The 72089-nt window shown below is 35.0% G+C and overlaps 7 protein-coding genes across 7 annotated transcripts; 4 read left to right on the forward strand and 3 right to left on the reverse strand.

Annotated features, from left to right (window-relative positions):
• Positions 1 to 10109: 10109 nt before the first annotated feature.
• On the forward strand, positions 10110 to 11688 carry LOC104891947 (serine decarboxylase). Its single transcript, XM_019248787.3, has 3 exons — positions 10110 to 10221; positions 10854 to 10990; positions 11125 to 11688. The coding sequence occupies exons 1-3, from the start codon at positions 10110 to 10112 to the stop codon at positions 11686 to 11688; spliced, it is 813 nt and encodes a 270-aa protein (XP_019104332.2).
• Positions 11689 to 14851: 3163 nt separating this feature from the next.
• LOC130590950 (disease resistance protein RGA2-like) lies at positions 14852 to 15709 on the reverse strand. The gene has a single exon (XM_057393743.1). The coding sequence runs from the start codon at positions 15707 to 15709 to the stop codon at positions 14852 to 14854; it is 858 nt and encodes a 285-aa protein (XP_057249726.1).
• Positions 15710 to 15899: 190 nt separating this feature from the next.
• Positions 15900 to 18284, reverse strand: LOC104891946 (putative disease resistance protein RGA4). Its single transcript, XM_010677734.2, has one exon. It carries the CDS (start codon positions 18282 to 18284, stop codon positions 15900 to 15902), a length of 2385 nt encoding a protein of 794 aa, XP_010676036.2.
• A 6800-nt stretch (positions 18285 to 25084) lies between these two features.
• LOC125496821 (protein ACCELERATED CELL DEATH 6-like) lies at positions 25085 to 27817 on the forward strand. The gene is made up of 2 exons (XM_048642509.2): positions 25085 to 26310; positions 27207 to 27817. Exons 1-2 carry the CDS (start codon positions 25278 to 25280, stop codon positions 27557 to 27559), a joined length of 1386 nt encoding a protein of 461 aa, XP_048498466.1. The 5' UTR covers positions 25085 to 25277; the 3' UTR covers positions 27560 to 27817.
• Positions 27818 to 30569: 2752 nt separating this feature from the next.
• Positions 30570 to 36095, forward strand: LOC104891945 (protein ACCELERATED CELL DEATH 6). Its single transcript, XM_010677733.4, has 3 exons — positions 30570 to 31402; positions 33571 to 34091; positions 35140 to 36095. The coding sequence occupies exons 1-3, from the start codon at positions 30697 to 30699 to the stop codon at positions 35794 to 35796; spliced, it is 1884 nt and encodes a 627-aa protein (XP_010676035.2). The 5' UTR covers positions 30570 to 30696; the 3' UTR covers positions 35797 to 36095.
• Positions 36096 to 36718: 623 nt separating this feature from the next.
• LOC104891944 (hypothetical protein) lies at positions 36719 to 45215 on the reverse strand. The gene is made up of 4 exons (XM_010677732.2): positions 44838 to 45215; positions 44179 to 44738; positions 38634 to 38980; positions 36719 to 37738 (listed from the first exon to the last, which is right to left on the reverse strand). The coding sequence occupies exons 1-4, from the start codon at positions 44896 to 44898 to the stop codon at positions 37132 to 37134; spliced, it is 1575 nt and encodes a 524-aa protein (XP_010676034.1). The 5' UTR covers positions 44899 to 45215; the 3' UTR covers positions 36719 to 37131.
• A 2047-nt stretch (positions 45216 to 47262) lies between these two features.
• On the forward strand, positions 47263 to 54603 carry LOC104891943 (hypothetical protein). Its single transcript, XM_010677731.3, has 5 exons — positions 47263 to 47905; positions 50252 to 50817; positions 51369 to 51551; positions 52056 to 52254; positions 53249 to 54603. Exons 1-5 carry the CDS (start codon positions 47371 to 47373, stop codon positions 54019 to 54021), a joined length of 2256 nt encoding a protein of 751 aa, XP_010676033.1. The 5' UTR covers positions 47263 to 47370; the 3' UTR covers positions 54022 to 54603.
• Positions 54604 to 72089: the final 17486 nt, after the last annotated feature.

Below are 72089 nucleotides of genomic sequence, written 5' to 3' on the forward strand. Positions count from 1 at the left end.
TTTTGTTAGTATTGTAAAATTTTTATGGTGAAAGTGATCAATTTATGATATCTTGCGTCTATTACGATATTTTCATTTAAGAAAAATGTAGCGTCTATAAAAAAAACAGAAAAAACATATAAATTGTATAACATTTTTGATGAAATACATGTTCTACACCTGTACAAGAACAACTCTCATATTTTTTGGGTGAGCTCATGTCTCACATTTCCCTCTCACTCTTTTATGTATGGAGCTTATGTCTCTATTTCAAATTAATTGTTACACTTACACTTTTCACGCATGTCAATGCAAAACTTTGAGGCCATATATCTTTAGTTTTGTATTTGTAAAAATTATAAAAAGTACATATTAATAAAATATATACTAATACGAATCTAACAAAATCCCACATGACTATGTTTTTATTCACGTATAAATCACAAACGAGGGTCAAAGTGCAATTTGTGAATAGTGTAAAATGTCAAAGTGTAACAATTAATTTGAAACAGATGTAGTAATAAATTGGTGCTTTCCTTACATATTTTCTTGGCATATGCTAGAATCTTCTCCTTTTTTCTTTTCCGCATCTTCCTTACCATCCAATAGTTTAATTCTTCTAATATCTAGGTTGTTTTAAATATAATCTCCAACACTAGTGGCGTAAGTGGATTGTACTAGATTTTACTTTGTCAAATCCAGTCCAAAGTCTTTTTGCTTCGAGAAATTGAGTCCAAATTCGATCCAATTTTTTTAAAGTCCACTCCAGTTTGAATATTTTTTTTCTTAAATATGAATCCAGTCTACTCCAGTTCGAATTTTTTTCTTGAGCTCGAATCCAGTCTAGTGTAGTCCAATTTTTTTTTCTTGAACGCGAATCCAGTCTAGTCTGATTATCATATAGATTATTTTTTTCCTATTCAGATTCGTAATATTTTCTGAAGATTGAATCATTGAAATATGAAAAATTGAATTCATTAAGACCATTCCACAAATTAAGTTACATACATCTTTAAAATCATATAAAATACAAATTGTAAAATATAAAAGGCGTCAAAAAGGTTAAAGTAAAATCGAAAATACATACTTTCTATATTAATTGTAAATGATAAAATACAACTAGTAGTAACATATACATAGATAAGAGTTAAAATAGTATTCCCTTCATCTCTAAATAGAGTTTTCATTTTTCTATTTAAATTTATTCTAAATAGATTTTTCATTTCGTTATTTAGTATGAGTCGAGCAATTAAAATATTGTTTAGCTTTCTTTTTTTATTATATTACCCAATTCTGCACATTTTCTCTCCTTAGTAAATAATTTATGAATAGTGTACCAATTTTAATTTTCAATTCTAATTTTCAATTCTAATTTAATACAACTAAGGCCCCACTTATGATTTTTCCTTAATACTTGTGTCTAAAACAAATGAGTATTATACTTAGAAACTGGGGGAATACATTCTCAATCTAAGGTAAATATTATGGGAGGCATTGTTCACTTACGAGATCATTGTATAATAAAACCACCCGCTAACCATTAACTCTTGAAATGATGACTCATTAACATTAAGAGTATGTTTTGGAAGTAACATATTATTGTACCATAACTTATTTTGGAGCACTTTCAACAGGCTATCCGATTAATTTGGACTTTGACTATCGTGCTCTTGATCAATTGCTACAATTTTCAATCAACAATGTGGGTGATCCATTCATCGAAAGCAACTATGGTGTGCACTCGAAGGACTTTGAGGTAGGTACTTTAAATTGGTTTGCACGTCTTTGGGAGATCGAGAAAAGAAGAATACTGGGGATATATTACAAACGGTGGGACAGAAGGAAACCTTCATGGCATTCTTGTGGGGTATGTGTGTTGGTTCATTTTGTAACTCTCTCTTTTTATCTTTTTTTCTCGTTTTTTTTTTTTTTTTGCTTATGCTGGACATCAGCCCTGATATCTGCAACTTCATTACTGCGTAACATTCAGTTTTAATTACTTGACGTGGGCGGATCCAGGATTTCGAATTTGGTGGGGCACCAAATTACAAAAGAAAAATCATAATATCATATTTTAAAACAATGCAACACTTTAATTTTCACAACCTTAATAAATAATATTAAGTATTCAATACTATCTCCATTTTTAGTATATCTTACATATTGACTTTCACATTAATCAACAGATGCAACTTTTATTTCAATTTGTTACTAAAGTTTATAAGAAGCTGATATAAATTCATTTAATGTAATAGAAATCAAAACAAAAATTTAAATAGTAAAATTTATTTCTAAGTATTTGTAAATAAATCTTGGTCATAATTAATATATTTGAATAATGTCGAAAGTCAAATTGTTGCATTTATTTGTAAATGAAAGAAAAGTAACCGTTATATCACAAACAAAAAAAAATGGTTAAAATTAGTGCTAGAATTCAGGGAGATGGATACTATTTAAAATATGAAATGAAGATTCAAAATGGAGAAGAAAAAAAATTCTAAAATAAAGAAGAGAAAGAGTAAGAAGTAAAAAAGAAAAAACAAAACAAAACATAAGGTATTAAGCAAATAAGAAAGAAAAGAAAACAAAAATTGCGTGTAAGGGAGTCGAACCCGCGACCGTGGTAACAGCTAGCCAGTACAAGTTACTAGGAGAACCACTGGACCAAGTTGCATTATATGCAATTATTGCACGCGTTTTGATTTTAACCTATTGTAAAAATCTGTTTGACATTAAAAGTAAAAAAAATCCGATTTTTTTTTTGGTGGGGCACGTGCCACCCAGGACCCTTAATAGGTCCGCCCCTGTTGACGTGAACTTAGTAAGTTCATGAGTTGCAAACAAACATCAGACATTCTCGACATAATATTTTTCTCTAACTCTCATTCCTTTCTTTCATTCATTTATACTTTCATACCATCTTACAACGACGGCTATTCTTGCTTTTATATATCAGACTTTTCTACCAACCCTAACATAGAATATTGCTTATTATAACATTACATGACCTAAAAAAAGAGGCCCATGATCCTAGGAGGATATTACCAAATATTAAAATAGGTGGCATAATGTAAAAGGACAAGCAGTGTAGCAGTGTACCAAGCACGACATATGACCTGATTTTACATTCACTTCTTTACAGTACTCCCCCTCAAGATGAGATGGCATGGACTGCATTCCCAGCTTGCTCAGTAGGTGAATGTGCTGGCTAAGTGTCAACTGCTTGGTAAATATAACTGCTAACTGCTTGGATGAAGGAATGTAGGTGGGATGGACAAGCCCATATGTGGTCTTATCTCTGATGAAGTGACAGTTAATGTCAACATGTTTTGTCTTTTCATGGTGGACTGGATTGGCAAAAGTAGCAATAGCATCTTGGTTTTCACAGTAGATAGGTGTATTGTTTGTTCTTTTGATCCCTAGATCTTTGAACAATTGTTTCAACCACATAACCTCATACACAACCAAAGCCCTAGATTTGTACTCAGCCTCTACTATAGATCTAGTAACCGCAGTTTGTCTTTTACTTTTCCAAGAGAGAGGAGATTTTCCAAAGAGCACACAAAAGCCATAAGTGAACAATCTAGTGTTGGGATGCCCTGCCTAATCCCTATCACAATAGGCAGTAATTATGACACTAGTAGAAGATGCCAATAGGATGCCTTGATTCAGAGTACCAAAGAGGTACCTTAGAATTATCTTGGCTGCTTGGAAGTGAGCAGTGGTGGTTTATGTAGAAACTTACTCAAGACATAAATAGGGAATTAAGGATATGTCTGGTCTTATAAGTGCGAGGTAAATAAGCTTGCCTATAAGCTGCTGGTATTCACGGGGATTAAGAAGCAAATCTCATATATCTTCCCTTAGCTTGATGTGTGAGTCCACATGTAGCTTGAGGGGTTTGCAATGCTTCATGTTATACTATTGGAAGATGTCCAGAAGATATTTCCTTTGAGAAAGGAAGTAGCCTTATTTAGATTGATCCACTTTAAGATCTAAGAAGTATCTGAGACTTCCTAGATCTGTCATTTGAAACTAAGATGATAAAAAAATCTTTAGTAGCTTGAATTTTCTGCATATTATTACTAGCAACCAAAAAGTCATCAACATAGACTAAGACAACAGTGAATGATCCATTTTCCATCTTAATAAATAGTGAGTGATCACATTTTGATTATGTTAAATTGAAGTGTCTCAACACAGTGCTTAATTTGGCAAACCATTGCCTTGGTACCTGCTTAAGATCACAGAGAGATATAAGTAAATTGCATACTCTAGGTGTTGTTTATTTGAGCAAGGTTTTCTCTTGAGGTTGAACACTCAATCTGCAACCTAGTTCTTTATAACGTGGTGGTAATGACATATGCACAGTTTCTTGGAGGTCAGCATGCAATAATACATTTTTGACATCCATTTGTTGCACAATCTAGTTTTGTAAGAAGCAATAGCTAGGAAAGACCTAATAGTAGCCATCTTGGCTACAAGAGCAAAGGTCTCCTCATAACCAACACCATAGATTTGTTTCTTTTCACACTGCAATCAGGGTTGAATTTAGTTTTATAAAGCCATTTAAATTACAACCAATATCTCTTTTTTCCTTTTGGAATATTAGTGACTTCCCAGGTGTGGTGAAGCTCAAGAGCACTAAGTTTATCATTCACTGCCTGGACCCGGCCATGTAGCTTGAGTGATAGCTTGTTTACAATTCTTTGGGTCTAGGTGGTATTCTAGTTCAGAGAAGAAGAAATTGGGTTTCAGGTTGTATGTGTAAAGTTTGGCTTGAGCTAAGTTACTAGTGTAGTAGTTATTCAGCCAGACTGGAGCTTGATGTTGTCTTGTTGATTTTCTCAGAGTTGGTGGGTTTGGTGTTGTTGTGCCTAGGATAGGATCAGTTAGAGGTGGTTCTTTATTTGGGATAACAAGCTAAGGTTGAGTTATGGGCTGAGCTAGTGGGGGTTTAGGTTGATAATTTGTGGTGTTATCTAGGGTTTCATAGTCATCCAAAGTAAAGTCGGGTACATGGTTGTTAAGCTGGAGTGGTGTTTGTGGTTCATGTTTAGACTTGAATATTTTGTAGGGATAAAAATATTCATAAAATCGCACATCCCTGCTAATGAACATGTTGTTATTTAACAAGTTTAGTAATTTAAACCCTTTCTCACTCTGAGAATACCTTAGGAATACACATGCGACTTCACTAGGTTTAAGTTTATCTTATTTTCTAATCGATTCTTCGGGATCGTTCCTTTCTTCAAACGAAAGGAACATCTGGATTAACAGCAATAAAACATCCAAACACTTTCAGGCTATCATAGTTAGGTTTGGAAGAGTAAAGTACCTCATAAGGTGACTGATTGTTAAGAGTTCCAGTAGCCAATTTGTTGGTGATGTGAACTACTATGAGAAGGTATTCTCCCCAGTACTGAGCTAGTAATCCACTTTGAAACCTTGAGGCCCTTGCCATCTCAAGGAGGTTTTCGTGTCTTCTCCCTGATCTCCCATTGTGCTGAGGCCTATCTACACAGGTTGTTTCATGAATGATGCCCATGCCGTGAAATAAAATTGTCCATAGTGAGTCTTTGAACTCTAGAGCATTATCTGACCTCATCACCTTTTTCATCTTCTTGTTATATTGAGTATCAGCCATGTTGATGAATTGAGTAATAACACTATAAGCTTAATGTTTTGTCTCCATGAGGTGGACCCACACCACTCTAGTTTGATCATCTACAAGGATAAGAGAGTATTTGTACCCTTGCCTTGTACCTACCTTGTATGATCCCCATGTGTCTATATGTACCAGTTCAAAGGCCTCTCCTACTTTTGAGCTAATAGGCTTGTAAGGTTGCTTAGTGAACCTGGTAAGAGGGCATGTCAAGCAAACTTCTTCCTTGTCTTCTTTAAACCTTTTCAATCTTGGTATCTTCTTTATCTTCCACAGGGGTATGACCCAAGCTTTTATGCCATAAGGTGGTCATGTTCAGCTTCTTTTGTTTTTCTCCTACCTGAGCTGGCACTTCACATTCACTAGATGCAGCCAACCCGTGCCTTCCTGGCTTCACACCTTGCTTCAGACATTTTAAGATTTTTTTCATAGGCTATCAGATGATATACACTTCTCACAACTTTTCCTACTCTTCTTACTTCTTCACTCTGCTCATCTTGAATGATATAACAGTCAGAGAGAAACATCACTTTACATTTCTGTTCTTGAGCAAGTTTTTGAACAGAAATCAGGTTGTGCGTGAATGTGGGTATAAACATGATATTGCTTAATTAATTTCAGATCATTCCCAAGCTTCACTTCACCTCTGTGAGTCATTTGTGATGTTTCACCATTGGACAGAGTAAATCTGAGCTTGAACCACCCTCTTTGTTGCATTCAAAATCACACTAGTAGAATAAATGCTATTTGTTGCGGTCAAAAAGTGTCATGTTGCTGCGGTTTTGGGCGCGCAACAATTAAGAGGGCAGCAATAGGTATTAATTATATTGCTGTGGTTTTAAACCGCAGCAATATCTACAAATATTAATGCGGTTTTAAACCGCAGCAATATCTACAAATATTGCTGCGGTTTTTAGTCTAAACCGCAGCCATATTATAATTTTTTATCAGGAAAAATTAAGTATATTGCTGCGGTTTTTAGCCAAAACCGCAGCAATATGACCTGGTAGAGACAAATTTTTTTTTTTATGTATTTGTCAATTAAATTTGAAATATTAAAACCAAACAACTAACATATTCACTATCCATTAATTTCACAGACAAACTGAAGATAAAATTTTCATTAATATATAAAGATGAAAAATCTAATTACATCAATATTACAAAAATATAAAATAGAAACGCAAAATTAAAAAAATAATTACAAGTAAATGACTAATAAAAACAAATAACACTAACAAAATAAAAAACTGAAAATAAAAAAAAATCCCAAAACAAAAAATATACAAATCTAAAAAAAGGAAAAAAAAACAGAAACGAAAAAAAAGGAAAAAAAACAGAAGCAAAGAAAAACAGATCTCAGTTCATGTTCACGTTCGAAAACTCCCATTCATCTCGCGATGACCTCTATTTACAGAACCAAGAACACGTGTACTGGGCGACATGCGAGGTCTCGAACTATGAGCGACGGCGAGGTTTCAGACTATGCGAGGTCTACTGGGCGACGAGGATTTGCGAGAAGACGAGATTTAATTTGCTGGGCGACGACGATTTGCGAGAAGACACGGTCTTCTGGGCGACGACAAATTGCGAGAAGACGAGGTCTGCTGTGTGACGGCGAGGTCTCGGACTCTTTGAAGACGCCGGCAAGCAGGCGAATTATGAGCGACGACAACATGAAGAGAGAGAAATTCACCTCAGCGCCATGGGTGAGGGTGAACTGAGAGAAAAGAGCTAGTGAGTGAATTGAGAGAAAGAAACCGGTGAAAGGTGAGAGAAGTGAGAGTGAATGGTGAGAGGAGTGAAGGGTGAGAGACTGAGAGGGGGCGTGAGAGGAAGGGTGAGAGGGGAGTGAGAGAGGAGGCGTGAGGAAAAAAACCCTAGCGAGCTGATACACGCCTCTTATATATTTTTTTAATGATATTGCTGCGGTTCTTTTGAGAATCGCAGCAATATATCAAAATATTATTTTTTAATATTATTTTAATATATTGCTGCGGTTTTTGACAAAAACCGCAGCAATATGTATGGTCAAAAAGTTAACTTTTTTCAAAAAAATTCCGTTGAAACTATATTGCTGTGGTTTTTGGGTAGGAACCGCAACAATATTGTCAATTTCTATTTTTTCTTTTCTTTTTGCGTGTTATATTGTTGCGTATAGGTAAAACCGCAGCAATATCACCGCAGCAAATAGCATTTATTCTACTAGTGTCAGGTTTGCACACTTAGTCATGTGGTGTGTGACACCTAAATCAATGATCCACTCATACTTGCCTGAGTGTGCTAAGTTGCATTCAATAATCTCAGTAAAGTTTACTTCCAGATCTTCCATAGACTCATCATCTCCTTCCTTGGAAGGCAGAGGCAACATTCTTAGCAATTGTTCCAATTGGTGCTATTTTTCCACTAGAGTTCACATCAGTGCTGGCTCCAGGCGTTCGCAATTATCTTGTTTGTTCCTTTGTTCCATTTTGATTGGAACTTGCCTTGCTCGCTCCTTCACAAACGACTTCTTTCCCACTAGATCTTTCCCTTTATTCCTGAACTCTTTTCCTCCTTTCTGATTCTTGGGTGGATAACCAACTATGGTTCAACAAACATCTTGGTTGTGACCTGGCTTGCACACAAGCTTTAAAGCTTAAGACTTGTCAGCAGTATAACAACTTTCCCACAATTTCAACAATCCACTTCATTTCTTCTACTATACATGGTCATCCCTTCATTCTCACTCTTTATGTGCTTGTGAATTTCTTTTTGAGACTCCTTCTGTCGAAATATCCCACAAGCATTGTCCACAGAAGGAAGAGGGGCCATCATTAAAATGTAACTTTTCTCTGAGTCTCATACTCATCATCAAGGCCGTTTAAAAACCGCTGGAACAACCTTTGTCCTTCCTCATCCCTCTTCTTAGCATCTAGGTGAGTTTTTATCTCCGGATTTATAGTGGTTATAGCAGGGTAATCTATCAAATCCTCAAGTTCTTCCCACAAACTTCTTATGTCTGTGTAGTAGCCAGCCACTAATCTTCCATCTTGCTTAGTCTCATAGATATCTTTACTCAACATGTATTTTCTTGCACCTTTAGTCACAGTAAATCTTTGCTCTAATTGCTTCCATATCTCATGAGCACTATGCATAAACATTAATGACTTTTTTATAGGTTCTGTTAATGAACCTAAAATCCAGGAGATTACCATTCTATTATAGGTATTCCATGCATTATTATACTTCACTTTATCACCCGTGTCTCTTTTTTCTCCCCTGTGACAAACCCTAACTTCCTTTTTTAAGCTTAACTGATTTGAAAAGACCTCTTCTATGCTCTGTAGTTTGAGGACCCTTCTAGTTTCTCTACTGTAATAGAGTTTGTTCCTTTAGAGGGGTGAAGGTACAATGGGTTTGTAGCATCTATCTTTGTAGTCATTTTAACTAATTTAATGAGATGATACTACGTCAACGAGAATGTATTTTTTTCACTTTACTAAGTTTGCAGTGTTCAATACTTCATAAAGATTCAATCTTTAGTCATTTTAGAACAACGAAGAGAAGAGAAAAAAACAAATAACAAATAACAAATGTATTAACACACATATGAGAGCACATTAATTTTTGCAGCAAAGAATTATAAGTAATCGAACCTTGCTCTGATACCATGTGAACTTTGTAAGTTCATGAGCTGCAAACAAACATCAGACATTCTCGGCATAACATTTTTCTCTAACGCTCATTCCTTTCATACCATCTTACAACGACTATTCCTGCTTTTATACAGCAGACTTTTCTACCAACCCTAACATAGAATATTTTCTATTACAACATCACATGACCTGGAAAAAGAGGCCCATGATCCTAAAAGTATATTACCCAAATATTAAAATAGGTGGCATAATGTAAAAGGACAAGTCATGTATCACAAACAGACACCAAAATCTAGGCCTTATGTGGCTTAATTTTACATTCACTTCTTTACACTTGAATAATTATTGTTGAAATTCAACAGGTTGCCTATATTTAACTTGTCCCAATACAGAAAGGGGAGAAAAAACACTATCTTAGGAACTAGAAGAGTTACTTCTATCATAGCGAATTGGTTTTAGTACGAAAATCTTATTTGGGCTTGTAAGTGGATTAACAACTATTTACAATGACAAATTGACAATGCAAACAGTTGTGTCCTTGTACATGTCAAAAAAACTATAAAAATTGTTGGATTAGCTAAAAAAAACTAAAACCACATATAATTTAGGATATCAATTCTAACATACATTATATGTTATCCAATTTTGTGAGTAATAATTAAATTTGTTTTTTTATTTTTTTTATAAAAAGGGCTTGAAGACCACCGAGGCTTAATTAACTTATCGGTCATGCTTTGTTTTTCAGGAGAGAAGTATTTCCTGATGGAATTTTGTATGCCTCTAAAGAGTCGCACTACTCCGTCTTTAAAGCTGCACATATGTACAGAATGAGCTGTGTTAATATTGAGACCTTAGCTTCTGGTGAGATTGATTGTGGTGAATTAAAGGTAAAGCTTCTCCAGAACAAAGATACACCAGCCATCATGAATATCAATATAGGTAATCCTTTTATTTCTTCTCACTTGGACAAAACAATGTAATTGCTTGGGTTGACAATTGATTTATCACAAGTAGCAAAACATAGTAGTTGGAAAATGCCGTGTACATTGAGAAGTAAATTGTTTCATAGAGACCTCTTACAAACATTTCCTAGGTTAAAGAGTAATAGAAGAGTTCTCAAAGAAAACGTTGTTCATAGAGGAACATGGTATCATGTAATTTAATTAATCAATTAGGAGAAATGAGGCGACACGTTATAATGCATTGTTTTCTTTTTTTAATTGTGATAGCAAAAAAAAAAGAATAACTTTTTCACTTATATTATATATGCATACAAAACATCGTAGTTTAGATCTTGAGTTCCATTTAAAACTCATTACATTATAATGCAAAAGCTTATGGCAAAGTCCCATGCTTACCCACGTGTTTTAATTTATATATATATATATATATATATATATATATTAAAATCGATATTGATATTGATATTGATTTTATGCATTTAATACATAATTGTAAGAATATTAATTTAATGTTTATTAAAGCACAACTTTGACTATATTAAAAATAGAAGTATTTAACTTGGACCCGACATGTTATGTATGAATGTATGATATTCTTGCTTGATACAGGAACTACTGTAAGAGGAGCAATTGATGATCTCGATCTTGTCATACAGACTCTTGAAGAGTGTGGCTTCTCACATAATCGTTTTTATATCCACTGTGATGCAGCCTTGTTTGGTCTTATGCTGCCATTTCTAGATAAAGTCAGTAACTATCTTAAAGCACATTATTTTGACATATTATGGACAAACTGCATCTCAATGCGTTAAACTGCTAAGAATTTGTGAACAATATTTTGGTCTTATTGTAATTTGATTTTCATATGTTAAACTAACAGGCGACCCAAGTTACCTTCAAGAAGCCAATTGGTAGCGTCAGTGTTTCTGGTCACAAATTTTTAGGATGCCCCATGCCTTGCGGTGTTCAAATAGTAAGAAAAAAGCACATTAATGCTCTATCAAGGAACATAGAGTATATAGCTTCCAAAGATGCTACAATTACAGGAAGCAGGAATGGCCATACACCTATTTTCCTGTGGTATGCCTTAAACCGCAAAGGATATCATGGGCTCCAGAAAGACGTTCAAATGTGCATGCGCAACGCCGACTATCTCAAGGGCCGTCTTAAAGAGTTTGGAGTCAGTGTCATGCTTAATAAGCTGAGCAACACTGTGGTGTTTGAGCGTCCCCAAGACGAGGAGTTTATACGACGTTGGCAGCTGGCTTGTGAAGGAAACATAGCGCATGTGATTGTGATGCCTCATGTTACAATTGAGAAGCTTGATACTTTCTTAAATGAGCTAGTTGAGAAACGTTTAACTTGGTTTAAGGATGGAGGGAACCAACCTCCATGTGTTGCTTCTGAGCTAGGCAAGGAAAATTGTGCTTGCCCTCTGCACTAGTGAGAATCTGTTGAGTATTGCTTCAAAATAGGAGTGTTGAGTGATTAGTCAAAATCAACTTAAATGAATAGGTGCTGAAACTTTAAGTCACCTAAAATAAATAGTCGTGTTTGGGGTAATAGTTTAAATAACACCTAAGCTCAAAATGACTAAAATTGAGTTGCTATCAAATATAGCATCTCAATTTAATATGCTGAAATTTTCAGCTACCTCATCAGTTTAGCTTCTTTCAGCTACTTTGACAGTTTCAGCTCTATTTCAGCTTATGTTGCCAAACATAGCCTTAAAGTGTGGTTGTTAGTGAAATATTAGTCATTAAGCATTTTTAAATGAGCAATGTTTGTTTTCTATTTAAAGGATTGATGTACTTTGTTTTGATTAGTGGAAAATACAATCTGCAATATCATTTCTTCCACCACCATTTACTTCGTCTTATCTCCTCTTGATATATTCTACAGAATCTACTTGCATATTGTACCATTTAAATATTTTTTTTCTTTCATGCAGCGTATCGTTGTTGTTGGCTTAATGACATGTTTATTTCTTTTTTCACTTTCCTGCTTTTCTATATTAATGTTGATTGGAGAGCGCAATATAATTTAGAGTTTATCATGTTAGGATATACATCTTGAATTGTTGCTTATTTAGGATGGTTTCAGACAAGAGTTTATCATGTTTCCTTTAACCATGTTGGCTAATTTCACTAATACTAGTTTTATATGTACACTATTATGCGTGTGAAATCGTTTATGAAGATAAACTATTACATACTTACATCTAGCTCTTTCTATGATCTTATTTAAGTTTTATGTACATGCGTGTGATAGATTATTGTATATCCTTGTTCTATGGGTTCGTATAGAGATCGTTAGTCTATTATTAATTCGATTTCGAAAATTGTATTTGAAATAATAGACTAACGATCCCTATACGAACCATTTTCGAAATCGAATTTATAATAGACTAACGATCCCTATACGAACCTATAGAACAAGGATATACAATAATTTATCATTTACCTTTTAAGAGGAAAGCTATTGTCGTTTGAATATATTTCCATTAACTGATAGCATCAAGTTTTTCTCGTTGACCTTTAAAGTGTATCTAGTAGAACTTTATTCGTCATACACGACCCGAGTGTAACAGGTACATGGTACACCCAAGACTAATTTCTATTCATTTGGAACTCCCATTTTTATTATATGTTATGCTCATTTGAATTATTTCAAATAAGCAATGAGTAAAAAACTTTCTTGGATGTACCATACTCTGTAGAATTTTTAGAGGAGGAAAGAGAGAAAACTTGGAGAGAATTAAAAAGACTACATTTTTATATATTTCATACTCACATCATGAATAAACAAAACAACCTTTAAATAGTCATATAAAGCACTACTAATAACATGTCCACCATGTAGCCCACTACTTGCTATCCCACTAACTATACCATTATCTAGACCACTATTTCTTAACCCACTAACTAGTAATTAGCAACAAATCCTAACTATTAGGAAAACTATTTGACTAATTTTGGAGCATAATCCAACACACCCCCTTGCTCCAAAATTTGTAGGAGCCAACATTAAACATTATGTCACAATCTTGATTCTTGGTAATTCTTCCCACATGATGGACCTTCATTTTTTTATCTTCATGGAGCACTTTTCTCCATTAACATGGAATCACTTCTCTTCCTAATGTAATGCACTTCTCATTACCAACTTTAAATTTATTGATGCACTTCTCATCAACCTTCAATAAATGGAGCACTTCTTTCCATAAACTCTATTTGACGTAGTCTTGCAAATTTGACCACATCCACTACTACAACTTTGGAAATCGTCTCTGCGTTGAGTACGACTTCCACACACTCGTAAAGATTACTCGATCTTCAACTCAAACAATTTTTTATGCCCTCTTTTTCACTGGATTAAAATCCATTTTCATGGGCTAAAAGGGAACCCAACAACACATCACACCCAACCATTACTTTCATGGTTAAACACCAAAAAATTCACTTAAACAAATAAATTGCTCACAAACAATGAAATCAAGATGCGTTGCTTGTTTCTTTTTTACTCAATTTTTTTTAATACTCTCTTTCTCCCTCTATCTCTCTCTCTCTTCTTTTTTTTTTTTTTTTTTTTTTGCTTCATCTCTTTTCCTTTTCCGGATCTAACCTGGAGCTCTTGATACCATGTAGAATTTTTAGAGGAGGAAAGAGAGAAAACTTGGAGAGATTAAAGACTACATTTTTATATATTTCATACTTACATCATGAATAAACAAAACAACCTTTAAATAGTCATATAAAGCACTACTAATAACATGTCCACCATGTAGCCCACTACTTGCTATCCCACTAACTATACCATTATCTAGACCACTATTTCTTAACCCACTAACTAGTAATTAGCAACAAATCCTAACTATTAGGAAAACTATTTGACTAATTTTGGAGCATAATCCAACATACTCATGATAGTTTCATGATAAAAGTTGTTACTTTAGTTAATCTATACAAATATATTAAAAGGTGTGTGAAAACAAGAAACTATGCCACGTGGTGCTCTACCTAAGGAGTTTTAGTTCATATAATCTATGTACAATAAAAAAAATTAAGAAATTGTATAGTATAGGGTTTGATATCGAGACCTCAAGTACATATACTAAAGTTCTAACCACTAGGCTAAGTTGTATTTAATTTTATTATCATAAAGTATTATATTAATAAATGAAAATTTTTCTTACCCGGAGCATAGCTCGGGCCTAATAACTAGTTAAGAGTACTAAAAGTCGGAGCATTAAGCCATTCCCATAATTTTTTTGATGAAATCCATATTCACATATTAAACTAAAAATTCATTATCAATAATACCATATTTAGTAGTAGTATTTACGACCGCCTACTAAATACAACTTGGGAACGGAGCCACAAATCGTTATAGAAATAAACGTGTCTTTGAACTAATGATAAAACATAATTATGCTTTTATAATTAAGAAGTATGACGTGGAAGACTACAATAATCCATTTGCTATCCTGTTTGTTGGTGGATTTAAGTAGATAGACAAAACATATGATGTACAGATGTACTATTATTAGAACAAGCAAGTACTCACAATAATTACATTTGTTGAGTTAATTAACCTGCACCTTGAGGTTATGTAGAAGTATCTATGGAGGGAATATGTTGAATTTTTGGCCAGTATTCTCCATTCGGGCTTTGGCATCGTTCTTTCAAGCTTTCTTTGCAATAACTCAAATCAAGTACCTTGAGGGAGGTAAGATCTCGCATTGCTTCTGGTAGTGATTGAAATTGACGACAACACTTAACTCGAAGAGTATTAAGAGATGATAAGCAACTTATCCATTCTGGTAACGTTTCGAAATTCCAACAATTTTCAATTGTTAAAGATTGTAGGTTGGTCAAGTACTGCATCCCCTGGGGTAGTATCTCCATGCTATCAACTGCCCATAATTCTATCGAACGGAGGCTTCGATGAAGAAATCTCCAAGGCTTGTTGTCGTCTTCATCGGCATCCTCTTCGGCGAATCTCAATATCGGACATTCGATTATTGATAGAGACTCTAAAGCCGTGAGGTACTCCAACGATCGAGACACACTCCTTAAATTCTCACAACCTCTGATTGTGAGTGTGCGCAAGGAAGAAGAACAGCTCTTGAATGAATCTTCAACTTGGGATAATCTCTCTACCTTATTATCCCAAAATACACTGAGGCTTGTGACAGAACTCATTGGTAGTGATTTGAGATGGCTGACATTCTCGAAAACATTCACCTTTCGCAACATTGGTGACTCGTACTTATGAGCAGAGGACGAGACTATCTGAAAGTTTTCATCAAGACCGCCTAAATGTAGTTTTTTCACCCGTGGACAAGGAGGAAATGACGTGAGCTTACAGCAGTCCGTCAAGGACAATTCATAAAGGCGCAAAAATGATGATTGCAAACAACTTCCATCATTTTCATCTTTCCACCATGATTTCAACTTGCCCATATAGCTTATGCTAAGATATTCGAGGGACGGAAAGAATGCCAGTGTTCTACTACTATTGGTTCTTGTAGCTTCCTCTATATACTCCAAATTGCTTAAACCAGACAACGTTAGTGACTTTAAAAATTGTAGCTCACTAATCAATGAAAGATGTTGTAACCCCTCGCCAGAATCGATCTTTATCTTTACAAGATTAGGGAGTCCGGTAAGCCACCTTGTAAGTGTCGAACCATGATAACGCCAGAGTTTCTATCCCCTTGAGATTGGGATGAGGCTGCAGATTTTCCAGCAAAGCTTCATGGGTGACAGAAACTTCATGACAATAATCATCTCGAAAGCTCATTGATACGTCGTTGAGGTGTTCCATACCCCCTAAGTAACCTTCTCTACTTCCATCTAGACTATGATCGTCATCAACATTTTTATAATTTTCGGGGATTGAAATACTAATTGAGCCTCGTAAGTTTGTGAGGGGCTTGAGATCTTTTAGCATGCCAAATAATTGCTTACGCGAACTTGAGCTATCATCCTCACTTGAACTATCTTCCTCAAAAAAGCACTCTCCAGCCACCTCAAATGCAGTTAATTCATGAAGACAAGTCAATTTGTCCATGCCTGATGCAATATACATCCCATGGCAGTCATGTATGTTCAAGCTCATAAGATTCACCAACTTGCCTAAATCTCGCGGTAACTCTTGAAAGTTAGTGCAACCATCTAAATTGAGAGTTTGCAAGTTATATAATTTTGTAATTGAATTTGGCAGTCTCTTAAGATTATTATGAGAAAGATCTAAGTACCGTAAATGGATTAATTTTCCAATTGATTCCGGCAAAATTTTGATATTTAAGTCATGCAAGTCTAGTGCCCTTAGGCACATCAAACTTGATAGAAATTTATCAAGTGGTGGAAATGAGACATCAACAATTTGATGAAGATAAGACCGAATCTTAATCTTATTCGGAAAACAGCTTTCACTACACTCACAACCAACTTGATGTACATGGCGAATGTTATCTCCCAAACTATTGTTCGCAATAGAACCCACCACACAGATCGTCTCTTGTGTTACGAATTCGAAAGCAGCATCATGAATCCGGCTATGAATTTTGCAGGACACAACCTCACCATATTCATTTCTTTCTATACATTGCAACATACATCTTTGTAGCAGAGTTGAAAGATAATCTTCACCAGCTTCCTCCATACTTTGCCCATCAAGTGGCACAATATACCCTTGTGCCATCCAAAGTCCCACCAATTTTTTCTTATCTATACTAAAACCATCAGGAAACAATGCACAATAGCTTAAACAACTCTTTAATGGAGATTCTAGATTATGGTAACTAAGTTTAAGTGTTTCCATAATCATGTCATCTTCTTTATCATCAAATGTGGCCAATTCTTTCTTTGCAAACAAACGCCACTTGCTTATATCTTGACCGAATAGAAGACTACCAACTTCTTTTATTACCAGAGGAACTCCACAACACTCTTCAACAATTTTTTTTCCTAAGGCTACTAATTCAGGTTCACCCTCATGTTCAATCCCTTTCGCAAAAGCGACCAACTTAAACAAACGCCATGAGTTCTCTTCAGACAAACCTTTTAACTCATATGTATGTTCGCTCCCTACAACCCTTGTTGTTTCTTCTGAATATGTGGAAATAATTATCTTACTCCCCCCAACACCCAACATTAGGAAATTCCTTAAAATAACCCACTTATGGTAATCCTCAACCCAAACATCGTCTAGAACAAGCAAATATTTTTTCCCTCCTAGTTGATGTGGAGTCTCTAATTGGAGAAGTTCATCTACATCTGTATAAAATCTTCCACTAGACTCTAAAATCTTCCCTAGAATTGCATTCGCTTCGAATTTCCCTCGATCTCCATTTAAGACATCAACCCACAATCTCAAAGGAAACTCAGTTCTAATCCTTCTATCATTATACACAAGTTGAGCAAGAGTTGTCTTTCCTAATCCTCGGTCTCCCACTATAGTAATGAAAGAAACATCATCTTTCAAATTAGAATCCAACACAAGATCTATGATAGCATTCATGTCATTCTCTCGCCCAACAACCACATTTCTCACATCAAACTCAGAACAAATCTCATCCCTCCCTTCCTTAGTGAGTTGGTTGTCCGCCTCAAAGCGAAAATTTGTATGACTACTTGCTAAAGAACCCAATTGGTACATGATATTCTTAACCCATTGAGACATTGCGTGAGCCGTAATGCTCAGCGAGTTGTTAACAGAAAAGAAATCACGTACCTTTTCAGTGAGTTTATCATTGCGCAAGCGCCCTTTACGCTGATTAGCCACAGTGAGCAATTCGTCAAATAAATCATCAGCATCATAAACAGCATCCTTGAGCTTTCGAATCGACATTCGTGTTTCTTCATCAAGCTCTTGCCTGGCCTCCGAATCAAGCAGCACTTTACTTGTGTCGGAGACAGTAACTTTGAGGTCTTCGAGCTCAGATTCGAAGCCCCACTTGGAGCACATTTCGTTGACCATGGAAGTTTGCAACGTTGCTAAAAGTGTTTCAGCAACACTACGCGTAGCTCCCATGTTGGCCTAGGATTTTGGAGGAAAATTAGCAAGAGTTAATTGGAAGGAAAAAGAAATGAGGTTTGAGATAGTTAAGATAATTGTAATCGGTAAGATCTTTCCGTATATAAATACAATGATCTCGAGAGGAAGGAGGTTGTCTTGTAAGAGCCCACCTACTTATAAATTAAAATTAGGTAATGGTAAGTTTTAATATTAAAAAAAAAATTAGTCCAATAATGACCAGGTTAATTTTTTCGATGATGATTAGTCTAATTTATTTAGTGACTAGGTCTACTTTTATATTAAAATTAGACCGTCTATTTTAATAATTTTCAGAGGAGGAGACCATTTCCGTGATGTTGACGTTACATTATTATTGACTAAGAAATATAGCCTACTACTTATGTTTATTTATACCAAAGGATGTCTTGGCCTAGTAGTTAAGATTGAGGTGTTGTGAACGATATATCACAGGTTCGAATCCCCTCTCCCCTTCTTTGTACTTTATACCGCCTTCGTGGCTCATATGGATAAAAAAAAAACTTTTACTTCCTCCGTTTCTAAATAAGTGCAACATTTACATAGTGTTTACTATTCACTGTTTAAACTTTAATTAGCTTTGGTGATTTACATTTTAGAAAAAATATAGTCATGTGGGATCTTGTTAGATTCGTCTGAATGTGAATTTTTTTAATATCAACTTTTTATAATTTTTACTTATTGATAATTGAAGATATTAATGGTTAAAATAACGCATTAGCAAACGTCAAAACAAGAAGTGCTGCACTTATTTAGAAACGGAGGAAGTATTTATTTATGCTGTTTAAATTATCCATAAATCAAATTGGATTCTGAGTCATCAATGTGAAACCGCGTGAGTTCACAACTAGTAGTATTGTAATATTGTTGATTGAAAATTAATATCATATACTCCGGGGCTCGTCCCTTTTTTTTAATTTTCTTTCTCTTTTGTCTCATTACAATTTTCAACACTTGTCTTAAGTGGCGGACTAAAGCTTCATTGTTTAATGAGACTCAATATAATATACCGTACCCCTCCATCTTAAGATATTATACTCTCAAGGGATGGAAACAAGTTGCTCGGTTGATGTTGATAAATTGCAGGTAGAATGGTTGATTTATTGAATTATACCTTAACCATGCTAGGATTTTAAATACCTTCTAATCAACTTATTTAAAATAATGGTCAATGATAAGATAAACTTGGAATTTTTACTGGAAGCTTCTGTTAATTAATGTCTAATATATTTGGAAAAAGGATAAAGGCCTAGATCGTGACTCGTGAGAATGGCCAAAAATCTTATTGTTGAATATCTTAATACTTATCTTAATACTAAAATATAAGTTTATTGGGAACTTTAGTATATTGGAAGCAAGATCCACTATTTTCTCTATTTTGTATTAAATCATAGAAAAATCAGGTAAATGTAATCTATATATTATTCATATATCAACACTATCTTAAAAAAAGACATTATGGTCTTGTGGATTGAGTTATATCTAGAAATAGCCATATAGGACGGTCATACTGTTACTTTATTGATCAACCTACCAATTACTTTTTTTTTTGTGTTTTTTTTATTGTTTCTGCTGTACTAATCAGGCATAAATCAAATAGGAATTTTAGTCAACAACATGCAACCTCGTGATTTACAGCTAATGAGTGTATTAGTCAATTAAATTAGTGTAATCCATACTCCATAAGTCATTGTTTAATGCCAATCAAATCTTATCTGATCTTACAGGATACTTTATTTTTTTCTAAAACCTAACTCATAAGGAAGTTTGATGGTATGTGTTGTTAGATATATTTCAACATATACTTTTAAAATAGGAGAAATTGACCCCAATACAGAGAAAATGGGGCAAATAAATTACAACGTACTATAATATCAAATACTAAAGGATTATATGTCAAAACTATCTTTTTTTTTTTTTACTATAACGACATAGGTCAAAACATATCTTTTGTACACTACTTTTTGTAAAAAAAAAAACTTTTATAATTTTTGCTGCATCTTAAGACCTTAAAATTCCATTTCTTTGCCAGATATAACATACCTTAAACTATTTTCAAATATTGACCCATTGATTTTTAGATTTTTATATACCACCTATTTAAAAACACAACAACGCACATATAGAGTATATTAGAGATTAAAGTGGGTCAGCATCGGAAACTAGTGGATAAATGCTCAAAATTTAAATAAGGTTGTTCTTGAAAAAAAAAAAAAAAAGAATTTAAAGGTGAACAATCTCTACGACTCCCTTCGTCCCATTTTATAATTCTCGTATTCTATTTTAAATGTCACAAAATATAGCTCCCATTTCCCTTATTTCCATTTTTGAACATTACATTTTACTCTCTGTCCCCGAAGAAAAGGATGCCATTCGCAAAAAGCAATTGGGAAATGTTTAGCCTATTTCTATGGAAAGAGAAAGGGGTCTGACCAATCAGATTTCCCACAAGCATCATTTATCGTATGGGCTAGATGTTTCATATAAAGAATGAATATGTATGAGGAAAGAGGGTTCCCCTACCTAATTCGTGTGGAAGGATGGAAATACTCCGAGGGTTGACCATTAAAGATGACTACTGAGGAGGAAACAGTTGAGATACAAATCATTGTTAGGCTACAAGTGTGCCTATCTAAATCATGGCTTATCAGCATCTCATGAATGAAACCCCAAGAAAAGTCGATCATAAGCCTTCTCTACATCAATTTTTATTGCCATCCACCATATTTTACCCTTCTTATTTTTTATTGAGTGGAGGATCTCAGAGGCCACTATGTAATTGTTTTCAGTCCTCCTTCTCGGGAGAAAACTACTCTAGTTTGGGTAAATCATACCATTCAATAAAGGCCTAAGTCTTTGAACAAGGATCTTAGTAATTATCTTGTATGAGGTGTTGTAGAGGTCGATGGGCCTAAATTATTTGGTATTCTTATGGTCGTTAACTTTTGGGATTAGGCTAATCATAGTTCTATTTATCTTAGGGGAAATAGAGCACTCCCTGAATAATACTCTTAGTCAATCTATTCCAAGTGTCTCTAGAAGAACATGGGGTGGTATCCATCTCTTCAAGGAGCTTTCAGGGGGCCCATGCTAAAAACAGCCTTCATAACCTCAGTTCTGTTAGGCATTTTGACTAGATTTTGAGAACCCCAAAGGTTCTTCTTACTAGAGCATGTATGTTCAGTCGTGAACAGGTTAATAAAATGGTCCCTATCTAACATGAGAGATGAGCTCTTTTTGGTCGACAACTTCCACCCCCAGCTCAATGTTGAGGGATCTGATTTATTTCTATTCCTCTTTACTAGCACAGAGCACTAGTAGAAAAAAGATGATTTGTGTCCCCGGATTTGCGTCGCACAGACACGGAAGTGACGCAAATTACCTTTGTGCGTCGCATGACAAAGAGCACTCGACGCAAAACATCAATATTCATATCAGCATACGAGCAATATGCGTCGCACCGTATGTAAGTGCGACGCAAATTACCTTTGTGCGTCGCACCTAGCTCCGCGTACGACGCATACTGAGCTTCTCAGTTTGGGGGATTGAGCCTAATGTGCGTCGCACCGAGTCCACCATCCGACGCACATTGGGCCCAAACCCTAAAAACGCGTCCCCAACCCTCTCCCTCACTTAACCTAATTAGTAATTCCATTTTCATCTCCAGCCGTTTCATCTCTCTCTCCCTCCCTCCTTCTCTCTCTCTCCTCTCTCCTCTCTCCCTCTCCCTCTCCCTCACTCAACTGTAATTCTCCTCCGTCTTCGTCTTCATGTGTCGTTGATTATCATAATCATCATCGTAATAATCAGTTAATTGATTCGATGCTGAAGATGCTGAGAGTTGATGCATCGAAGATCTTCATTAAATTCCTGTCACACTCAAATCTTCTTCTTCTTGTCCCAGGTAATTTTTAGTTATTTTCGCCCACTAAATTATTGTTATTTTCACTTTTGTTTATGTTTGAATAATATCTTCATTGTTTGTGATTCCGGCGACCCGACAAGCATCGAATCATCAACTCTCAGCATTTTCAGCATCGAATCGCCGTTTAATTTCTCCCTCACTGTTTGCAGAATCAGCATCTTCAGCATCTTCAGCATCGAATCGCCGTTTAATATCTTCATTGTTTGTAATTTCTCGCTTGTTTTTTTAGGTTCATTTTTTTAATTTCGTTTTTTTTATGTTAGATCTGATTATTTTTTTAATTTCGTTTTCAGATTTAGGATTTTCTTTTAAATTTTCTCTTCTGATTTTGTTTTTTAGGTTTATTTTTCTCTAATTAGTTTGTAATACATTTTTTGATAGTCACAGTAATAAACTATGTGCAGAATCAAAACAATATTGTTGTGGAGTGTAATTTATCTCTTTTTCTTTATTTTCTATAATTTATTATTACAAATCTACGATTGCCTTTGCACAGAGCCTCATTTTGTTCATAAAATCAATTTTTTTTTCCCAAAAAAAAAAAAAAAAAAATTTTTTAAACAAAAATTGAAATTTGCATCGCACGTAGCCCAAGGTGCGACGCAAATCACTTATCTGCGTCGCACCTTAGGTAATGTGCGACGCACAATACCGCTCTATGTTGGGCAAGGGAGAACCACTTGCGTCGTACCGTATAAAGGTGCGACGCAAATAGCTGAACCATCTGTGTCGTTTCCGTATACGACGCAGATCGTTTCTGAGTCATTTGCGTCGAGGGCTTTGGCGTCGCACCATAGTCCGACGCAAATAGGCGCCTCACATCCGACGCAAATTGTTTTTTCTGTACTAGTGGAGTGGTGGAAAAAACTAGAAATATGGTCACCTCCAACCAACCATCCATTTCTAGACCTAGTTAGCCAGTAAATTTCTTGATGTTCTAGGGTGTTGTTTAGATCTATAGTTTGGGATGAGTCAAGGTCATAAAGTAATCATTTTGTGGATCAGTTTCAAGAGCTTTTCAGACACCAGTCAGTCTAGCTATAAGTCTTTTCTTTTTATGGAAAATATTTTCAGTTGGCCCATGATTTGATTATGTTTCAGAGGAAGGATAATATAGAATGTAGGTCAGTTGGTAGCTTTTTCCAATTATTTTTTGATTAAGTTTGTGAAGGAAGGCTCATGATACCAAAGAGGTTCCAGTGTGTTCATCTTAGGAGCAGGAGAGCTACACCAGAGTTATTGCTTGGATGGTGATAAGAAATAGGCTTAACACAGCTGACAGGTTACTGAATTATGGCCAAATAAGTGATAATAAGTGTCAACTGTGCTCTACAGGCAGAGAATCTCATGAGCACTTATTCTTTCAATGTGATTACTCCAGAAAATGCATTGATCTACTAAGGGCATGACTGGGAATGGTTAGTCACCAATATCAGTTTCAATGAATTGTGAGATTCTGGAGAAACATGAGGATTTCAAGCTTTAAGAAAAAAGTGTTGGCTGCTGTGCTGAAGGCAGGTGTATACTTCATCTGGTGGGCAAGAAATGAGGCAGTGTGGAATCTAGTTGGTTGGAGCCCTACTCAGATTGTTCAACGTGTTAAAAGTTTGATATTTCTTAGGATTAGCACTGTTATTCCTAAGAAAACTTCTACTCAGGATAGAGCTTGGTTTGAATTGCTTAAGAGTAGATAGTTTCTTGATGTAAGGAATTGGTTGTATAATCTTAGTTGTTTTGCGGCCTAGTTTGGCTGGTTCCTTTCTTTATAGTAAAGGGGGTCCAACCTAGTTGGTTCGCCTTCTCTTGGAAGTGGTTTAGGTTGTAAACTGTTTGGTCTATTCAATAAATCTCTACTTAATTAGCAAAATATACAATCAAAATTTTAACTATTTATATTTTAAGTATCGACTATTAATTCTAAAGAAATTTTATATTTTGAAAATATACAATCAAATGAATCTAACATCTTACATACTAAAAGTAATTAGTTTCTATATACCATGGTCCCTCTGTATTCTTTTATTCTTTCCAATAATTGATTTTGTCAAGAAACTAATGAGTAAGAGTAGTGCGCCATAAGATTCACATAAAAATGATAAAATAGTGCTGGAAAGAAAAATTTTAATATAGTAAGAAGAAAAAAACTAAACCCTAAAAAAAAGTAGTGAGATAGAAAAAATAAAAGTAGTGGTCATCCTTTTATGAACTTTTAAAAAAATTTCAAACATTGTAAACTTTTCTTAGTCTTTCCAAGCGTTTCTAGAACATCTTACTTTTTATGTACTCTTCTTTTAATCTTCTCAATTGTTTTGAAGAGATGAATGTTTAAAGATACACCGTCCTCTTATAAGCTGCTCATTTGTTTATTTATTTCATTCTAAAATAAAAAATATTATAACACGGTACTATAAATTAAATGTATATATTGATATGAATTTAATAAGCTAAGATTTTATATGAGTATGAAACGAGTTGTTAATACTGAGGGAGAGGTAGTAACTCAGTAAAGTATCAACCCAAATTACAGGGTATTGTTAAGGTTCGTATTCTTATTCAACAATATGTTGGGTCATTTACTTTTAGACTATTTAGTCTTGTACCGAACCTATAAACTGGTGTACCTTATAAGTTATTAACCTAATAAGAGTTGATCTCCGTACCAATTATCTTTCCTAATAAAAACAATAACACTAGTTGTTGAAAAGTCATTGAATGACAGATAAGACGAAGTGTATTAAAAGCGGACTTGGTCTTTGGTAAACCAAGCTCACTTGTGAAACCGAGTATAGCAATAATTAAAATAATTTTAACTACTTGACTTGCTTATAATACAACTGCACTAAGCCGAGACAAATGATACAGAACATGAGAACATACAGGAGTGAAACTAATGAATTTATTTACACCACTCTCCCTATTCTCATATAATTGTTAGTTTGCTGCCCCACCCGAAAAACAAGTAACAAAACAAAATTAAACAATCAAATAGATTTGAGAAGGACAACTATCTCTTAACGCGGGCATAGTTCTAGTCCCTAGTAAGTTTTATGGATTCCACCGAAACAAAAACAAACAATAGCAGCAGCTCTAACAATGACAACGATGGGGCTGATGAGCTCCTGGACGCGGCTTTTGAGGGTCGAGCAAACGATGCCGTCGAAATCCTCGCAAAAAATCCGAGCTCGATTTTAATCGGAGATGCCATTGGAGATAGCGCGTTTCATGTGGCTGCGCGAGCCGGGCATGAAGACACAGTCTTGAAGATGATCGAGTTCCTAAACAAAGACCATTTGGATATTCTTACCAATGTGCTGTCTGATGGCAACGCAAAAGGAGACACTCCCTTGCACCTGGCCATCAAGAACGGCCACACAGAGACCGCTGCGCATCTAGCTTTCGCAGATTGCCACGCGGTATATCAAGTGAACAAGGAACAAGTTACACCATATGCGCTAGCACAACAAGCTGGATATGAGAAGTTGCTTAGGCTAATGGATAGTCGGGGAGCAAGGCAACACTTCGTGCCTTCTGATATAGAAATGAGACTCGCACGAATGGCGCTGTCAGACAATGATGACGATGATGATGAGGACGAGGAGGAGTGGATTAGACTCCACAAAGCGGCCGGGAAAGGTAAACAGGACGTGATCGAGGAGATCTTAGAAGAGGATGAAGATGTATTACAGCACAAGAATGAAATAGGTTGCAATGCCCTACATGTAGCCGCATTTCATGGCCAAGTTGGAACACTAAAGACAATATTTGAAGTTATGCAAAGCAGTAGCGAGGTGAAAAGACTGATGCTTGAGGGTGACCGATGTAATAACATACCCTTGCATTATGCCATTGAGGGTGGCCATGAGAAGACGACATATTACTTGGTCGATAAGGCACCTAGGGCCATGTATAAACTCAACCAAGAAGGAGTCTCGCCGCTGTCGCTTGCCGTAGAAAAGGGTCACCGGGATATTGTTAAATACATGACTACAGCTAAAGTGTCCGCATCCATCCGCGATCGTCTGCTTGAACATGCCAAGAAGATCTCGATTGCGCATATTGCGCTCAAGCAGAGGAATCCAGGTATATCTTGTTTCTTTTGCTCAGTACTCTTTGTTTACTCCCTCCGTTTCTTAAAGATCTTCCCTCTTTTCATTTAAGTGCGTTTCCAAAATATCTTCCCTATTTTACTTTATTTCTTATTTGGAATTTTTTTTCTCCTTTCTACCCTCTCATGTCCCTAATCATATGGTCCACCATTACATTACTAAATCAATTTTACTCCCTTTCTCTCTTCTATTTTAACCCCTTTTATTTGTTTATTTATCTTAACTCCTTTATCTCTCATACTTTACCCACCCCACACAAGTGGGTTTTTCTTGGTATATGTAGGAACAGTAACAAGGAAGATCTTTAGGAAACTGAGGGAGTAGTTTCATTTACTTTCCATCTCTTAGTTAATTGTTTATTTAAAGGTGTTAGTAGAAGTAAAGCGATACCAAAATCGGAAAAGGTTTTATCTTGAAAAAAAAATTAAGTTCGTGGATTTTTTATTTTTTTTTTTTGGGCAAAGAATGCTTTAAAATGTTTTTTCCTCCTAAAATTGAACTTTTAGAAATTTTTTTTAGCAAATTTTCCAAAAAAAACTATGTTATATAATATACGGTTGGTCTTTATTCAAGGTTTCCAGCTAAATCTTCACATATATATGTATACTTCTTTCGTTTTCATTTGATTGTACCATATTGACTTTTGATACTATTCATCAACATCGATTTGACCCTTTTGTATTATTCATACGTAAGGAAAAACATAGTCATATGAATTATTATTAAATTTGTTTTGACATAAATTTTCATGATATCAACTTTTTATAATTTTTTTATATACGTTGGCATAAGTGCAAAGTAATTTTGTACAACTAAAAGAAACAAATATAACTTTGCGTAACTTTTATTTGTTTAAATATGAATAATTAGCTGTATTGCAAGCAATAATGGAGGGGATACCTGAGCTCATCAACCTACCAGACAAAAAAGGTTGGAAGCTGCTTTCATTTGCAGCATTTGAAGGTTGCCTCGAAGAAATCTGCTATATTCTTAAAAGTTTTCCAGATTCTATTACCAAAAAAGATGAAGATGGCTCATTCCCTATTCATAAAGCAGTTACCGGAGGTCACGTCAGTATCGTCAAGAAGTTCATATTACATTGCCCTCAATCACTCCATCACGTTGACAAAAGGGGTCGGAATGTTCTTCAGTTAGCAACTTTATACCAGAGTAAAGATGTTCTCGCTTATTTAAAACAGGAAACACAATTGACAGGAAATTGAATTCATATGATATCGCATGGAGATTATGAAAATAAGTAGATATGTTTAGAACAATATCAATGTCATGATGTGGTAATTCTATAACATTTCTCAGCCATGTTGCTTCTTCCTTTTTTTTTGTTTTTATTTTCCCTAGTTCTATAGCCGGTTAGTTTCCTCAAGCTAGCACCCAATATTTAAGTCTACTACCCTACATTTGTTGTGTTATCTACTCAGTTTAAATTTTTTGTCGCCTATTTTACGTACCACTTTTTGCTATTGTTTTCTATTGGTTTTTTTAACTAATCAAAAGATATATTATTGCCACCAAAAAAACCAATTACAACCCAAATACAAAATCAATAGAGAACAAATCAATTAGGTTGGACCCTTTCTTCTTGAAATTATTCAAAAACAATTAATTATACAACAAATAAGAACTATAAAGTATAGAACCAATATCTATCAACTCTTGAGATTTTCTGATGTTGATTAGAAGTGTTAGTTACGTAGAGTTCTATTTCTGTTAGATTTCTCTGTAATTTAGTTATTTAATTCTTAGTTTGTCAAGAATTAGGACTTTATTTTAATTATAGTTTGATCTGTATGTGTTAGGTTTCCTAATCACATAGGCGTGTGGTTTAATTTCCTTAGCCGTGTGAATTATATGGAGTTTGTTAGTTTGTTTTAAGTTATCTTTTATGCTTTATGTTTTCTAGTTGATGTAGGTTTCTTCCAAACCAATATATTCCCTCCGTCCCAAAATATAGTTCCCATTTTTATTTTGGGTGTCCGAAAATATAGTTCCCATTTTCATATTTAGTTTCGCATTTTTTCATAATTTGTCTAGAAAAAGTGTTTCCCATCATTTATTTGCTTCTAGAATTTTGTATTTTCCTTTGTTTATTCAACCAAAATGTTAAAACTAATGCTCTTTCATCAATTATTCTCCATTCTCTCTCCTAAAATAATCTTTTCCCATACAACATCTATTCAAATAAATAAAAAATCTTTACTATCTCTCTTAGATTCTACTTGCATAAATTACCGTGAAAAAAGAGAAATGGGAACTATATTTTGAGAGAAGGGAGTATATATCTATTCAGCCATTAATAAAAATGAGTTTTGAGTTTAAGTTAATTTATGTGAATTACAAGTTTAAGGAGTAAATCCAAACGTTTTTGGAGAGAATCAATTCCCTAGCTGAATTTTGAGTAGAAATACATCAGAATTCTTCATATCCTTGTCACCATTCGAGTTGTTGAGTCGAAATACATCAATAAACTTGATTCTTGTACTTTGTTTCAGTTAAAGATTGCATCTTTTTAATCAAGAAACTTTGAATTGCATCCAAGAAAGTTAAAAGAAAGCCACTAAAGTACATTAAAAGAGCCTAAATAGTGTTTCCTATTTTCAAGATCCACATTAATTTTCCTAGTTTATCCAAAGACAGCATTAATGAGGCTTAAATGTTAACTGCGTGTTTAAATTTAATACATATGTTAAGTTTTTCTTAACCCCTAGTAACCGTAATTTACGTCTAGACTCCTAATTGATAAACAAAAGTTTTCATAAATTTATACAGATTGTAGTTAAAAGTCATGGAAGTATATATTACTATTACATTAGTATTGTAAATTGAAAAGTGATATCCATAAATCTATATGGATGGTAGTTGACAAAGAAAGAAGTCCCGTATTTTTTCATCAATAAGTGAATGAGTAGCTCAAGAATAAATATAGTCACAAACAGCATGATTGTAGCTTGTTAGTTCTAGAATGATTAGATATAGTTTAAGTGTTAAATATTTGAATATGATTTAAGAGCTTCACATTATCACATCCTTAAGAATCATAAGCTCTAGAGTCCTTATCTGTGACAAGAAACGGCCTTGCATCATCAGGGGCTCGTAGAAAGTGCAAAACTGTGGAGGTCATTGGAAAAAATGTAAGATCCAATTTTGCCGGCTATTAGGAGTTTAGACCTAAATAAACCATAGTTAGTAGGGGCTAAACAAAACTCAACAGAAGTACTAAAGCTAGATATGAAATTAACGTTCAAGCCTCAACAATGCTACTTTAGAGTAAATTAGAAAACTGAGGCCTACCTTTGGAAAAACAAAGAGTGAAATTCTTGAGAATTTGAACCTACCGTTGAGAATTTCTCTTTTTTTTTATCTTTCTCACTTAGAATCTTGACGCTATTCATACTTAGAGAGAATGTTCTCGTTTTTTTTTTCAAATTACAAGAAAAAATATGGCCATGTGACATCTTGTTTGATTCATTTAAATTGGTACTTTATTAATACTAAATCGTTATAATTTTTACTAATATATAATGAAAAATATTTGCATTAAAAAAGACAAACAAAAATGTGAAAGTGATAAAAAAAATGAAGTATTAAGCTTCTGGGTGGGGCCGTGTACATTGGTAGCCAAAATGATTTCCTGTTACCTATGAAATATATGTGACTTATCCGCCTCTAATCAACGACTAGATGACTATTTTGTTTCTATTACCAACTTCCACCCAGAATACACGCTACTGATGATATTAGTTTATGAGGATTATTGCCCGGGATGTTATTAGTTTATTAGAACTATTTAGAGTTGTTGGGACTTAGGACCCAATTGATCGGCTGTGTCCACACTCCACACTAACTTACACTTTTATATTAGAAAAGAAAAGGACAGAAATTTTGGAAAGAAAAGCTGACTTCGTTACTAACGTGCGACTATACGAGGAGAAAGTATTCACTCATATTCGATATTGGACAACTTGTTTAATATTAAGATAATTTTTTGTAATTTTAATAACAACTACATGCACTTTATTATAATATAATATACACTTGATATGATAAGATACAACTAAAATATGATATATTAGTCAATCGATATAACAAGATGATGTGAAAATATGTTATATTAGTCATCTGAAATATCAACTAGATTTCAAGTTCAAATCTAAAATATAAATATATAAAAATTAACTTTTTTTACAATTTATAGTTTTTTTTACAAAAATTATGAAAATGCCATGATATTGGACAATCTATCCCACATCGGATAGAGAATATCATTGCTCCTATATGAGTACCTCATAGACCATAGCTACACCTCCGACTTACATCCGACTAAAAACATCACTCCTTGAAAATGAAATCTCTCAATCAACTTTCTTTAGCTCGCGGCAGCCAAGCCAGCGGCAGCGACAGCGGCAGCAGCGGCAGCGATAAGGATATACACAATGATGGCAAAGAACAGTTTGTTCCGATTGATGCAAAGGTGTACAAGTTATTGGTTGAGGGGAAAAAAGATGATATATCAAAACTAAAAATAGGTAACTTTTATGAGCTAAAGTCTAAGGAAGATGAAAATTCCGTGCTTCACATAGCAGGAAGTACAGGGCAAGCTCAGGTCATTGCAGAACTTCTCCCAAGTAGTAAGCACATTATTACATGGACAAACAACAAAGGTGATCTTGCATTTCATTCAGCTGCAAAAGCTTCACAATTCGACGCGGTTAAAGCGCTGATGAACTGGAAGAGTTACGATTCAAAGGAAGAATATATTAGCGCAAAATTGTTGGGTGTTCAAAATGATGAAGGGGACACCCCACTCCACATTGCACTCGAAAATTGTCAAGAAAATATGGCTCAGATTTTGATGGATGAATATGGTGGAGCGTGTTATAAATTGAATAAAATTAACGTGTCTCCACTTTATATGGCTATTCAGTCAAAGTTTTGGGAACTCGTGAAGAAGATGATTGCTTATACAAAAGAGAATAAGGTAGCTTCAGAGCCTGAGTTACTTAAAGGCAAGTCTATTGTTCATGTCGCCATTGATGCTGATAACACGGGTAAACTCTGCTAATCAATTTCCTTTTTTTATTTATTACAATGTAATGTATTTCGTTTATTTTATACTTCCTATGTTTTTTATACATGCTACAGAGAGAAAGTCTGAGGTTTTTAAGAAAGGTAGATAGAGAAAGTAGGAAACCATTACTTTTTAAATAAAAAACATTTATTAAGGAAAAAATATAGGTATTTTAAAGGAGATGGTGGGAGACCACCAACTTTTTAATAGTATTTTAAGATCTTTATGGTGAAAAGAGATCCATTTATGATATGTAGCATCTGTTATGACATTTTCATTTAATGAAAATGTAGCATTTATAAAATAAAAAAACGGAGGCAACATTTTGAAAACGGTCTTATATATACTTTGGCCTGCGTTTTTTTTTATTAATTGCAATAATATATATATATATATATATATATATTATATATATATATATATAATAATATTATAATATATATATATATATATATATATATACGATCCATTGAAAATTAACCTTAAGTTGAAAATTGAAAACCAACCTTTTTGCTCATATATGTTTTTTGCTAAGAAACTTTTGCTCATTTTATTTTTTTATTTATATTTTTGCTCATTTTATGTTGCAATTTTCAGCATAAGTATTGGTTTTCACATGATACTATTCCTATATATATATATATACTCTCAATATATCAACTTTTTAAAATTTACTAAAACGTATTACCTCCGTATCCTAAAGATCTTCCTTGTTACTGTTACTACAGATACCAATGAAAATTAATTTGTGTGGGTTGTGCGGCGTGGGATGGATAAAGTAGGAGAGAGAAAGGGGGTTAAGATAAATAAACAAATAAAAAGAGGTTAAAGTAGGAGAGAGAAAGAGAGTAAAATTGAATTAATAATGTAATGATAGACCATATGATAGGGACATGAGAGGGCAAAAAGGGAAAAAATTCCAAATTAGAAATAAAGTAAAAGATGAAAAATCTTTTGGAAACGCACTTAAATGGAAAGAGGGAAAATCTTTAGAAAACGGAGGGAGTAATAAATTAAATATATTACTAATTAAAATGTATTGACAAGGATAAAAACCAAAATGATTCGATTAATAGAGAAAGAGAAAGTATATATCGTAGCTTTAAGGACATCAAGAATTATCAACATATGCCAACATCATGCCCGGGATTAGGTGGTGTTGTGGTGACTACAAATATCTTGATTTACGTAATTAGATGGCCCATCATAGCAAAAAGTTATAAATTACAAACAAAGTTTCATAATTTTGAATTCATTATGAATCTACCGACTATAATTATTTTTATTGAAATCTAATTTTTAAGTTCAGTTATTTAATGTGTGGATTAGGATGGATGACAAGCCGGTGAAACGAAGCAAAAAAAAGTTGTTGGTAAGTAACTAACATATCAAAGGAGAAATTAGATGTGGTTAATTTCAGATTCTTTTTATACTTTTCTTTATTAATTTTACGACAATTTAATTATATTTTGTGCGAAATATTTCCGTCATACATTTCGTAGGGAACGTCAAAACTTTGGTTTTTATTTGCATGAATATATATGCAATACGTGAGAATTCTAATTAATTTCCAATTTTATATATCAGAAATTTGATTCACCAAGGTGAGAGTGGATAACTAATTAATTTTTGATTTTATGTCGGATATCTATTTCCCATGAAATTTTTTCCGTCCTTATTTTTTAACTTTTTCATTCACATATTCGTTTTTGCCTTTTTTGTTTACAATCAAATAATAAAAAAGCACTACATCTATTCTAATATATTAAAAGGCGTTCATAAGCAAGAAACTAGGCCACGTGGCGATATCCCTAGAAAGTTTAGTTTATGTAAACACGCATGTAATAATATAAAAAAATAGAAAATGCATCTTATAAGATTCAATCACATGACCTCAAGATTATACACTAAAGTCTTAACCACCAGCCAAGTGATATTTGGTGTTATATCTATAAATAAATATTATAATTATCCAGAGCATAGCTCGGACTTAAAACTAGCTTACACACTAAATCTTGAGAGTATCAATCGATTCACATCCATCCAACCATTTAAATTGCCCATACACCTAAATCTAGTTGAAGAATCAGTTTAGTAATGTTTAACATTATCTTCTTGAAGTATAATAGTTCATTGGATTATGCGCAGAAATTTTGAAGGAGATATTAGCCAATCATGAAGATCTTATCAAATCAGTTGATGATGAAGGTCGATCACCACTATCTTATGCAGCATTCAAAGGTCACCTTAAAGGGGTTGAATACTTGTTCGAAAAATTCCCTGAATATGCATACGAATGTGACAAGGCAGGTTACTTTCCCATTCATAAGGCAGCAAGTGGAGGTAATTTGAAGATCATCGAAAAGCTGTACATCACCAAAAACTTGCTCAACAAAAAAGGCCAAACTATTCTTCATGTAGCAGCTGAGAGTGGCAAATCCAAAGTGGTATCATATGTGATAAATAAGCGAGATTTAGAGAGGCTCATCAATTTAAAAGATGAAGATGGAAATACTCCGTTGCATTTGGCTGCCAAAGGCTTCCATCCGAGGACGGTGAACATATTGGCACGAGAACAGCAATGCAAGAACAATTTGGAGAACAAGAATGGATTGACAGCTCTTGATTTTGTCGAGGTCCATACTGAGCCACTGCCTACGTTTGAAGCGGTATGTATCTATGTTATTTAGATTCTTCATTTTTCTTCAATTAGCTAGTCTTACCTGTCTGGCATGAGTATGGACACTTCGTCCGGGCTAGAATCATAGAAGTTTTTGATAATATAGTTGAGTTACAAACCTAGGCACATACCCATATTCCTATAACATATATGTTGGGTGTATTATCATATGAGGCTCAAGATGATGTATGATTGTGGAGATGAGGTTGCGTAGAAGGAAAAAAGGCATAAAACAACTATACGGGGTTTTGCCCGATGTGGTCGGGTAGTGCCCCCGAGACGTGCAATGCAAGAGGGAAGTCAATGAAGAGCCCGATGTCATCGGGCGTGTGCTCCGATCGGTCGAAGAAGCAAACTTTGACTCGGTCGTTCCTCGCCCGATCGGGCCTGCATGTATATTTGGATGGAGAATTAGTCGCCCGATCGGGCGGTCTCGCCTCTTTCTAGCGATCTAAAATTGACAAGAGACCGCTCGATCGGGCCCGATATATACACGCGGGCCCAATCGGGTGAGGAACGCCCTAGTCGAAGTTCGCTCCTTCTCCGATCGGGCAAATACGCCCGATGACATCGGGCTCTTTACAAATTACCCTGCTGCACTGCTCGTCTTGGGCTCGATCGGGCTGCACTTCCCGACCCGATCGGGCGAAATCCTCGTACAGCCTTTTTACACTTTTTTTTCCTTTTACTCAACCTCATTTCCACACCCATACACCATCTTGAGCCCCATATGACAATATACCCAACAATGTATAGGTAATTAGCCATCCATATTGTATGACCACTATCATTATAAATTTATAGCTTACTTTTTGATAAATTTAATTCGTTCAAAGAAAAATTCTATTATTGATTGTTTTTGATGATTAAGATTAAAAAGTTATAATTTACAACTAAAATATATATTGCAATTAATTCCAAAACTTTTATATTAATAGAACATGATTTAGGCGTTAGCACAATTTCTTGTTCAAGTAAATCTAGTACAACCCTTGGCTAAAAAAGAGCACATCCCTACTCGATATTGATTTTTGCAGCGGCTTACTTGGATGGCCTTGAGGTATGTGGATGCACCTAGAAGCTCACAATCAAAAAGGAAGACCTATGTGCAAAACCTCAGAGCTGGAAAGCAAAAGAACAAAGCAAACGATGCGAAAGAGTTGGACAGTTTTACAGAGAGAGTTGACACACACATGTTAGTTGCTACACTTGTGGCTACCGTGACCTTCGCAGCTGGGTTCACTCTTCCAGGAGGTTATAACCAGTCTGAAAATGATCCAAACATAGGTTTGGCAGTATTGGCTAGAAAATGGGCGTTTAAGATGTTTGTAATATGCAACACAGCTGCACTTTATAGTTCCATCCTATGTGTTGTGACCCTCATTTGGGCACACTTGGGTGACCTAAAGCTAATTAGGTTGTCTCTCAAATTCGCACTACCCATGTTGGGACTCGCGCTCGTTATGATGTCCATGGCCTTTATGATGGGTATATTCGTCGTGTTGAGGACAGTATCTTGGCTTTCCTATGTGGTTTTGGGCATGGGATGCATCTTCTTGCTTGGTGTTCTTCTTTTTTTTATTCCACTCTACAACCCCTCTTACATCAAAAATTCTGTGGTCCGGTTTTTCTTCTCCGGAACCTTCTTATTGTTGTTGTTAGTGTGTGAGAAAAGCTCCATAACATATACCTAAGGGCAACGACATTAGGCAGTGTCATGTTTAAATGTTGTTGTAAAAGGGTGGTAGAATTGTAAGGTCTCCAAAATGGCAAGTTTCAGGTAGATCAAGGTTGGTGTTAGTTTGTCTTTGATGGTTATGTAGTAGTTTCATTTTGATTTGAAATTTGTACTTTTGATATGTTGAGGTTCTCTAGTGTAAGTCATGTTATGTATGCCTTGCTGTCTTGAGGAACTTTACACTTTCAATGAGAAAGATCTAACAAGTAATAATCTTGTATTTGTACCAACTAATAGAAAAATAAATATTTGGTACTCACTATGTACATACTTTTTTAGTTTGCTTGGTTTGGCGTTTGCCATTGCACTTTTTTCACCTTAATATCTTGCATTACATATTAGTAAAAATCATAAATGATTAGATATTAAAATAATACTCATTAAGATGAATAAAAAAGACACCACGTGACTACATTTTTTCTTATATATTAAGAAGCATTTTGAATATTTTATCTAAATGTGAATAGTGTCAAGATTTCAGTTAAGCAAACTGAAAAAATACAGAGAGATCATTGATTTATCAGTGGCATTGGTACAAATAATCAAAAATTTGTATAGCTAACAGGAGGTGTTCAAATTTTTTTTTTGTTGGTTAAAAAGGCATAGCATAGTTCGGCGAGTACTTAAAATTTAGTACAATCCTCCAAAATAAAGCTAGTGCAATAATTAGGGGGATGGGGCAATTCCCTAACAATATTCCGATTCATATCCGAAATTCTTCCCTCACGCGCCATAGCATCAGCTACCTTATTCCAATCACACTTCATGAATATGCACTTCACCTGCTTGAATTCCTGCAACAATTTCCCTCCACTCTCTAACCATGTTAACATATAGGAGGTGTTCAATTGGTATAAACATTTTGTTTAGCTGGTACTTTTGGTGGTACCTAAAAGTGTTTTGAAGATTTTATGAAATCAGTTTCTCACATCCCTTTGCGTAAAGACTACCTTAACACACATCCACAGTTATATTCGAAAGTAGACTTTAATGGTTGAGGATCCCATTCAATAATGCATTTCCTCCTCCACATGGAAAATGTGCTTAAAAGACAACTTGTTTTTCTTATGTTTGAAGGAACCTTCAAAAAGGCTAAATACTCGAATTGTTATGGCTAACTTCACTTTGTTACAAGCGTGGTTGGAATTTCAACTTAAGAACTTCGTTTATCTTAAGGCTTATGACTGACCACGAAAAAGTTTTCATTGAAATTAAATGCATAGAAGCGAGAAATGAAAAAAAAAAAAAAAGAAAGATTAAAGCACCCAATAGTCATGAACTGCCTTGAATATCAGTGGCTCTCATTGATGATGTCCTGGATACGTTTGAGAGATTGGATAGCTTCGCCAAGATGCATGCTTAGAATATCAGCAATATCAGCATAGGGATTCTTCACCTTTCTTTCCTTGATATCCTCATTACTTGACTGCACCGGCGCATCCGGAAATTTCTCATAATTCTTGACTTGATCTAGATATTGATCCATAGCATCAGTAGCAAATAAACGTAACTCGTTCACATCGCCTCTTGCAGCAAATCGCTGAAGTGCATGCGAAAGCTCAGAGGCAAAAGCAAATGCTCGTCCTAGCTTCTTATAAATGTCTGGTGATTCTAATAGCTTTAAGAATTGGTCTACTTCAGAATTTAGTCCCTTAATATTTGGGTGTGACTTATCAAGTCCATCACGCTTGAGATAATCCTTTGCCTTATTGAGTTCGCCTCTAGCTTCATCAAACCTGTTGGCATCAGCCATTTTTCGGGCTTCTTTCATCTTATTCGCGGTGTGTTGCCGAGCTTCTTCCATTAACACCTTCGGAGACTCTTTTGTCAATGGCGTTTCAGTGCGACTTACGGTAATAATCACAGGAGGGGCATCATAAACTTCCCCACTAGCAATTCTACACGCACAAAACAACCAAGATGTTTCCATGTTAATAATGGCATCATTTCACAACTACTTTAGCATTGAACTAATGATACAAATTTTTGGACATTTATATACTTTCTCTGTTCTGAAATAAATTAAACGTTTCTCTGAAAAAGCTTTCATTGAAAAGAGTGAAGCGTTACATTTATTTCATAATAGAGGAAGAATTTAATTTTGTAAGGGTAAAAAATATTAAAAGGTTGATTTATTGAATGTTTAAATTAAGGCAAATTTAACAATATTATACTATGTGACTTTTTAAGCTCCAACATAAGTGAATATTGATTGCAAAGTGAAGAAACATAGCCTAATTAAAATGTCAAATTATGTAAACAAATTTGGTGGACATTATATTCATTATCATTGTTGTATCTATTTTGATCACATGTTTTTCTCTGTAAGTTAAGTGTTGTAATTATTTGAAAAATAAAGAAGCATATATTTTTCTAATTAAAATTCATTCATATATTAAAAATCACATGTCATATAGAATGACAATTAACTCTAACATAAATATAGATAAAAGGAATTACTATGTAACAATAGATTATCAAGGTCCAAAACTATAATTAGATATAGGCTATGTTTGGGAACAAAAGTTGAAATAGAGCTGAAACTGATAAGGTAGATGAAATGAGCCGAACTAATAAGGTAGCTAAAAATTTCAGCACCTTATATTGAAATTATTTGATAGAAACTCAATTCCAATCAATTTTTGAGCTTAAATTTTATTTCTTACCAGAAACACGACTATTAAATTTAGGTGACTTAAATTTTTACACCTACTCATTTAAGTTGACTTAAATGTGTTGCCAAACAGAACCATGTGTGAATCTAAAATAAATTTTGAATACTGTAGAACTTACTTGTAGGTGTACGTGAACTCGAGAACATCTGTGCCTTGGGACTCTGTCACTTCATCTAGAACAAGATCCACCAAGACGCTACGTATTTCTGTACTATAGAGATTGCCAAATGAAATTGTTTTCGATCCCTCAGACTCATTACTTGATTGAAAATAATTTCCTGCGGATACCTTCTCGATTGTTGATCCTACTTTTGTGATGGTTAGAGTTAAGTCTTGAACAACGACATTAAGTAGTCCGGCCAAACATTGGGAAAATGCAATGCTCAGGTTGCTTGTTTTAGTGTTTTCAACATCTGCAGTTGAGAATGTTCCTCCATTACTTCTCTGGGCAATGTTGTGGAGCACCTACAATGGGGGCATATTAAGTACGTATGTCACAATGTGTACATGTATATGTATACGATCTTGTATGAACCAACATTAAGCTGAAAACTAAAAGCATGTACATTGTTAGGGGAAAAAGTGTTGAAAAACTAATCTAGAAAAATCTAGTGAAATTCTAGCCTAGTATTATCTAGAATATTAGAGAAAAAATAAAATAAAAGGAAGTAACATGATGACATAGGAATAGAACTATGAAGAAGAGCTTAGGGAAATCTAGAAAATTCATCTCAATGTCGGTAGAAGAAAAGCACCGGCTTGGTCAAGTATATATATGCAAGTTGTGAAGTTTGTAAGTGAATGAATAAATACAAGTTGTAATGTTCCACAAATCTCCTTTCTTCCTTTTATAAATAAAACATTCCACTCTTATACACCAAACCTTAAGCTCAAAATTTCAAACAGTGGTATCCGAGCTAATATAATCCCAAAGCCTCCATCATATTATACAATTTCTCATACTCCCATAAAATTTATACACCAAACACAAGATAATCCAACTCCCTTAAAAAAAAACTAAACACCACATAAATTAAAATGTCTTCCCCAAACACTTCAACCTCAAACACATTTAACTACCCCCAAGTAAATTGGGTACCCACATTTAAGGAAGAAAAATATCAACAATGGTCTATCCAAATAAAATCCATATTTATCTCACAAGATTTGTGGGAGTTAGTACAAAATGGTTATGAACAACCAAATGATTTAATCCAAGAAGCTACTTGGGATGAAGCACGCCGCAAGCAATATAAACAAAATCGGATAAGGGATAATTATGCCCTATCCTTAATATACGGGGAGTAGATGAAACAATCCTCCCTACTATTATGGCTGCTACAACGGCCAAGGAGGCTTGGAGTATCCTGGAGACAAAATATAGGGGCTCCGAAAAGGTAATACTCTTCAAACTCCAATCTTTATGGAGAGACTTTGATAATCTATTAATGGTGGAAAATGAAACAATTCAAGAATTTTTTAGTCGAGTAACAAATATTATAAATCAAATCCGAACTAATGGAGATAAAATTGAAGATGTCCAAGTTGTTCGGAAAATATTAAGAAGTCTCCCCAAAAATTAGTATCATATGTGGCTGTAGAGAGGAGTCTAATAAAGATTTATCTAAATTGAGTTTAACTAAATTAATGGGCTCCCTTCTAGCACATGAAGATAGAATGCGTAGATTTATAGAGCAGCCACTAGAACAAGCTTTTCAAGCAAAGTTAAAAATTCTCTAATAATGGAGAAAATAAAAGTAGAAATGGCTACGGTAAAGGAGGTACTTCATATAACCGTAGCAGGGGGAGAGGAAATTATAAAAATCAAGGAACTCGAGAAAATAACCAATCTGGCTCCTATTGCAATTCATGTAAGAAAAATGGCCATAATACACAAGATTGCCGGTATAAGTGTAAAAGATGCAAAAAGCACACTCATTTTGAAAAAGATTGTTGGTTCCGGCAAAAGGAGGAGGCCAATTTTACGGAAAATAAGGAGCCTAGAGATCAATTATTTTTACATGTTTAAATGCTCACCAAGAGTCAAATGATATATGGTATATTGATAGTGGTTGTTCAAACCACATGACTGGCAACAAAAATTCATTTGTCAGTCTGGACGAAAACATAAAAACACAAATTACTCTTGGTGATGGAAGCAACCAAGAGGTTGCTGGCAAGGGGACAATAGCCGTTAGAACAAAAAAGGCTCGTCTAAATTTATTTCTGATGTATTCTATGTCCCCGGGCTTGCACAAAATTTATTAAGTGTAGGCCAACTAATCAAAGAGGCTATATGGTGAAATTTGATGCTAATAAATGCCTCATATTTGATAAGAGAAAAGGGCAATTAATTACTACTACTCAAATGGCTCCTAATAAAATATTTCCATTAAGAATGCAATTGGAGCATAATGTTGCCCTAAGTTCTATGGTGGATGAGTCCACATTGTGGCATTTGAGATTCGGGCATCTAAATTTTAACAGTTTAAAACTGTTAAAACAAAAAGAAATGGTGATTGGGCTTCCACCTATAACTAATGAAAGAAAAATATGTGAGGGCTGTATATATGGCAAAATGCATAGATTGCCATTCCCTACTTCATCCTGGAGGGCCAGAGCTCCATTAGAGCTTGTTCATGCAGATATATGGGGCCCTACCAGAAATCCGTCTCTTGGCGGAAAAAGATATTTTCTATTATTTGTCGATGATTTCACTCGCATGATGTGGGTTTATTTCTTGGAGCAAAAATCAGAAGCATTTTCCACTTCATGCAATTTAAAGCCCTCACAGAAAAACAAAGTGGGCATTCAATAAAAATTCTAAGAACAGATTGGGGGAGAATTTACAAGTAAAGAATTCAACAGCTTCTGTAAGGAGCATGGAATCAAAAGAGAATTAACTGTCAGACGCACACCTCAGCAAAATGGTGTTGCGGAGAAAAAATCGGACCATTGCTGAGATGGCCCGAAGCATGATGCAAGGCAAAAACTTGCCCAAATGTTTTTGGGCCGAAGCCGTACATACGGCTATCTACATTCTCAATCGATCTCCCACGAAGGTCTCATGGGTATGACACCCTATGAAGCTTGGCATAAAAGAAAGCCAAGAGTGGAGCACCTCAAAGTATTCGGGTGCATCGCATATGCCCACATCCCGAAAGAAAATCGGGAAAAACTCGATGGAAAGGAGAAAATGTATTTCATTGGATACAGTGACGAGTCTAAAGGATATCGTCTCTATCAGCCCAAATCGAAAAAGTTAATCATCTCAAGAGACGTCATCTTCGATGAAGGAGCTCAATGGATGTGGATAAAGAAGGAATCTCAACCACATGAAGGAGATTTCTTATACCCAAAAAGAGAAGATGAAGGCCCAAATTATCCAGCAACACAGTCATCATCCAGCCCATCATCACCGAGATCTCCAACAACATCCTCGAGATCGGTGAGTCCAACATCAGGATCAAGCTCTCAAAGCTCAGCTCCAGTAGTGCGACGTTCACAAAGAGATCGGCGACCACCAAGCTACTTGGAGGATTTCCAGTGCAATCAAGCTATCATGGCTCTCTTCTACAGCGAACCACAAAGCTTTCAAGAAGCATCACGAGAAGAGAAATGGATCGAGGCCATGAATGAAGAAATCAAGATGATCGAGAAAACAACACATGGGAGCTTGTTGAGAAACCTGAAGACAAAGAAGTCATCGGTCTCAAATGGGTCTACAAGGTCAAGTATAACGAAGATGGCTCCATCCAGAAATACAAGGCTCGTCTCGTCGCAAAAGGTTACTCCCAACAACCAGGGATTGACTTTAACGAGACATATGCTCCTGTTGTCCGCATGGAGACTATCAGGTCAGTCCTTGCTCTTGCTGCTCAACTTAAATTACCAGTCTTTCAATTAGATGTCAAGTCAGCATTTTAAATGGGAGCTGAAGAAGAAGTATATGTTGAGCAACCGCAAGGATATCTCATCGAAGGCAAAGAAGACAAAGTATACCGCCTTCGTAAAGCCCTTTATGGGCTTAAGCAAGCACCAGGGCCTGGAATAGCAAAATAGATGGCTACCTACTTCAAAATGGGTTTATAAAAAGCCCAAGTGAGCCATCACTATATATCAAGGCCCAAGGATCACAAGATTTTCTCATATTGTGTCTTTATGTAGATGATCTAATCTACACAGGCACTAATTCAAAAATGATTAAGGAATTTAAGAAGGCAATGATGTCGGAATATGAAATGACCGACCTTGGTGCCATGAAGTACTTCCTTGGCATGCAAGTCAAGCAAAGCCCAGGAAGAATATTTCTCTCACAGGAGAAATATGCAGACGACCTACTTAAGAAATTCAACATGAGTGAATGCAAGCCATTGGCTACACAATGGCACTTAATGAAAGGCTATCTAAGAACGATGGCAAAGAGAAGGTCGATGCGTCAATATATAGAAGTTTGGTCGGCTCTCTCATCTACCTCACACATACTAGGCCCGACATAGTACATGCTGTCAGCATAGTATCCAGATTTATGAGTGAGCCAAGTAAGGCTCACTTAGCAGCAGCAAAAAGGATTCTCAGGTATGTCAAAGGAACAAAAAGTTATGGAATTCTGTACAAAACAGAGGAGAATCACAAGCTTACAGGATACACAGACAGCGATTGGGCCGGAAGCATTGACGATCGAAAGAGTACAAGTGGATACGTCTTCCAGCTGGGAACCAAGGCCATATCTTGGTCATCAAAGAAATAAGCAACAGTAGCTCCGTCATCAGCAGAAGCAGAGTACGTAGCAGCAACAAGTGCAGCATGTGAAGCAGTATGGCTTAAGAGAATTCTCAATGATCTACAACAGACATCAGAAGAACCAACAACTATCTACTGCGACAACATGTCTGCAATAGCCATGACAAAGAATCCAGTCTTTCACAGCCGCACGAAGCACATTGAGATACGACATCATTTCATCCGAGAGTTGGTCGACAAACAAGAGATCGAACTACAATTCTGCAAGACGGGGGAGCAGCTCGCTGACCTATTCACTAAAGCAATTCCGACAGAGAAGTTCATCCAGTTCAGAAGACAACTTGGAGTTCAAGATTTTTCAGATTAGGGGGAGTGTTGAAAACTAATCTAGAAAAATCTAGTGAAATTCTAGCCTAGTATTATCTAGAATATTAGAGAAAAAATAAAATAAAAGGAAGTAACATGATGACATAGGAATAGAACTATGAAGAAGAGCTTAGGGAAATCTAGAAAATTCATCTCAATGTCGGTAGAAGAAAAGCACCGACTTGGTCAAGTATATATATGCAAGTTGTGAAGTTTGTAAGTGAATGAATAAATACAAGTTGTAATGTTCCACAAATCTCCTTTCTTCCTTTTATAAATAAAACATTCCACTCTTATACACCAAACCTTAAGCTCAAAATTTCAAACAAAAAGGGATACATTAAAACAAATTTTTAACCATTATTTGTTTTTTTTTTCTTTGAGAGAAAGTGCTTCGTTCAGTTGTAAATTTTATTTCTTAGATTTATTATGAAATTTATTCGCATAATATTTGATATGCGTCACATAACTTTACTTGATTTATGATGGATTCAGTTACTCTCGTGCCAGGGATCTAAATTGTACATAAAGAAAAAATTAAGCCAATTATCTACCTTAGGGTGGTAATCTTGTCCCAAACCAAACGTATGTACAGCCACATTGTTGATGGAAACCTGGCTGCCGTCTGCTGTGCGAGGAAATGGATCACCGTCGGACATAAGCATGATGGCAACCTCGCGTCCCTTTGTAAACATCCGATTACTAAGCACTTTTACGGACTCCTCAAGCCCAGCAGTGATATTTGTGCCGCTGTCTATCTCCAAACCATCGACTAGGCCCTCGACATACGAATGAGCATCTGGAGTCATCAACCGCAGGCGGCACAGCCTTTCGGCATTGGCCGAGAATTTGACAATGGAGAGACGATCGACATGGCTAAGTTTTCTAACCAAGAACTTGGTTGCAGTCTTCATGTTTTCCAACTTCTTACCCTTCATGCTAGAACTAACATCTAACATCATCACAAGATCTACGCCAAGTCTGTGTTCGCCGGCTTCTGCTCCGGTTAACTCCACCAAGACCTTAAATTTGTCACTTTTAAGTGAAGCGTCCTGCTTATTAAAGTAGGTTGCCTTTGTTTTCCCGGCTATGAAAGAACCATCAGATGTTGAACCTAGATAAGTTTCAAGCTAAGTTATACTCAATTCATATATTGCAAATATTGTTCTTACTAAGCAGCAAACCCAGCACAACAGAAATATAGAAGACATACCTGATCCAGCTAGCATATTGACCACTTTGATCTCCTCATCGTCAAAGTAATTTTGCACCATTTTGCAAAGGAACCAGTAATACGCTGGTAAATATTTTTCTATCTCACTCGCGTCGCTTGGCGCTCTAAGCTAAGTCTGCAATTATGTATACAATCAGGACTTCAATTTGTGTAGTCGTCTAAATTCTTAAAAAAAGTACTTAGATCTAGATGCGTTAAGAAAAAATTGTATCTTTTTGCACTTTGACTTTTTTTTTTTTTTTGGTTGGATAAGGGAGAAAGATGATATCGCACGATTTCACTTCATATATATATACTTTCTCATTAAAATATGTTTGTGCTGGGTGGCATTAATCTTACGACAAATGACAGTTGAATACTTTTCTAATCAAATAACAAGCGCAAAACTTGTAGCATCAATTATAGCTTTTTATTATTTAAAGTATTCTCTCTGTCCTATAATATAGTGCCTACTTCATTTTTGTTGGGTCAAACATTAAAATGATTGACCGAATATTCTCATTTGTATGTATAAAAAAAACATATTCATGTGGGATTTTGTTAGATTCGTCTTAATGTGTAGTTTCATAATATCAACTTTTTATATTTTATATTAATACGAAATTGAAGATATTGAAGGTCAAGGTACGTCTTGGAGAACGTGTAAAAAAGAAACAAACACTATATTATGGGACGGAGAGAGTCAATAGTGTTTGGTTATTGACTTTGAAGTCTAACTCATCATCATCGTCGTCGTCATCTTTATCATCATCATTTTCAGTTTCCTACAAGAGATTTGAATTACAGTTATTTTTTATTTATGTAAAGTTTTATTTGAGTAGTTTTTTATGTGGCTTCAAAGTCTTTCTTATATAGTTTCCTTATAATACAACTACAATGTGCGCTGGCAGACCCTAAAATTGAAAGCTTGGTGGTTTTTATTTTAGGTGGTGGAGAGGTTCATCCTAGATTGGCTCCTAAGTCTGAATCTTATAGGTTATAAATGGTTTGTGGTTAATTCAAAGAATATGATTTGCCTATAAAAAAATAATAAATAAAAAACAAAGACTTCCAAAGTCAAAGTCATTGAGATCATGCACGCAAATCAGAGTTTGCTTCTGTTTTATAAACACAAATCACTAACAGCAGAAGTATTATTTACCTTATAATTCAACTCCCAGTTGTAGAGATCAGGGTTTATACTTGAAATTTCCATGAAATTCGGGAATGTGGCTGCCGTAGAGATGGTAAAAAATAAAAAATAGCACTACCCATTAACTCGACTTGAACTCGACATGAAATTAGCGATTTTGGGTTAAGGGTTTCAACTCATTTAACTTAGCAGGTTGATGCAACACGACCCTTTTATTAAATGGGACGGGTTAGGGTTGAACTCTTCTGAACCGAACCCGACATGATACCGTCTGAGTTTTAGCTACTATGCTACTTTTAATATTATTAGTTTGGCTTGAAATAGTTCAAATGTTTTCTTAACTATATATTTATTTTAGTCTTTGGTTATTCCATTTTAGTTAATTTAGGTAACATATTAGTAAATACAAATTGGGTTAGGAAATATATGAAGTTGATTTGTTTGCTTTATGCATATGTGCATGCATGCTTGATAAGTGGGTCAATAAATGGGTTTGGTAACCCACCGTTTAATAAACAAGTGGAGTTAGGTTTGAGTTTTATTGACACATTTAATAAGCATGTCGGGGTTAGGGTTAAGGGGCTTAGCCCGTTTACCGGCGCACCCGACACGAATTTGACACGATCAGAACCATTAACCAGCTCTAGCTAGTTAGGGTGGTGGGAGGTTGTATTACTCAATGAATTAATCTTGAACACATAAAACGCAAAAATGAACCATGTTAGTTAATTGCTTTTGTTTATCATCACCAAAACCATTATGATGAACAAATTTATTGTTTGATTTGTGTATATTGTATATGTGCATTGTATATTTGGATGATTTGGTCGGGACCTCTAAAATTTAAAGTGCTGGATCCGCCTCTAATTAATACTATTTTCATTTAAAACTAAATGTCGTTTCTGTTTTTTAGGTTAATCTTATTCAGAATGTATCCATATAATATCTATGCCCCCAAGTTGTATCTCAAACAGTTATTTAGACAAGTCGTTAATTTATGTAAGTCACAATATTAATTTAGCTAAGTCTTTAACATAAAATATCTATGCTCTTGAGGTGTATATAGATTACAGCCTTACATCTGCTGGTGCAAATACATTCGCTACACACGCAGTATATAGTTTTTAAATATAATTAGAAATTAGTTCGTGATTCCCTTCCTAAAACTCCGTGATTAGTGGGGTTTTGATCCAATTAATTTTAAATCATGTGCGTGATCCCTTATCAATAGACCAAGTCTACTTGACATTATCATTCCGATATATCTCATTACATACATGTCCTAGACAATAAAGGGCATACAATTAGAGTTCATCAATTTGATTGCCTTTTACAAAAGTCTTTTTCCGACCCAAACACAATAAAGAACCAAAATCACTCATGGGTGAGGATAGAGGTAGCATTGCCTTCTTCACCACCTATCGGCCTCCGGTGGCGTTGGACTTATACTCATGTCCGCTATTACCAACGTCGAACCGACACGACGAGATCCATCTGACCGATGGACAGTCGTACAACTCCAACGCCCGAGTAATTCCGCCGAAGGCTCTCAAATCGATACTCGAAAAGCTCGACAAACATCCTACGCTGGCTACCGCGGGCGTGGAAGCTGATGTTGATTCAGGTCGTCTTTCGGGAATGGTCTTTGTCTCTGAACGTACATGTGATCTCGAGACTCTTCACATAGCCCTTCGCTTCAATGACAACCCGCCAAAATTAGAAATCTTCAACTTTGCTCAAGTCTATGGCACCTTCAATGGTGTTCGGATGGAAGACAGTGCTTGTTTCGCTGAAAATGATGATTATATTGTCTATGTCACTACCAAAGATGGTGCCCCCGATCGTCGTCAACCTTGGACTACCGTCTATAAAACCAATCTGAAGACTGGGGCAACTGACCGCCTCACCCCGTCACGTATGTCCTTTTCAAACTCCAATCTTCTGTTTCATAATTTGTGCATCACCTAGGTAACACTTGGTTTATTAATAAATTTTAAATAAAACAATTATATCATATTAATTAATCCATAAAAGGAAGAGAAATACCAAATCATATACCAATAGGGTAACATATAATTTTTTTTTAATATTATAATCTTACGAGAATTGTATTCATAAAGGGTATAAAACATTTCATCATAAATTTAATTATTAATCAAAAGTCAAATGTGACCTACCACTTAATGCTGGACTGAGCAAAATTTCTAATAATTTAATTTGTGCAAATGACTTGGGACAAATAATCTAAAATAGAGGGAGTAACAAGTTTTTTCTAGTACAAGTGTTGCGCCACATGGCAATTTCACGTTTTCTCCATCCCGTTGAAAAATATTTGATTGGTTAATAAGGATTTGAATGTACCACGTAAGATTTACAATGATGCTAGAGGATATTTTCTGCACAGAGTATATTAGAAACCGCCTTGATGAGACTTACCCAAAAGATTTATCTAATATAGAACCCACAAAAAAAAAAAAAAACTGAGGTTCTAGACAACTTTTTTTTGAATCGAATTAATTGAAAAAAATTACTGAAAAATAATTTGACATAAAAACCATCTACAACCTCGTATAAACTCAAATTTACAGTCACTAGTAACAATGAATCTAACAACTATACTTGATATTACAAATCATATCACACATGGAACGAGATAGGTGAAGCATAACTACAAACACAACCATATACTTCATCCGTTCAGAAAGAGTTGCATGAATTCTGTTATAACGGACGTGAGAGAGAAACAAATTATGAATGCAAAAAGTAACAAAAATAGACAACAGATTTACGTGGTTCACCAATTTGGCTACATCCACGGCAGAGAGAGGGAGAATATTTTATTATGTGAGGAAAACTAGATTACAGAGAGAAAATAGGCTAATTCGGCGTTTAAAACCTAGGTACAAATAACCTATTTATACTTAGCGCTCAAAAACGCGTTTCCGCGTTATTCGCCGATCCGCCCGACCCCCCGGGCGAAATCCGCCCGACCGGGCGGTCTCCAGCTTCCCAGAACAGCTTACGTGCCCGACCGGGCGAGATCCGCCCGACCGGGCGAGACGAAAACAGTTTCGTCAGTTCTTCGTAAAACTGACATAACTTTCTCGTTTCTCATCGGAATTGGGCATATGACCTATCGTTGGAAAGCTCTCGGAACAAGCTATCACCTCCACTTTGAATCACCTCAAAATCATTTATAGATTGAGAGATAGCTTTTTCCGAGAGCTTTCCAACGATAGGTCATATGCCCAATTCCGATGAGAAACGAGAAAGTTATGTCAGTTTTACGAAGAACTGACGAAACTGTTTTCGTCTCGCCCGGTCGGGCGGATCTCGCCCGGTCGGGCGCGCAAGCTGTTTTGGAAGAGCTGGGGACCGCCCGGTCGGGCGGATTTCGCCCGGGCGCCCGGGCGGGTCGGCGGATAACGCGGAAACGCGTTTTTGAGCGCTAAGTATAAATAGGTTATTTGTACCTAGGGTTTAAACGTCGAATTAGCCTAAATTCTCTCTGTAATCTGGTTTTCCTCACATAATAAAATATTCTCCCTCTCTCTGCCGTGGACGTAGCCAAATTGGTGAACCACGTAATTCTGGTGTCGATTTTATTGGTTTTTTCATTCATTATTTGTTCTTCCTCACATCCGTTATAACAAATTCATAATTTCACGCTTGTCGATGCATGGTTTCAAACAGTAATATCTTAAATAAAAACTATAAAAAGTTGATATTAAAAAATTATACATTGAGACGAATCTAACAAGATCTCATATGACTATGTTTCTTCTAAAATATAAATCACCAAAGACAATCAAGACATAAGAATAAACACCATATAAATGGTGCACCTATTTCTAAATGGAGAAAGTACTACCCACTCTGAATCTTTAATATTGGACAACTTTCAATTATCTTGGATTCTAGAATTTTAAAACTCATTTCTCAACCTTTTCAGTTTTGACGTCGTTTATATTGTACAATGTACGCAATATTGGAGTATTATGTTTATTAGGAGTCTTGTATTATATTTCTTGATCTTCTCATTAAATTTTAGAGGAACATATATACAACCTAATATCATAAACCTTATTGAACTAGATATCCTAACCAATTTACAAATAGGAATATAATACAAGACTCCTAATGAACATAATACTCCAATACACAATGTGAAAACTCATTGTACAATTAGATCCTTACTGTGGAGCACGCTAGCTAGTTTTTTTTATATTGATAATCTTGTATGTATGTATCAACCCTCCAGTCCAGGCAGATTTGAGCCCCTCGGTATCACTATCAGGGAAGAGAGTAGCAGTTGCATCATTTCAGAAAAGGGGTGGTTGGCGTGGCGAGAGAGAGAAGCTAAAGACCGACATTTTCGTGATGAACGTAGCAAAGCCTTACAACCGTATATTGGTCATAAAAGATGGTGGTTGGCCAACTTGGGGAAGTGAAGATATCATATTTTTTCACCGAAAGGTTGGGAACAATTGGGGTGTGTTTCGAGCAAACATTAGGAATGGTCTCACATCAGACGTGTATCGTGTCACCCCAGAAGGAATTGACGCCATAACTCCAGTAGCTATCGACTCCAACCGAGTAGTAGTGGCTACTATCCGCAAGCAATCAGCATTGCGGAAGTTCACTGATATTCGTGAAGAAGAACAATATCGACAAATTGAGGTTTATGACTCTAGCGGACAACAAGAAACGATACGAATAACTGCCAAATTGAAACCAACAACTGACCATTTTAATCCTTTCATCATCGAAGACCAAAATGGTGAGAAACGCATTGGTTACAATCGTTGCAAGACCAATCTTCTCAAGGTAAAATTATATCTTTCAAAAGCTAGATTAATAATTACATTCCTCGTTTTGTTCTAACTGGAACGCTTTTAGACTTCTACGTTACTATAATTTTACCATATTATTCTATTGTATAAAATCAAAATTTGTATCTAAGATAATTTAGTTTATCGCTTTCTTTGTTTTAAAATATCAGATTATAGTATTTCATTCTTGGGAAATAATTTATTAAAAATATTCAAGGTCAAAGTTATATATCGGACAGTAAGAAAATCAAAGAGTTGCGATCAAAACAAAAACAAAGAAAATGTGAACTACTTTTCCCCATATTCAACTTTGTTTTCGTACATATCATTAGTATTACCTTCATCAATTTGGTCAAGATGTTCAAACTTTTACGACATAAACCCTAAATGGATATATCTGTAAGAAACCTTAAAACAATAAAATTGTCGAAAAGCCATTGATGGATCGTCTCAAATGGTTCATCATTTTTTTTAGATTACTGTTATAAACTTGTCATATGAATAATAGATTAATTATGATTATACATTTATTGCTTACTATGACAGAGTGGAGAGGATGTACCTAGAAAGTTTGACCAGTTACAATCTCAACATTCCGAAATAGAACTATTTAGGGTGTCTGGAGTGTTTCCAACCTTTTCTCCAGACGGCTCCAAGCTTGCATTTGTGGACAATGACTTCAAAGCCGTGTGGCTGGCTGATGACAAAGGATTGCGAAAGATCTATCAGGTACAATATTATGTAAAAATGTTATACTTCCTCCGTAACAAAATACATGCTACACTTTGAAAATTACACTATTCACCTACTATATTTTACCATGTACTTTTTAGTTTTAAACAAAATCAACGGTTACTAATATGATATGTTGTTTGATTCGTCTAAATGTATACTTCCATAATATTAACTTCTTATAATTTTTACTAATACCAACTAAAGTTACTAATGGTCAAAGTACTGCATCAACAAGCGTGAAAGTCAAAGTGTAACATCTATTTTGTTACTGATGAAGTATATCATCAAATAAAAGACTCTTAACCTAAAAAAGGCTTAATGAAAGTATGCAAAATTGTCACTAATTATATTGCAATGAGACTATGTTTCAAGTAAAAATATCGTACTTAATACATGTTCAAATTAATACAATTCCAATCTGCTAGTCTTAAATAAAAAGTTTGAATATGCCTAATATCTCTTCTATGTTTGAGCTAACGAGAGTTGTCTATGCTACAGATGGCTGAAAACAAATTCTTCTCGCCTGTTTGGAACCAAAATAATGAAAAGGATATATTATACATATGCTTTGGACCTTCATTTAGTGCAAAAGACACAGTAAATATCTGTGCCATCATTAATCCTGCTGGCGGTACACAACAGCGTAAAAAGCTCACTAAACAATTCAATAATGCTTTCCCATCAACGAACGGTGAAGGTAATTGATACTACCTTTGTTTCATCAATACTATAACGTGTGGACTTTTATACTGCTAATTCACTTTTCTTTGACTACCTATTCTAATATAAACCCAAGGAAAAAATAATAAAGGGGATCTTATTAGTTCACGATCTATAATATCAAAATATTAACTTATTCTATTTTCACGTATGGATAATCATATATATATATATATATATATATATATATATATATATAGTCATGTCAAGGTTATTCATTGAGAAACATAAAACACTAAATGTTTCACAGTTGTGTTGGTAAATATGCTTCAAAGTTAGTGTTCTTGATTTTCCTTATGTTTAGAAATTGTAGTTAGTGCCTTAGTGGTAATCAGTTAGCTAGGATTTGTTAGCTCTGATACCATGTTGAAATTATGAAAACAATGTAGAAGTAGAGACAAGTTTACTGCACACACTTGATTGCATTATAATTTATGAAAGATATGCTTCATTTATGTTATGTAACTTTGAAGCAAGGGAATGCATTGGAAAATATGCTCCAAAGTTAGTGGTTTTGATTTTTCTTATGTTCGGGAATTATAGTTAGTGCCTTAGTGGTAATCAGTTAGTTAAGATTTGTTAGCTGACACTTTGTTTCATGATGTTAAACGTGGGGATGTTCCTAGTAGGTGTTTCCTATTGATTAGTTTTAGTTGTTGGCGTAAAGCCTATTTAAAGGCTACTATATTTCATTCATTTATAATGCAATCAAGTGCAGTAAACTTGTCTCTGCTTCTACATTTGTTTTCATAATTTCAACAAGTTGCAATAGGTTGCTGCAATGGAGATAGTAAGTTAATTCTTGTGATAAAAAAAATGATAAATTAATAAATTATATGCTTGTTAGAAGTTCTTTTATGTAAAATATTAAGATATGATGATGCTATAGTATGAGGTATTAAAATCTTAATATTCTTTTTAAACGACACAAAGTTTGATATTTGGTTAATTGGATATTGGAAATTTAACAGGGACACAGCTAGTTTTTCGATCTACAAGAGATCATCATGAAAACGGAGGAATATTCAAGAATTTGTATATAATGAAGAGTGCAGATGAAGGAGAATTTGGAAGGGGCGAAATACGGAGGCTAACAACAGGGAATTGCATTGATACACATTGCAAGTGGTCACCAAGAAACGATTGGATAGTATTTTCGTCAAACCGTGACATGCCTGAAGATGCTCGCAAATGTGATGAAGATCTTGACTCAGGATACTTCTCTGTATATCTCGTAAAAGCCGACAATCCAGATGTTTTGGTGCGAGTGATGTATAGTGGAAGTGATCTTGCAGGCCATGTAAATCATCCATTTTTTAGCCCCGATGGGAAAAGCATCGTCGTTACTTCAGATGTTGCGGCTGTATCAGCTGATCCGATGTCGTTGCCGCTCTTCCTACACTCAGCCAGACCTTACGGAGATATCTTTACTATTGATATTGATTCAGATGATATTAATAAGAACGAGGATTTAAAGATGTTCAACCGTATTACTCATAGTAGATATGAGAATGCAACTGGTACTTGGACCAAATCCTCAACTCGTGACCCTTCTGCTAAATGGAATCAACTTATAAAAACACTCCCCATGTACTCTACCGCTCCTTGGTTGTCTACCAAAGAAAAGATGGTGGTTGCCTCTAAGATCTCTACTGCTGCTGCGACACTCATGCTCTTGTTCCCTTATGTCTCTGTAGTCATGTTGGGTCTTGTATTATTAAAAGCCTTTAAGAGAGCGAACTGAGGTCACTTATTGAACAACATGCTTTTTGCCATTTTGGCGGAAACAATCCAAGTTTTAAAAATGGATGAACCTCAAAGTTTTAAACATCGGCCCCACACCCTCTAGTTATTGTATGGAACAATTAACGTTGGTTTGTAATAGTTTGAACAATTAGTAGTAATGAATGAAAGTCCTTGTTTACCAAAAAAAAGCTATAAACATCTTTATTAGCACGTAAACTGTTGGAGTTTCTAAAAGGATAGCTTTTACGAAACAAGTTAACCTCATATTCAAATTAAAGGTCTTTGTGATTAACCGGTAGCTTTTTGTTACCGTGCAAAGTATGCATATATGTTGTACTAAAAGTTAAGTGATGATATTGTGTCAGACTCGTCTGACAAACCATTCTCGTCGGATGAAACCACGCGCGTCTTAGTTAAAAGCAGCAAAACAATAAAACAACACAAGCTGAAAGAATAATAAGACTAACTGAAACAAAGTAAAATGAAACCTGAATGAAAAAAGAAGCACTAACTGAAAGGAAAAAAGAACCAAATGAAAAACAAGCAACAAACTGAAACACAACAAACCAATAATCACGCAAATAAACACCAACTGAAACAAATACACATTACCAAAGAGAGGTAGTAATATGTAAATACCAAAGAAGCTAGAAGCTAAATATAAACAACTGAAACACATAAAAAATCACATGAATCATGAAACAAACCAAATAAACAAATTAAGCAATTCAATAACAATCTGAAAGAATTTACACACCAACTGAAAGAATACAAGAATCAACTGAAAGAATACAATAATCAACTGAAAACATCAAAAAATCAAAGAAAAAAAAATCAAAAATACCAAATGAAAGGTAAAAATGTCTAAATGAAAAAAAAATAACATCAAATGAAAGGAAAACATATGTGAATGATACAAAAAAACAATTAAAACACACCAAAAAAACAAAATATGTAAATGAAACAGAGACAACATCAACTAAAATAAAAACATAATAAAATGAAAGAAACATATCTAAATGAAACAACAAACAAACAAAATGAAAAAACATAAACACTACGAAATGATAAAACAACAATACCATGAAAAACACTTAACTAAATGAAATCAATACAGCTACTAAATGACAACAACATCCATCACAATCAAAGCAAAAAAAATCAACAAAGTAAACAGACAAAAAAAAAAAAAAAAGCCCGCGCGCGTTAAGTTGGGCTCAACCCGTCCGACGGAACCTATTGGGTCAGACGGTCTGACCCAATAGTTTCACAAAAGTTAACTATTCTAATAGAGAACAAAATTATCTTCCGTCTACTACGAAACATATTAACTTATTATTAGGTTATGTAATTCATTTTTTTTTAATTTCACATCTCCGTATGCTTTAAGACCCGTCGGTTGTCGCAGCTAAGAAGTTGAGTAAAGATTGTGTCTGCCGCTAATTTTTGAATTGTGTCAATTAGGATATAAAATTTTGGTTTTATTTCCCAATTTTTAAGTTTTTATTTAGTTCAATAAGATCAACAAACAATTTTATTATAGTAACAATAATTTTATTATTATCATAAATAATAATAATAATAACAATAATAATAATAATACTTCTATTTATATTTTTAATAGGCAGACTCATTCAATAAAGAAATGACAATATAATTGGGAAAAACAAGAAACGGGAGCAGGTGGGTTAATTAGAGGTCACAAAGGGGATAATCATGAAAATTTTACAATAATTGCTCATGCGGCGAGATGAAATGATCGTCGTTGGTTTTTCGTTGTCTCAATCGTGAATGACACTCGCTTCTCTTACCACTACCATCTTTCATCAAAATTTTGACTCCACCATCACCAATATTGACCAGCGGTGCCCTGCGTCTCATGCGACTCTTTATCGTTTTGGGTTGTTTTTGTTATTGTTGAACCCCATTTATGTTGTGCACATGTGATTGTCCCACATTGGAGAAATAGGAGAGAAAGTACCACAATATAAGCTAGAGGAGCTACTCCTATTATTACCAATTGGTTTTAGGATGGAACCTTCTCTAGCTTGTAAGTGGACTAAACTCTCCTACTCCTCATTGTGGTTACACAGGCCCATTTCATATAATCTAAAAATTATCATGGTATCAGAGCCAAACCTCCGAATTTTTTTTCACCGTCTTTTATCACCATGGCTGGCGAAGAACAGCCGCCACAACCTTTCTTTCTTGGTACTGGCGACAGACTTGCATATATTATCACTCCCACACGACTCCGTTCTGACAAATACGATGACTGGGCCGGAGATATTCAACCGCGCTTGAAGCGCGCCGCAAGTTCGGGTTTCTTGGATGGGACGATCACTGCATGTTTTTATCTCAGTTTATGCAGGAGCCTCGCATTGAGCACTACGAGGCTTCTTTGCGCGTGGTTCGATATTTGAAGGGCACACCTGGCCGAGGTATTATGTTACGGGCGGACAATGATCTCTCTTTGGAAGGTTGGTGTGATTCAGACTGAGCTGCTTGTCCTATCACTCGGCGTTCATTATTTGGTAGGATTGTTTTCTTGGGTCATTCTCCTATCTCTTGGAAGACCAAGAAACAACACTGTCTCTCGTTCGTCTGCCGAGGCAGAATATCGCTCTATGGCTTCTATCACTTGTGAGTTGAAGTGCTTGAAGGCCCTACTCTTGAGCTTGGGAGTTCATCATCCCAAAGTTATTCCTTTTATTTTGTGATAGTCAGTCTGCTCTTCACATTGCTAAGAATCTTGTTTTCCATGAACGCACCAAACATATTGTGGTTGATTGCCACTTTGTTTGTTTTGCACTCAATGATAGTCTTATCCTTCCCTCTTATGTGCCTACCAAAACGCAACTTGCAGACATCTTTACCAAGGCTTTTGGAAAGACTCAGTTTGATCTTTTGTTGTCCAAGTTGGGCATTCTTGATCCATCCCATGCCCAACTTGAAGGGGGGGGGGGTTGTTAGGCAATATTATGTTAAAGGGAAAGTTTACTCTCATTAGAGTCCTTTGTGTTGTAACCTAAGGGAACACTCAAGAAGGGGGGGGGGGGTTGAATTGAGTGGTGAAATCTAATCGATTTTCGCAAAAATCCTTTCACAGCTCAGTGCCAGGCTCTGAGCTGAACACTCGAAAATTGCTAATTTGCGTTTTTGCGAATAATAAACTTAAAAGATATTAGATTTGACACAAGATATAACGTGGTTCAATCTCACCTCTGAGATCTACGTCCACAAGAAACAAAAACTCTTTTATTTCTTTGAATCCTAAAATATCAAACTCTTGATACAATACGATTCCCCTCACTACTAACCCTAGTAATGACTCCCAACACTTAACTCTAAGTGTTGACACTCTCTATAATGTAAAATTTACAAAAAGAACGATCCTCAATGATGTGCTTCTTAGTCAAGCAAATAGAGGACAATTACAATTATGAAATAGTAACTTAAACCTAACCGCTCAGTGCTATGCTCAGTGCCAAGGAAATAGTTTTCAGCTTTTTAATTAGACTCGATTTTTCTCTCTGAAAACGTGAGATTTAAAAGTGAATTCTGATTCCCTTTATAGGCTTGGTTAGGACGAAAATCACTTAAAAATATCTTTATCTTTTAATCCTTGATTTAAGGGATAAAACTTTATCTTTTTCTATCTTTATCTTTTAAACTTAAAAAGATAAGTTTTCCACATTAGATTTTCTTTTCAACTCAAATTCTGTTTATATCTAAAAATTATTTTTCCAAATCCTTTTTAGAAAATCAGAAAACATGTTTTACTAAAACTCTGTTTTATAAAAATCTTTTTATTAAAAACACGGTTTTTTAAAACGATTTTTTATCAAAATCTTTTTCAAAAAATCGTTTTATATAAAAACACGGTTTATTAAATCTTTTATCAAAACTTGTTTTTATCAAAATCTTTTCAATACACGTTTTTATCAAAATCTTTTCAATACACGTTTTAATCAAAATCTTTTATAAAACTTGTTTTTATTAAAATCTTTTATACACGCTATCTTTTAGAAAATCTTTTTCTTTAAAAACTCGTTTTCCTAATCCCTTTTGATTTCTGATTTTGAAAACTTATTTCCTTTTTATATAGAAATATAATTTTAATATAATTATTTACTTTCTTAACTCAAAGAGAATATAATTATATTAACTTTATATTTCTATATTGAGCACATTGCATATTACTAAGCATATTACATTTGAATCTAAAGTTACTATTCTAAGAAATTATAAACTCGAACTTCATTCTTGATTCTTCTTTTCTTCAAAGTCTTCGTTTATCAATTTCTTTCTTCATGCATCTGTTGCAACTGTTACATACTTTCATGCTACAACATATTATATTAATTTTCATCATCAAAACATAACATGTGCATAAAACATAACATGTACATGCACAACACTTTGGATATATAGTTTCCTTATGTGCATCATATATATATGGGTGCAATCTCAATGAAATCCACACACACAGAGATTTACCCTAGTTCTATTCTCATCAGTTATTTATGGATTGTAAGAGCTCCTAAAGCTTATTTGGGTTTGTTTGTTTTAGATTTGGTTGAATTAGCATTAAGTTGTACTTTCCCTTTTAATTAATGTACGATTTCTCGTTGTAAAAAAAAAAGGTTGAAACTGTTTACGGTTTCATAAGGGTTATCAATAGCTTGAGAAGGAGGTCATAGAAAAACTGATTGTAGATTTGGTGATAGTGGTTCATTTTTTGATGGATGAAGCTCTCATCAACTCACCTTATACTCATATTATTCGAAAATGCAAAGCTCTTATTATTCGACAAAAATAAGATGTTAAGATGGGCCATTATTATAAGGGAGTTTAACTGAGCTGCACATCGATTGGCTAACTTTGGTGCTAAGTCTAGTCAGAAACCTGTCATTCTAGAGACGCCTTAAAGGACTTCCATGCCATTTTGTTGGAGGACTTGAGTGGAGTGGCATGGTCGTGTATGGTTCCGGAGTGAATTCGTATCTTCCTTAGTTCATCTTACATTGCTTAAGAGTAGTTTCCTATCGTCTCTCTAGTTTATCTCCGTAGTTGTTGTGTTGCTTTTGTTTATGTTCTTTGTTTTGTTGTTCTTTTGTTATTTCTTGGGGCTTTGCCCCTCTTGTGCACCCAAAAAAAGGGACAATATTACAAGCGGTATGGGTTCTCATAAACAAGCTACACGATCAAAGAAATAAGTTCGTTCTCACCTATTTTAGTATAATAGATGTTTAATGACGCAGATGCGGTTCCATCAAGAAATATGGGTGACACATGGCCACATGCCCCACTAAATTAATTTTGTAGTCTTTAGTCTAATCTCACAGAAATTTAAAAGTATTAAAAGAAATATGTCAGCACATGATTTACACATATTTTGCTAATCTCACTAATTTTTTATATAATCACTTTTACTGACCCCATAAATTCAAATTTTAGAATCCGCATCTGATTATAGCGAGCAAACGTAAAGTATGTTTATTGTCAGATTATGTTTATTAGTCATTATACCTATAGAGGAAAATAATTTGATTTAATCAACTTCGATCGTGCTATAATGTCTTATACATATTGATAATGGACCCTATGACTCTATGAGTAGATATGTAAGTTTAGTATGGTGTGAACCTTCTTTTTTATTACACGTAGAATGATGACTCTCTTTTTAAGGAAGTCCTAACACTTTATTTATAATAATAAAAATAAAGTTTACAACATATTTATTTATTTTACTTATACGGTTCAACTATTACATATTTCCTCCATCTTTTTTTACTTGCAACGTTAAAAAAATGAGACAAAAATCAGAATAGAAGAAAGATTGAAATAGATTTTCATGTGCTAGGAGAGAAACAGGGTATTTATTGTCAAAAATGTCAATGCTGCAAAAAATATCCATGCACCTATTAAAATGGGAAACCACACAAGTAAATTTATTACAACAACTTTTGATATTTTGTGATAAACCGTTTTGGGGATATTTTGGATTAGTATTCCAATTTCATTTTTGGTCAAGTTTTTGTCCTCATATCTAATTTTTTCAGATATTTTTCACTATACCTTGACATAATGATCATGATTAAGGTAAAATCATACCTTGATACCTTGTTGTTGTTAGGTTAATATGGCCCAAATTTTATTTGGCCCAACATAACAACAAAAATCCATACCATCAAAGTATGTCGATGATTTGCTTTGATTATCATGATCTCTAGAAATCAAGAGAAATCATTTGAAGATATATTTGGGCATTTTATGATCCATCTATAAATCCAAGAAGCCATACATACTAAGCCTTCCTATCATAATAATCATTTTTGTTTATAATACAACTTGTATAATTAATCCACTATTTCTCTTTGTAATACTCTTTTGTGAGTTTGTATTATAGTGAGAGTTTTATTGTATACTCACTCTAATAATATTTAGGGTTCTTGTACTCTCCTATTTTCATATAGTGGATTTTGGGTACTCGTCGTCCGTGGGTTTTTTTGCATGTATCTGAGGATTTTTCCCACGTTAAATTGTGTGTTCATCTTTACTACTTTTCTTGCCACATATTTGCAACTCTATTTATTTTTCTCAATCTCTACATCTTTAAGCTGCTTCCGCTACGCATTCACAACCCTAACATTTATTTTTGTTATTAATAATCCCCTTTTCTTTTTCTCTTTGATTGTTTTCTACTTAATTGATCGGTTCTTGCTCCTAAAATAGAAAGATTAAAAGAAAATAAACTAAAAACTACTACGTATTAAAAGTGACATAAATATCTATTATCAAATGTAAGAAAAAATGTAGTCATGTGGGATCTTTTCAGAGTTATCTTTATATGTACTTTTATATATTAATTAACTTTTTGTAATTTTTAATTATAGAAAATTAGAGATATTAATGGTTAAAAATATGTATAAGAAGCGTGTCGAGAGAAGTATGTCAATTATCTTGAAACAGAGAAAGGATATTTTCTTTGATTCCAAAAACTCTTACAATCATCTTTTACCTTAAGAGTATTCTATACTATATCTACAAACCATCATACATAAAAAATTTGCACCATTTTTCACGAATATTATCAATCTTTGTTAAGAGTAGAGACTCATCGTTGCACCATTATGTTTCACGAATATTATCAATCTCTCAGATACATCGCAAATGCTACTCACCATTAAAGTAAACCCAAAGTTGGAGACTGGGAGCGGTATAAAGAATTGAGTCAATGACTTGAAGTCAACATTAATTAGTAGGTAGAATAGACAAATCCTATAGTAATTAAACAATAAACATTACTTAAGACTTTGGAGTATATTGTATTAAACCTTCTCAAACAATTTTGGAAAATAAGAGAGATTTCGCACATGGCGCGTTTAGGGTTCGGCTTTGTCGTGTGTAGGTCGTGACTTGGCACATGGCGCCTAACGGCCTAAGGGTGAAAAAAGAAAAAAGCTCTACAGTTTTGCATTTAAAAGAAAAAAGAAAAAAAGCTCTACAAGTGAACTATTGAAACTTACGCTGGTCTATATGCTCACAAAGTCACCAAGTAGTACTTGGTCTAGTGATTTGATTTGTATCTCCCAACTTTGAGATTGTGGGATCAAACTTCATTAAAGGCAATAAGTGAGGATTTTTCCCCTTATCAATCCCCCTACTCCCAAGGAACCTTGCCTGCAAACCCCAAACCGAGTTGACCTATGTGAAGTTCCTGTCCGATTAGGATCTCTTCTCCTTATCTAAAAAAAAATGCTCACAAAGTCACAACAAGCCAATATGTGGCTTGTAATATGTCGTTGGAATGTGATGAATGTCTACTTTGGTGGGTAATTGTCCTTGTATCTGTCTCATTTTTATTTAAATTTTATAAGCGAAATAGTACAAGGCCGTCATTCTTGAAAAGTGTCGATGCATAGCATAATACTTCATCGGCCTCTATTACTTGCTACAATATTAAATGAATTTGAATTTGGGCTCCAAAAATAATATATTTCCTCCGTTATGTTTTCAATGAAATATTTTTTTTTTCACGCAATCCAACGTGCTACTTTAATCATTAATATTTTTAGTTGTGCACATGTGAAAAATATAAAATAGTCATAATTTGATAGTATGGATCGAGATGAATCTAACAAGATCCCACTTGACTATGTTTTCTTTTATATAATGGCAATTAGTTGGAGTCAAAATTGATCAATGAATAGTATCATTTCACCCAATATTTCATTTAGAACAGAGCGGAGGAAGTAATTAATTTTATAACTTATATAGGGAGATTAGGTGCATTGTTCGACGAATAAGCCCATCGTCGAAAAAGCGTGAAATGATTTCTACTAGTTCGGCATCCGCTGTCAGAATGTTTAACTAATACTTTTTCGTAAAGGGAAACGGGCCAACGAGTGCAACTCACCGCTACACTATGACCTATACGCTTTTTAAGTTATTTGAGTTTGTTTAGGGCCCAAAAACAATATTTTAATAATTTACAAAATATGTTTTTAGCTAATTTTCGTGTTATGGTTTTTCTCAGACTATTTAATTGTTTTTAGCAGTCATTATAATGCAACTTATCTTCCAATAATATTACTTTGAGAATTTATCTCTTTTCAGGTAGATTCCGGAGCCTTTTAATAGATTTATCGCTTGTGAATCTGTTTTTCGTACTAGGAATTGCGACTTTCCTCCATTAATTCCGAATGCGTTAATATAAAAGAGAAGGGGCATTGGAAAAAGGAATGTCCTAAAAAGAACAATCAGGAAAATAAATCTGGGTCTGGTTCCGCTGATGTTGCAACAGAAAATTTGAATTCTGAGGAGGACCTTGCCTTAGTTGCTAATAAACAAACATATTCTAATGATGTTTGGGTTCTTGATTTTGAAGCGTCATATCATATGAGTCCTCGTAAGGAGTGGTTCACTACGTATGAGCAGGTAGGTTGAGATAATATTTCAATGGCTAATATTGCAGTCTGCAAGACAGTTGGAATAGGCTCTATCAAGATCCGGACACATGATGGTACATTATGCACTTTGAATAATGTCAGGCATGTTCCACAAATGACCAAGAATCTGATTTCACTTAGTTTGTTAGACAGTTAGGTGGGGGGTGGAGTTGTATATATGTTTGCAAGGCTTCGAAGGATGTGTTAAAGGGGGTCAAGTGTGGTACCTTGTATGTTTTGCAGGGTTCTACTCTCTCTCAGGTTCAGCTGATGTTGCTTCATCTGAAATTCAAAAGGAGGATATGACCAATCTGTGTCACATGAGACTTTGACATATGAGTAAGAGGGGGATGCAAATCCTCTCCAAGGCAGATCTTTTGTGTGGCCATAAGGTCACAAATCTTGAGTTTTGTGAGCATTGTGATTTTGAAAAACTACAACGTAGCAAGTTTCCTAAGGGAATTCATAGAACAAAAGGTAACCTAGATTATATCCACTCTGATTGTTGGGGTCCTTCACGTGTGGAATTTTTGGGAGGTCACATGTATTTTGTATCCTTCATAGATGATTTTTCAAGAATTACTTAGTTGATTGTTATGAAGTTAAAATGAGAAGCTTTCAAAAATTTCAAGCAATGGAAGACATTGGTGGAAAATCAAACTGGGAAGATGATCAAAATTAAAGGCTACAAACTGATAATGGTTTGGAGTTATGTTTGCCTGAGTTTGATGATTCTGCAAGAATGAAGGGATTGCTAGGCCTCATGCTATCTTGAATACACCACATCAGAATGGTGTAGCAGAAAGAATGAGTCAGACACTTCTGGAGAGAGCTCGGTGCATGCTCTCCAATGCTAGGATGACTAGAAGGTTTTGGGGAGAACCCGTCAGTACAACATGTTATCTGATCAACAGTGGACCTCACTCTGGAATCAATTTCAAAACACCATATAATGTAGTCAGGTAAACCTGCATTTTACTCAGATATCCGAGTTTTTGGTTGTAATGTTTACTATCATGTAAAATGAGGGTAAGTTGGAGCCAAGAGCCAAAAAGGGAGCTTTTATAGGATATGGTGATGGGGTGAAAGGTTATATAATTTGGTCCCCGTCTGAGGGTAGGGTTATACTGAGTAGAAATATTGTCTTTGATTTTCCTCATCTCAATAAAACTATTCCATGATCTCTCTGTCCGTGGACGTAGCTAACACTCCATTGGTGAACCACGTAAATCTGTGTGTGCTATTTATTGTTTTTCTTCATTCATTATTTGTTCTTTCTCACATCCGTTATAACACCCTTTCTATTCCAAATCTTGAATCAAACACCCAATAAAAACAAGTTGGGATATTCTATATGGCGGCCTCCAAGTTTCACTTTTTCTACATGGTGGCAAAGCCAAAAAAATATTATACAAAGTGACTCCTAACTTGAGGAGATTCTACATAGTGACCAATTTTTAGTAATTAATGGTTCAATAACTAAACCCTATCCTTTCTCACATAGCCCAACACCTTATTGTTATTTCCCTAGGAACACTACAAGAGGGGGGGTGAATTGTAGGTGTAGAAATAAACGTAACTTTTTGCGAAAATTAAAACTTAAACGAATAAACAAGCTAAAGGAACACAAGGGATTTTTACGAGGAAAAACTTCTTGGCCCAAGAAGAAGAAACAACCTCGACCACTAGGGATTTTAAACTCAACTCTTTCACTAATTAGGCCAAACAACTTTGTTACAACCTAATTCTAACTCGAGCCACACCTTGAGTTCCTAAACTCAAGTTCCTGAGCCACTGTTCCCTTAATATAGTTCCTCTCAACTTCACTCGAAGTTATTCTCACTCATACAAGCTTCACTCAAAGCTTTTCTCTTACAGAACTTCACTCAAAGTTCCCTTACCCCAAAAACCAAAATACAATTGATCGAAATAAGCTTAGTGGAATTAGAGTAAGAAAGCAAAGAACAAATGGCTATTATGAGAGAATGAAGGCACTGACACTTAATTAGTTAAACTCACTTAATTACTTAGTCATACACACTTTGGAACTCATTTAGACTTCAATATTTATAGTGATAATCACAAAGAACGTGGGAATAAAACTCAATTACATGTTAAGTCCATTAACCCATGATGTTCATTCCCCTAAGGAACACGTTTCTCATCATGTCCTATGATCCCATGATCTCAATATGAACGTGGATATATTTTAGCCATAACTCCTAAGTAATAGGAGTTCCTTGAGCTTTATCCGAAAATCAGTTAGTTATAAAAACAGCTTTATCATTAAAACTGAATTTTTAATCTTTAAGAAAATAATATCTTTTAAACAAATTCTTTATAAAACCGGATAATTATTTTCTATATATTTTCCGAAAAATAAAATCTTTTCCTAAAACATATTTTCTTTTTAAAACTGATTTTCATTTAAACTGATTTGAAATTAGATAAAACTAATTTCCTATAATTTAGGCATGACTTACTCAATTGCATAATTGTACCGTTATACTTTTGCACGCCTAAGTCTAGTTCCTTTTACAAACCAAGTTCCTTTAACAGATTCGTTTAGTGCCACTTAGTTTGTTCCTTAGAAAGGAACAAACTCTCATTCTCAAATAAAACTGCCACTGTTCCTTACCATCCTTACTTTGTTCCTTTACACTGGAACTAGAAAATAAAACGCCTAGCTTTATTCTTCTTGATCCAATGCTTGCTCCAGTATCAACTTATAGAAACTTCTTTACTTAGCCTTTGAAATCCTCTCTTGACTTCTTCCTTGACTTCGTATTCTCCCAGTTCCTTTCATTGATACCTTAAACATCATACACTTAAATAACTCATTAGTTCACTACTTAGTTTGCATCTTTATTTCTTTGTCATAATCAAAACTAGGGTTCAACACTTATCACTACCAACCAACCACCAGCCATGGCCACCACCTTCTTCTTCCGTAACCATCCACCGCCGCGACCTTCTTCTTCCATAACCATCCACCGCCACCACCTTCTTCTTCCACAACCAGCCACTGCCACCACCTTTTTTCTTCTCTCTCTTCGGATTCTCTCTGTGCGAATTCAGGTGGGTGGGTTTATGGGTTTGTGGTGAAACCGGATTTGTGGGCGGTGGGTTTTGTGGGTAAAGGGTTTCGGGGGGTGGGTGAATAGGATTTGGTTTCGTAAGTTTGTGAGGGTGGGGTTTCAGGGTGTGGTTTTGCGGGGTGGGTTTCCGGGTCAGTGAAGAAGCTGGATCTTTAATTTGGATGGTGGGCTTCGGCAAGGTGATTGGTTTCGTGGGTAGAGGGTTTGTGGGCGTGGGGTTTTGTCGACGCAGGTTTGCCGGGGTGAGTTTCGTGGGTGGTGGGGTTTCGTCAGGCGGTGGGGTTTGGGTTAGGGTTAGGGTGGTGGGGTTTGGGTCAAGGTGGTGGGGTTAGTTTGTGGGTGGAGCTGGGTGCTTGGGTTTCATGGGGGTTTTAATTTCGGGGAGGTGGGGTTTAGGTGGGAGTGGTGGTTCTTTGGATGGGTAGGATAATGGTTGAGTGTTTGTGGTGATGGTTTGGTTGTTTTTTTGGTTGAGGTTAGGATAGGTTAGCCCACTAAGGTCACTAGGTATAATTTCTCAAAGTTGAGGGTCACTTGGTGTAATATTTTTTTTGACCTGCCACCACATAGAAAACTTAAAAATAGAAGGCTACCATATAGAATATCCCAAACAAGTTTTGTTACGATTCCACTTTTCTCTATTTGATTACATTCCTCTTTAGTTCCATAATTTGAATAAAACATGCAAATAGTATATAGTCAAAAGCAAGATAAGTAGATAATTAAACTGGTATGAAAGAGTCTGTAGTTGATAGAGCCTGGTTTCAGAATTATATACAAGGTTTTAAGATGTACAAAATTTGCGCGTTAGGCATCTATAGCTTATTATTCTTATCTTTGAGGAAAGAGGGTGCCTACCTAGAAGATTTTTCACTTTTCTTAAAAGACTTAGCTTATAAATCCTTTTTGCAGGGTACGCCCTTGAGGACAACTATGATAATCCACGACGAGGACACACACTAGTGGGAAAAAAGATAGTTTTTTGAAAGTTAGATTTATATATTTATCAAAACATAATTTTATTTCAGAAACAAGGTATTATTATAAGTAGGCATAAAACTCAGCTACAAATATTCTACGACATTGGAACAAGTATGAAATTCAGTCATATACTCTCCGTTTCTTTTTATTTGTTGCATTTACACTTTTGATGCATGTTAATGCAAAACTTTGAGGATATATATCTCTAGTTTTGTATTTGTAAAAATTATAAAATGTACATATTAATAAAATGCATACTAAGACAAATCTAACAAGATCTCACATGACTATCTATGTTCTTGTTCACGTATAAATCACAGATTACGAGGGTCAAAGTGCAATTTGTGAATAGTGAAAGATGTGAAGTGTAACGATTAAGCATAATAATTTTATTTTAATCCATAAGAGCCACGAAGGCAGTACAAAGAAGGAGAAGGGAGATTCGAACATGTGACCTATCATTCACAACACCTCGATTGAGAATACTGCTAATACGTCATCTACATCAACTCCTCCTACAATCAAGAAGCTTCTTCTTATGTCCAGCTCAGCATAGATTCTATCATTCTGTTATTTGCCTTGTAACGGAATTGGTTACTACTGTTGTATAAATAGTTCACCTTAGCCTGTAACTATAATTCATTCGAACACATTCTCTTCTTATACAAAACTCTCTCTCTATTATTTCTCTCTGTCTACAATATGAATCTGTGCCATAGTTGATCATCTTAACATGGTATTAGAGCTTTCTGATTCAAAATTCCGCAACAATTTCGCTGAAATGATCATGGTTTGATAATCTGAAATTCTGCAGAATTCTTTACTTAAATATGAGGTTAGATCTTTTCAATTTTGAAAGTTCCAGAAAATTAACGATGAATATGTTGAATCTAGTTGTTTCTTGTTGATTGAATCTTGCTGAAATCCAAATTTTCTCTGAAAATCTAGTATTTTCTTGTTGATTGATTCTTGCTGAAATCGAAATTTCCATAAATTTTCTCAAAATCTCTTAGTTTCTCTGAATTCTTCTGTTCTGTTGATTGAATCAATTGAACTTTTCTTTAAAATCTTTCTGAATACATACTGAAATCTATCAATATTCATAAACTTCTTCTTCCTGATTCATTCCTGAAAATTTTCAATCCTCTCTTAAATCATTCAAAATGACTGCTACACTAGAAGTAACACACAAGAATCTACAAGTGTATATTTCTTACATCCATCTGATAACACTTCATTACAATTAGTTTCACCTGTTTTTGATGGAGTTGGCTATGCTGACCGGAAAAGAATGAGGATCATCAGTTTCTCATCTTAAAAACAAACTTTCTTTTGTCGATGGAAATCTTCCTCAACCTGATAATTCTTATCCAAAAGTTTCAAAATCTTGGGAACGCTGTAACAATATGGTTACAGGATGGATTCTGAGGTCTTTAGGACCTATGACAATAAAAAGTGTGTTGCATCTATCTTCTGCTTGTGAAATCTGGAAAGACTTAGAAGATAGGTTTGGCCAATCATCTACTACTCAATTATACTCAATTAGACTTAGAAGAGAATGATGATATCACAGTTTTCTTCACAAAGATGAAGGTTTTATGGGATGAACTAGACTATGCTAGTTCGATCCATTACCTACTTGTGAATGTTCTGGTTGCAACTGTAACTTGACAAAGAAATTTCTGAAACTTCAGCAAGATTAAAGACTAGTACATTTTCTAATGAAATTGAAAGAAGGTTATCAACACCTGAGAACTAATATTCTCATGATGCCTGCACTACCTTCTTTATCTCAAGCCTATAGGCTCCTTCTACAAGAGCAAAGGCACAAAGAATTGAGTGACTTGAGTAATTCTACTCATGTTTTATCCACTGAGTTTATGGCATTTATAGCAGATAGACAGAGATTTCCCTCTTATGGTCAATTCAGATAATCATATAACTATGGCATTGTTAGAGGTTCTTACAATGATAGTAATTATGGCTCCGGTCCTAAGTATGGTGATGGTACAAAGAGAGGCTCTGATTATTTTGTACACATTGTAAAGTATCTGGTCACAACATTGAAAGATGTTTTAAACTCAACGGTTTTCGAGCTGATTACAGACGTGCACCAAAGAAGTTTGCAGCTGCTATTTAGCAAGATGATAACATTGATTCTTCTGAGATGATTCAACCTTGCTTGACTATGGATCAATATCAAAAGTTACTTGATATGCTTGGTCAATCTTCTTCAACTGATTCAATAAAAGAAGTAGGTGCAGAACCTCCTAACAATACTTCACTCCCCGGTAAAATTTGCTTAAATGCACATTTTAGTCCTAGTTGGGTCCTTGACAGTGGGACCACATATCATATTTGTCATAATCTGTCTTTATTCAGTTCTTATCATTTAATTGATAACCTTGACAACACCATAACTGTACCTGATGGAAGAAATATACAAATCACTCTTGTTGGTACAATTCCTCTCAATGAACTTATGACACTTCAACAAGTTCTATATGTACATGGATTCCATTTCAATTTGGTTTCAGTACCAAAATTGTGTTATATTAGGATCTCTCTGGTTCTATTATGTTTTCTTCTAACTTCTGTACTCTACATGCCCCTTCATTGACAGAACCAATAGCTCTTTAATTGTAAGCTTCAATCAGGGCTCTACTATGTTGTCAATCATGCTACTTCAGATACAATTGCTGCTTCATATTGTACTGAAGGCTCACATATTCCTAGTTCTTTTACTTGTTCTACCCTTTCTTCTGATGTGAAACTTTGGCATTTAAGATTAGGTCACATTCCTTTTTCTCAAATGTTCATTTTGTTACCTTATCTCAATGTTAAGCATGCTCACGACTCAATCTGTCAAATATGTCCACAAGCTAGACAGACTAGACTACCTTTTCAACATAGTTCTTCTTCTACAACACAACCCTTTCAACTCATTCATGTTGATACTTGGGGTCCCTATATACATGCTACTAATAATGGTTGTAGTTTTTTCCTCACTATAGTTGATGATTACACAAGAAATACTTGGGTGCATTTAATCAAGTTCAAGTCAGATGTTGTCTCTATTCTCATGAATTTTGTTGCTTATGCTAAAACTCAGTTTCAATGTATCATTAAATGTATTCGTACTGACAATGCTAAAGAGCTTTGTGAAGGTCAGAGGAGTTGTGCTGAGTCCCCTCAACAAAATGGTGTTGTTGAGAGGAAGCACATACATTTATTGGAGACTGCTTGTGCATTATTTTTCCAGGCTAAGCTACCATATCATCTACGGGGAGAAAGTGTTCTATGTGCAGCCTATATCATCAATAAAATGCCTCTGTCAACCTTACACAATACTTCTCCATACCAGAAATTACATGATGCTATTCCTGAAAGCTATCACCTTAGAAGCTTTGGGTGTTTATGTTTTATATCTACTATTAAAAATGATAGATCTAAATTTGACACAAGAGCAGATGCTTGTATCTTTCTTGGCTATCCACCTCACCAGAAAGCCTACAAACTATACCATTTAACCACCAAGAAAATCATAATTTCTAGGGATGTTGTCTTTTATGAACAACACTTCCCCTTTCATATCTCCACTTCTCCCTCTTCTCCTTTTCAATTCTTTCTTCCTATTGTTAACAATGATCACATTTTTTCTGATCCATTCACTCCCTTATGTTCACCTTCATCACATCCTTCATCCCCTATTTCACCACCAACTACATCTTTATCTCTTCATCCCCCCTTACCTGATTCTTCTCCTACATTTCCCACTGACTCTTCTTCACCTATTCTTCACTCATCTCCATCCTCTACTACACCTATAACAGACACTACTTCCATTATTCCCATAAGATAGTCCTCTAGGCCACATCATCCTCCCTCTTATCTCACTGGTTGTATCTATAACCAGCACTACATTTTCTTCTCATTGGTGTAATCTGGTACATTCATCTCATCTTCCTCCCTCGCATACCACACTCATCTCTACTCTTTCTCCTTTAATTGACCCTACAACTTATTCACAAGCTGCTAAGGATCCCTTATGGCTTGCTGCAATGGACAAGGAATTAAAGGCCTTAGCTGCTAATAACACATGGGATGTAGTGGACTTGCCTTATGGTAAAACACCCATAGGTTGCAAATGGGTTTTTAAAATTAAGCTCAAATCCACTAGTGAAATAGAGATATATAAGGCCAGATTACTGGCTAAGGGTTATACTCAACAGTATGAAATTGATTTCCAAGAGACATTTTCACCAATTGTGAAGATGTAAACTGTAAGATGCATCATTGCTTTGGCTGCATCAAGAGGTTGGACATTGTTCCAACTTGATGTCAACAATGCCTTCCTTAATGGATATCTCCATGAGGAAGTGTATATGAAGCTACATGAGGGTTCTCCTAATCCAAACAACAAAGTGTGTAGATTAAAGAAATCACTTTATGGATTAAAGCAGGCTTCAAGGCAATGGTTTGCCAAATTGGTCTTTGAACTCAACAAGCAAGGATATACCCAATCTAAATATGATTATTCCCTCTTTCTTAAACATAGTGGCACACTTCTCATTATAGTGGTTGTTTATGTGGATGATATAATCATCACTGGTGATGCTTCAGCTAGTATTTTGCATCTCAAAGCTCACTTAGATCAAGTCTTTAGCATCAAAGATCTTGGCATTCTCAATTTCTTTCTTGGCATTGAAGTGAGTTATTTTTCTCAAGGGGTTGCTCTTACACAAGCTAAATTTACTGAAGAGTTATTGAGCTCTTGTGACATGGATTTGTCCAAGACTGCCATCACTCCTCTTCCTTTACATCTTGAACTCACTACAGATAAGGGTACTTTGTTAGATGATCCTACTCTTTATAGGTGTCTGTAGCTGGCTGGTAAACTAAATTTTTTGACACACACTAGGCCGGATTTAGCTTATAGTGTACAAACTCTTTCTCACTTTATGCATTTAGCTACAACTTCCCATATTCTTATTGCCCTTACACATGTTCTAAGATATGTTGCAAATACTGCT

This window comes from Beta vulgaris, chromosome 4 (assembly GCF_026745355.1).
Source record: "Beta vulgaris subsp. vulgaris cultivar EL10 chromosome 4, EL10.2, whole genome shotgun sequence".
Lineage (NCBI taxonomy): Eukaryota > Viridiplantae > Streptophyta > Magnoliopsida > Caryophyllales > Amaranthaceae > Beta > Beta vulgaris.

Excerpts from the sequence above, each read along its gene's own strand:
- LOC104891947 (XM_019248787.3), top strand. The coding sequence starts at position 10,110 with ATGAGCTGTGTTAATATTGAGACCTTAGCTTCTGGTGAGATTGATTGT. Across the intron at positions 10,222-10,853 it reads CATCATGAATATCAATATAG|GAACTACTGTAAGAGGAGCA; the intron begins GTAATCCTTTTA and ends TGCTTGATACAG. Across the intron at positions 10,991-11,124 it reads TGCTGCCATTTCTAGATAAA|GCGACCCAAGTTACCTTCAA; the intron begins GTCAGTAACTAT and ends TTAAACTAACAG.
- LOC130590950 (XM_057393743.1), bottom strand. The coding sequence starts at position 15,709 with ATGGGCAAGTTGAAATCATGGTGGAAAGATGAAAATGATGGAAGTTGT.
- LOC104891945 (XM_010677733.4), top strand. The coding sequence starts at position 30,697 with ATGAAATCTCTCAATCAACTTTCTTTAGCTCGCGGCAGCCAAGCCAGC. Across the intron at positions 31,403-33,570 it reads CATTGATGCTGATAACACGG|AAATTTTGAAGGAGATATTA; the intron begins GTAAACTCTGCT and ends GATTATGCGCAG. Across the intron at positions 34,092-35,139 it reads CACTGCCTACGTTTGAAGCG|CGGCTTACTTGGATGGCCTT; the intron begins GTATGTATCTAT and ends TGATTTTTGCAG.
- LOC104891943 (XM_010677731.3), top strand. The coding sequence starts at position 47,371 with ATGGGTGAGGATAGAGGTAGCATTGCCTTCTTCACCACCTATCGGCCT. Across the intron at positions 50,818-51,368 it reads GCAAGACCAATCTTCTCAAG|AGTGGAGAGGATGTACCTAG; the intron begins GTAAAATTATAT and ends TTACTATGACAG. Across the intron at positions 52,255-53,248 it reads CCCATCAACGAACGGTGAAG|GGACACAGCTAGTTTTTCGA; the intron begins GTAATTGATACT and ends GAAATTTAACAG.
- LOC104891946 (XM_010677734.2), bottom strand. The coding sequence starts at position 18,284 with ATGGGAGCTACGCGTAGTGTTGCTGAAACACTTTTAGCAACGTTGCAA.
- LOC104891944 (XM_010677732.2), bottom strand. The coding sequence starts at position 44,898 with ATGGTGCAAAATTACTTTGACGATGAGGAGATCAAAGTGGTCAATATG. Across the intron at positions 44,739-44,837 it reads CAATATGCTAGCTGGATCAG|GTTCAACATCTGATGGTTCT; the intron begins GTATGTCTTCTA and ends AAACTTATCTAG. Across the intron at positions 38,981-44,178 it reads GACAAGATTACCACCCTAAG|GTGCTCCACAACATTGCCCA; the intron begins GTAGATAATTGG and ends CCCCCATTGTAG.
- LOC125496821 (XM_048642509.2), top strand. The coding sequence starts at position 25,278 with ATGGATTCCACCGAAACAAAAACAAACAATAGCAGCAGCTCTAACAAT. Across the intron at positions 26,311-27,206 it reads GCTCAAGCAGAGGAATCCAG|CTGTATTGCAAGCAATAATG; the intron begins GTATATCTTGTT and ends ATGAATAATTAG.